This window comes from Sphaeramia orbicularis, chromosome 3 (assembly GCF_902148855.1).
Source record: "Sphaeramia orbicularis chromosome 3, fSphaOr1.1, whole genome shotgun sequence".
Classification (NCBI taxonomy): domain Eukaryota; kingdom Metazoa; phylum Chordata; class Actinopteri; order Kurtiformes; family Apogonidae; genus Sphaeramia; species Sphaeramia orbicularis.
This window is the reverse complement of record NC_043959.1, coordinates 24,020,956-24,081,903: the sequence shown is the minus strand read 5'-3', so window position 1 is coordinate 24,081,903 and position 60,948 is coordinate 24,020,956. Positions and strand designations below refer to the sequence as shown.

Sequence of the window (60,948 nt, the reverse complement as noted above, 5' to 3'; positions counted from 1 at the left end):
ATTTTGAATTTCAGAGTATTTCAATGAGTGCCCTAAAAAGGGTTAATAGTTTGTTTATTTTATGTATTAGAACTGACACCAACTCCTCTCAACAACAGAATTCATCCAGGAATAGACCCGGAAATACTCGACAATCCCACAGTTTAACCCCTACCGGAAACTCAGGTACAGTAAATTACTTACAATGTTATCTTCATTCAGATTCAAACTCAGATACTGAAACTTATGTATAACTACAAAATGCCTGGCAATCTGTTACAACGGAAGTCCAGAGAGTCCCTGACACTGGACAAGTGGGCGTAAGAGGTAAAGAACCGACACAAGGACAGAGGTTTAGAGGAAACAGGCGTTTAACAAAAGGCACCGTCCTTGTTTCAGAGCTGTGTTAAAGTGACGTCTGTTACACATGGCACAGAAGTATCATCTGTCATGTGTTACTGCCTGATGCGGTATTTTATGATCTGTTACAAGGTAAGATAAAGGTAAATTAAGAAGAAATGAAGGAATGCATTAAAAAGTCATTTAATATCTCATTGTAATTGTAAAATGAGTAAAACACCAGCAACATGCAGGATTTATCCATTATTAGAGGTTGACCGATACGGGTTTTTCTAAGGCCGATGCCAATGCAGATTTTTAAAAATTTGGTCAGCCGATGGCTAGGGACGGGAATCGAGAACCGGATCCCAGTAGCTCAATTCCTTGGAATCGTTTGCCTGCCTCCTTAACGATTCTGCTTATCGATTCCGCCTTCGTTGTGCATGCACGATGACGTCACGCGTACGCTGCATTGTTTTGGTCAGAACGTAGCCAACATGGTGTTGAGGCAGAAATGGTCTAAAAAGATGACACCAGGTCCACTGTCAAAGCTTCCATGTCTTCAAAAGGTGGAATCACTCCAATCTGTTAAAACATTTGTCCACAGCGTGTGATTCATTTACAGGAATGTCACGTATTTGATACGCTACTTAGTGACGCTTGTGAATGTAGTGGCAGAGTGAACGGTTCCGGTGTGGGCAACAAATGTCGTACCCCCTCAAATACGGAAATGAGGTGCACAACAAAGGGAGATGAGCCAAGCCGAGTCGAACTGGTTCCACGTAGTAGAAATGTGGCAATAGAGGAATTAGTAAAGCATCTTTAGTTTCACTTTCCCTGCCCCCCCCCCCCCCGAACCGGGCCTGGCGTCATCTGTTATTATTATTTGTACATACTGTATATGTTATATTTTCTGTGCAGATGGAAATATAGAAGATAGTTAATGCAAGCACACCCGTTTGTACTCTTTTATTCCCTCACCCAATGAGAATCGATAAGAGAATCGCATCGATAAGCAATATCCATAATGGAATCGGAATCGTTAAATTCTAAACGATTCCCATCCCTGCCAATGGCTGATATCTACAGCCAATTTTTGAAGGTGATATTTACGGCTGACTTTTTTTATTATTTTTTTTTAAAGCACATTGACCGTAAAATACAATTGGCACACTCAGATAATTACAATTTTTATGCAGCAATATAAATGAAATTATTAATACATCTAAATATAGTACTCTTTTAACATTTATTGAACTTCAAGTGCTGCCCTTACACGTGCCTGATCAAATATCTTATAACGTCTTTATTACAGATCAAATATCAGCTTTAAAAAAAAAAAAAATTAAGGCAGATATTGAAAAAAATCAATATATTGGCCCGATATATCTACCTTTACCTTTATTTGTATTATATTAACACTAACCATGTTTAAGCTTTAACAAGTACAATGTATGCATGTTTTTTTCTCTTTATGATTGGCTGAACATTAAAAATCCTGTTGAGTTTATCAGAAAATCCTCTGGTTATTGATCAGTGCCTATATTTAAATTGGTCCAATACCAGGAATGTGATGTATTTGACACTTGAGCGTGACGCATGAGCGCCACTGCTTTACAGAGGCTGAGTATCCTCTGATATATTCCATTCTGTATACAAACGCTCTTTCACTTCAATCATGCTGGAGTCTTTTTGTCCCCCCTCATACAAATCTGATCAAAATCAATGACAGAATCGATAAAAATCAGACCAAGAGGAGGAATCAATAACAGCATCGTATCATCAGTACCCATCCCATGTGCAGCCTGCCTGAACCACCGGAAGCTCCGTATGTTTGTCTCAGAGACGATAACGTTCACATTTTAAAGAATAATCGTGGGCTTTGGTAGTATTGGCCACAGTTTGTATCTCTTAAAATGCTGAAATGTCATGACAATAAAGTTCAGCTGCTTCATCTAAAGTGCTTTATTACGGAGTTAAAATGAAGGGGTAAAACGCCAGCAGCGCAATATATGTGCCCAAACCTGCTGGATGTATCGAAGCCTGTGGGTTGACTGTGCTCGGTCCTGAATGCATTGAACCAACATCAGGGGTCGGGTACGTTGAACATGTCAAACACAACAGATGTAGAAAGTTACCATAGCAACCATGTTAGCAAGCGAACGGCTGCAAACTTATAACAGACCACGAGCAACATTTGCATTTAATTCATCTATTAATTACTAAACTATTATGTACTACTGTATGTGCCTGTGCTAAAGCAGCTTTTGGACAAATAAACTGACTTGAACTCATTTGGTTTTTTTTGGCCTTCGAGGAAATGGAAAAACCAATCCTATTTCACTTCCCTTTTGGGTTTTGGCTGGGTTATTGTCTGCAAAATGCTCTGCTACCAGTACATTACATGGTGACAGGCATGTATTGTGTCAGAATTATCAGACCTTTTCCATTTCCATGTTGTTGGAAATACACTGGCACTGACTCAAAACAGTCAGACTTAATATTTGTGGTAGAACAATAGCAATTACTTACTCCAGGTTTGACCATATAACTAGTTGCTCTTAGTTCCTACACTGTCATGACACATAAATGGGTAGACGATATCATTTAACGGAATAAAATGCAGCACTGAAAGTTTAAATTTCAACATATTTTCAGTCATTGTAATTCTATGTATCACTTGAATTATTCTTAAAATGCACAATCTGTTAGATTTATGCATTGTTTATTGTTTAATGTTTGTTTTTGTTTAATGAATTTATTTTTGGTTTTACATCAATCATTGTTCTCAGTACATTAATCGTAATAAACACAAAAACCAAAAAAGGAACAGGCTAGAACCAAAAGCTTTTTTTTTTTGCCTATCCTTTTCAACTAATAAACTGCTTACATTAACTTAGATGTGTACAATATTGAGCATTCACATCATAATAATAAAAAATAAAAAAAAAAAAACAACAAAAAAAAACTTATCTACCATCTCAATTCAATATTTCTGAATAATTTTAAACTTAAAGTACTACCTCTATCTGTTAGGATAAATAATATGCATCTAAAAAGCACCAGAATATTATATACAGGGTTCCTACAGGTTAAATTTAAGACTTTTTAAGACTACTCAGAACCAAATTTAATGCCCGTTTCACAATTACACTGGCAAAAATTCGTGACTCCTAGAATTTAGGAAAATATATTTATTTACAAAGCACCGAACTGAATGTTCCGTGATTAATTCTCACCAGGGGGCTGCAAAGTTAGCGATAATTGGTTTCTAATTTTGATATAAATTGTCAGGTTGGAATGGGTGGACCTGCGTAGACTAATGTTTCTGTCTTTCTAGTTTGGAGATTTAACAGACACATTTACACACAATACTGGGAACAAGTTTAAAGCAACATAACTCAAGACCTACCATATCAAATGTAGTACCTTTTAAAGACTTTTTAAAGGTATTAAATGAAGATTTGTAAATTTAGGACTTTTAAAAAAAGAGATATTTTGCTTTTTTAAATGGAATTATGCATTTTAAAACATTTCCCTGTGGTCCACATAAACTGTAAATCCTCGCTTCGGTCTGAATTCTTCATTAATTCAACTCCACCGGTCCATCTTCAATCCTATTTCTGAGTAATGACACCAGAAAGGTGGTTTGGAGCGCTGGCCCTTTAAATGCAAATGAGTCATTTCAGGCCCCGCCCCCTCCAGGTTGTTGACTGTGCTGCTCTGTCCCGTTCAACTAACAACCGAACATTTTAGGTAATCGGCTTGAAGTTTGGACATATTTTCAGTTTTTACTACAACCGCTGCTGCTGACAGTTATGTCGTACTCGGAGAAATGTTTGTCGGAAGCCTTGATCTTATATGTGCAAATGTCATGACGTAACTAGTTATAGACGTAACAAATTAAGCCGGAATTAAAACAGGTTGTAGAAATCTACTTGATTTTTGCCGGAATGAGAATAAAGATAGCTTTGCAGCACCTGGAGGGTTCAAATTCAGACTTTTTCAACTATTAGGGTCCAAATACACAAATAAATGAACCAAAGACTAATAAAAGTGGGTTTAGTAAAATATGACCCCTTTAAGACCCTGCAGGAACCCTGTATATATTGTTACTCCTTGTTAGGTCATTTGAAATATTTCCAACAATGCTAAAATTCTATGATATTTGTCATTTTTTCAGTCGCCTGTTGATGACATCACATTATTACTGATGTTATCTGCAGCAGCTCAGTGAAATTGTGTGATAGTACATCACACGATATAAGGTGAATAAATCTTTAATACATTACCTCATCTGTAGGTTTTCATCGCCACTAGTCCAGAAAACAGCAGCTCCCATGATCCCACACATCAAAAACTATGGATTTCATTTCTGGTTTGCGGCATAAATCAAATCCTGCGTATTAATGGTTTTATTATTTTACTCGTTTGACATTTTTATCCCTATCGGTAATCGAGGCATTTCTTTATTGAGGTATTTCTGAGTTAAAACACAGGCTCAGTGAATAAACGAATGACTTAACGACAGAAACAGTGGCCAAACTACCAAACTAAGAAGCAAAAATGGAATTCTCATGATCCTAGACTTCACTTTTAGGCCTCAAAAGGTATCATGAACACTTACGGTTTGTGTTAGGAGAACACAGAACAAAGTAGTTATTCGTCAACTCGTTTTCTCTCGACGGCAGAGAGCTGAAAGGTTCGGAGGAGTTGAAGAGGATGAACGGAGAGCGAACGGGATGGAAAAGTTTGACAAGCGTGTGACGTTTTCACCACGGTCAGACCCAAGGACACGTAGAGTCCGACCAGGCGTCAGGTCCCACTTAATGGCTTGGGTTTCAGTTGGCTTCAGGTTCATAAATATCGACAGAAAAAAGAGACTATGTAATCAGCGACGTTTGATCTTAAGTCAGCGTAGGACACAACTACTACCCATCTGGCCCCATCTAAACTCAGAAGACAGACTTTTTTATTTCTTTTTAACGCAGGGCTGAGCCAACCCACCCCCCTTCCTCCTCCTCCTCCGGACCCGGAGTCGAGGACAGAGGCTGAAGTGTGACGAGGCGAAGAAGAAGTCTCGCCGAGGACTCACTGGAGGCGGCGGTCTCACTGCGGGAGGGGGACGATGACCTTCACGTAGTTGATGGGGAAGAAGCCGGACTCGCCGTTGATCATGCCCTCGTACCAGTTCTCATCTATCTGGTTGGTGAGGATGATGATGTCACCCTCTTTGAAGCCCAGCTCGCCTTCGTTCTCTGGCTCGAAGTCGTAGAGGGAGCGACAGCAGGGCTGGTCCAGAACCTCCGACTCTGTCACACAATTACCATGTTTATTATTACATTTACAGCTTTTCTCAACTTCTTTTATCAGTTCACTCAAGGGTGTCAAACATGTAAAGATCGGTATCAGCTGACAATCTGGCTTTTTTTTTTTTTAAATCTGGATTCAGAGCTTAGATTTCATGAGATCGGGCTGATACGGGTCCGGTTCGGGGAGGGGGACACATGTTCTGCCCCCTTAAATTAAAGTTTCCAAAGGTAGGAACAGGGAAATTAGCTTCATAACAGCGGGAGGATTAGAGGAATTAGCAAAGCATCTATAAGTTTCACTTTCACTTTATGGTCCGGTAGTGATGCGCAAGTCGGGTTTTTTTCAATTATTCAATTAGAATTATTTGACCCGACCCAACCTGCCCCCAACTGACCCAACCCAACCCGCGAGTAACCCACTGATCCGCACATCACTAACATACAGAACGGAACGCACTCCCATATAACACCTGGACGGACCTGTCCATAGTCGTGCTACAGCAGTGGTAAACATACGACCCACGGGCCAAAACCGTCCTGCCAAAGGTTCTAATTTGTCCCACAGTATGAATTTGGAAAGTGCAAAAATAATACTAAAGTTCTTCAGAGTCAAAGGTGTCATAGCTATTTTAGTTCAGGTTCCACATTCAGCCCAATTGGGATCTCAAGTAAAATAATAGTATAATAATCTCTAAATAATGACTCCAAATTTAAATCAAAATTTCATTGTAAAAAGTCTGTATCGGATCGGTATCAGCAAAACTAATCCTAAAAAAAACTCGATTGGAAGCAAAAAAAATCCAGGTCAGGACATCACTAGTCCAGCCCGTCAGATGAATTTGAGAAATTGCAAAAATTACACTGATGATATTAACAATCATTTTAGTTCAGGTTCAACATACAGATCAATTCAGTCTCAAATGGGTCGAACCAGTAAAATATGATCTTAATAACCTATAAATAATGACAACTCCACATTTTTCTGAACTGAAGCTGCAGACAGTTATGATGACATCACCTCCATGACTTTCAACTGTGTAGTCTTTATATTTATGCACCTTCAGTCTGATACGTCAATAATTGTACAACCTTCTTGGTTTGTAAGGGTACCTTGTAAACTAACAAACATCATATGTGTAAAAATGGCTCTAACAGGATCAAAAAATGACTTGTCTGTCTTCACTGACTTTGATCCAGTGTTCTTCCACAATAAGGTCCCATGGGATAGAACCGGAAGGGGCGGGGCTTCAGGGCTCTATTGTCAGAACTTCCTGGTTCACAAAGACCCGACATCCAACACAAAACAATAAATTCAGAAGCTCTCTCTGCTCCTTGTCACTGTATTGGTCAAAATTTTGAAAACTAATAATAATGTATCCAGTATACGTTTGTTGTTGTCAATTTAGTTATTATTATTACTATTAGTACTACTACTTAAATACTTTTATCATTTATTTATACATCATTATATTTATCACTTGACTATTACTATTATCACGTTATTATAATTGTTATTATTTATTATTTCAGCTATTATGAATGCATGTATCAATGCATATGTATGTATATATCATAATAATATAGCCTAATTATTTAGTTATCTTTCATTACTATTATTTATTATTACTACTACTTCCTTATTTAACATTAGTACTTCTAATGTGCAATTGCCTGTTTTTCAATACTGTTTTTTTGCTATTGTTATAACTTTTTTCTTTTCCTTTTTTGTCTTGTAATTCTTCATATTCGTACATTCAGTGTTGTGCAAATCTAATCTAATCTAATCTAATCTAAAAGAGATAATTATCGATATCCAAATTAGACAGCAAAGAGGTGTAAAAATCCCAATTCTGCTTTTATTGCTATACTTATATTAAGATTTTCACGACATTAAAGCCTTAACAACTGCTCTTTAATAAATTATTTTAACAATTCAAAACAGTCAAAAGTAATAACATTTGTTGGTGGTTTCTATGAAGCCAACAATAATTCTTTTTAAACCATAATCATCACTGAAATGTGGCTGGTAAGTAAACAACCCACTAAAACAAACTGTGATTCAGAAATTGTACATCTAATGGTAAAACGAAAGGTGAAAACTGAAGATAACTTAGCTATGGTTAAAAAAAGGCTTAAAAAATCTAATATAGTATACTTCATACTTTTATCAACAGCAGTTTTTGTTACTTTTGAAAATCTTTCCAAATATCATTCTTCTACATCTATCTCTACTCTAATATCCTGTCAAATAAAGGAGTGCAAATGACATCTGTACTTTATATCTACACCATCACCGGCTCAAGAACAGAATTATAAGAAAAAAAAAGAAAAAAAAAACAGGAAGCAGGGGAACATGGCGGGTCCTTGTGGAACAGAAAGCATCGAGGTAATATTTCCTTTTTCAGATTTGCCATCTGGCTACAAACAGTACTGGGTTAGTGCTACCTGCAATCTATCACCATGACAACTAACCCAGCGTGCACTGACGAAGACTTGAAGGTATTGTTAATGGATTTAAAAAAAAAAAAAAAAGAATTATGAATTGACCTTGAGTTGTGTACTAAGTGTTAACACGGAAACATGCCAGGAAAAGCTGTTGGAGAAAAAGCTGGTATTTGACTCAAATAGAAATGACTTATTCGACAGTTATTTAGCAGCAATCAATGATATTTATTAAAGACTTTTACACTGGAAGGATATTTTGTATGATGTGTGTTAATGTGCAATATGTCTCATTAATTCTAAGTGTTTCGATTTGTACATTTATGGTGCCAGTTGTCTGCTTATAGAGTAATTATTAGGTGTTTAATAATTACTGATTATTATACACTATATGGACAAAAGTATTGGGACACGTTGAATTCAGGTGTTTCTTTTCTAACAGGGGTCTGGGATACAAAACAGTAATGACAAACAAATAATAAACTAGCGCGTTGACGTGGTTGTTTTTATGCTGTTGTGTACTCGTGCATGCTGTACCGCATTTGTCCAGCAGTCACCGCCAAAGCGTTCTGACCATAGCAACGTGATTGTTAGGCTTTTGCATTCCAAAATTACTAATATCTCAAAAAATCTTGGTCTTATCAACTTGTTTTCGCTAGACCAGTGGTTGCCAACTTTTTTTGGCTCATGACTCCATTTTAATATCACAAATTTCAGACATTTTTTGCTAAAATGAATTTGTTTTTGCTCATGTAATAGTTTGCTATACTATGTTGCAAAAAAATGTTAATTTTAGACGACACTTAGGCTATATAATGCACCTTTTTGGTGTCTGCTTCTCAGTTTCTCTTGGAGATATCTTAGCAGGGCCAGGCGGACGAAGAAATCTTTCCATTCTCTGTTCGGTCTGGTTTTCTGACTGCGATTGTGTTGAAGAGTAGTAACGCACGCAGTCACATGATCGGGTCAATCAAGATATGCCCTCTGAGGTATTATATCCTGCATATTATTTGAACTTGATTTTTATTAGGTGTGTGGTGTTTTAATTATAATTAAATACATATTGAATCATTTAAAAAATTATTAGTAATTATTTATTTATTTTTATTTTTATCAATTACTAGAAACTTCAGGTGACCTCAAGGTTGAAAAACACTGTGCTAGTTTGTTCCTTGTCCAAAAATACATAAGTAAGCCAAACTGCGGCAGTCAGCTCTTTCTGGATCTTGTGTGAATCCTGAGACACACATACACACACACACACACACAGAGGCCACTTGGCTTTTATAATATAGATATCATTGCATTTCATTGGTTAGTTTTGTATAAATTGTTATCTTTGCTTCCAAAATGCCTCAGAAATGGTTTTACTTAATTTCTCTCAACTTTGATTTTGTTTTTTAATCTATGACTATGACTTTAAATGTTCTACCTCTAAATTTCTGAATATTTTTCGTGCTCTGACTGTAAATAATAATTTTCTACCACAAATAACCATCTACTTTCTTTACATCTCACTTAGGAAGAAAAATCTCTCATCATACTTTAAAGAAATACGGATGTTTATATCTCAAATCAGCATGAACAGGACATCTTACAGCTGTAGCCACGATGTGTCCCAATATTTTTGTCCATATAGTTTATAAACATCAATGGCAAAGATGACAATTTAAGCAAAACTAACCAACGCAATACAATATGTATCACTATAAAAGTATATTATGACATTTCTTGTCATTGTTTGACCCCTGTTAGAAAAGAAACACCTGAATGCGACATGTCCCAATACTTTTTTTTTTTTGTTTAAAGTGTTTTTATGACACATCCGAGTCAACCAGGAAAGCATAATACAGTCATCTTTTTTTTAATACCCAAACCATGAACATTCTCACCCTGTTGCACCATAAAAATAATAAATAATAATAACAACAACAACAACAACAATAATAATAATAATAATTATAATATATAAATAAAGAATTCACAGACTCATATTGATAAGACTACTCTGGAATAAGTGATCTACCTCTTTTATATGATTCAGAACAGGTTGTGTGTCCCAATACTTTTGTCCATATAGTGTAGCTTAGTGCAGATGAAGTGCGTATTAATGGTTTTCCTGGTGGCTGACGTGCAGGTGTGAGTGCAGAGTGGGTGTGGGTGTGGGAAACTCACGGTGATTATTGCCATTGGTAGTGGGGCTCTCGGGCCATGACAGTGGGACAGAGGTTATGTGATCAGCTGGGTAAGATGGAGACACACATGGAGGTGGTGGTGAGCATGAAACAGAACATAAAACACAAACACACACACACAAACCCAGGACGTCACAGTGAAAAAAACAACCTCAAATACTGCATGGACGCCTTCTACCACTAGAGGGCAATGATACTTTTCTGACAGGCTTCTAGTTCATAGAATGGGTCAAGAATTACACTACAAACAAAAAGTTAAGGATATTTCTTTTTATTTTTTTGTCTTTTTTTTGTCATTTTTGCCATGTGTAAATAAAACTATGTCTGGTCATTAAAAAAATGTGTTTCAATTCAATTCACACACAAAAAGTAAAAATCACTGTGCAAGAATCCCAACTGAAAAATACAGCCTAAAAATGAAAAATATCTTTAACTTTTTGTTTGTAGTGTAGAATTACTGGGTACTTTTCCCATAATGCAACTTGACAGAAGTTTTTCATTAGAATCCAGAGGATGGATTTCATATAATACAGTGTTGTCGTTTAACTCTTTAACTACCCCACCAAGAAAAACCTGATGAAAAAATTTTTTGTTTGTATTTCTTATACGCTTGGGTGAGTAATAGCATTTTTTTTTTTTTTTTTTTTTCAACAGACCCTGTGGTTTTTTAAATACTGACCTCTACCAAATGGTCGAGATGTCAGCTGATGGTTAAAGTACATAATTTCATACAAATACCTCAATAGTAATAATTCTGATGTCAAGTTATGGAACAATCTAAGTGAGGAACTCAAGCAAAGTCCAAATATTAACCAGTTTAAGAAAATGTACAAAGATATTTTGTTTAGCAGTTATAATTGATACTTCTCATTACTGACTGTTGTCATTTACTCATTGATATGGCAGAGGGATTAGAGGAAGAGAAACCTATGTGAATGTATATGTGTATGTATGTGCATGGGTATGTATATATGTGTACATGATGGTATATATGCATGTGATATGTGTGTGTTGTGTATATATATATATATATATATATATATATATATATATATATACATACATACATATATATATATATGTGTGTGTGTGTGTGTATATGCATGTGTGTACATATTGTTGGTTTAGACAGAGAGAGCTAACAAACTACGCTTCTTCTCAGTCCTTTTCGAATATGATTTTTTCTTTTTCTTTTTTGTGTGTATTATTATATTATTTTATGCTTCCTTGAATTTTCATTTCTATATTATGTTGTGCAAAGAAGTCAGTTAGTAGCAATCAGGAAGCTTGTATCATTTCCATATTCGAAATAAATCTTTTTTTTTTTTTTTTAAAGTAGATGAAAATAAATAAAATGCAAATTTATAAAGAATTAAACACCCAAAAATATCCAGGGTATTGGATACATAATTTTTACACTTTGAAACATGACATCTTTAAGTGTTTCACTTCAACACACTTCATCTGTGTGTCTGTGACTAAACACCAAAACCAGTCAGAATATTTTTAGCGATTTTCATCTTTCTGTCATCCTGATTGGAGGGTGGATGATGAAGCATACCACTGACAATCACAGTGACACCTGGAGGACTTTTTTGGTATTACACATTCTGCCCAAGCGGTAGAGCCAGTTCAATTATAGGTTAAGATGAGTTAAGTACTCCACTTATTGAAATATAGTGGCTCAAAATGTGCTATACCATATTGTCAAGCAAGCAGTTAAAGGGTTAAAGAACCAGAGTGTAGGATTTAGTAGCTTCTAGTGGTGAAATTGGAGACTGCTACAAACTAAATATACCTTTCTAATAGAGAAATCTGGACTGTGACAAAAAAGTTAAAATGACGATAAGATTTGGACATTTTTACTTGATTTACTGGCCTATCTCACACAAGAAATACATAAAACACCCACAATGTTCCACACATTGGTTCACAGGTGTCAAACATGCGGCCCGGGGGCCAAAACTGGCCCACCAAAGGTTCCAATCCGGCCCGCAAGATGAATTTGCAAAGTGCAAGTTAGGGCATCAAACTCAAAAATAATATTAAAGCTGCAAGCAGCATTGGGCGGGACCTCGCACCGGGCGATCCGCCTCCCCCGCGATCCGCCACCCGTGACTGTCGACGCCTCAGCTCCACTCACACTTTCCGTCCCCATACCAGTTCCCATCCTTTAGTGTCTGTCCTCCTTACATCTGTACAGAACACCAGTGACCCTCTGCTGAAACCACCATCACCTTTAAAATGAGACTTTTATTTTGGAAACCCTACTGTGTGTATGTGCATTTGTTTTTAATGTGAGAGAAAGAATCAGTTTGAAAAATTAATTGAAATTGTATGAATAAGTGAGTATAAAAGTGATGATTTACCACATTTAAGGCTTTTATTTTGGAAAAACCCTATTGTGTGAGGATGTGTGTCTGTGAGAAAGAGTACTTTTGAATGAAGAAACATTGTACAAACAGTTTAGTGTTTGGTCATAAAAATGAAAAGAAGTTATGTAATAGACATTTTGTATTATTCTTAATTTTGGTTTTATTTTGAAAAAATGTACTCCGTGTACTTTTGAATGTGTGCAAAATTTCCAATATCCACAATACAATGCAGTAAAACCTGTTTTAAAATAAAATAAAAAAAAAAAAAAACTTTTGGACTACCTGGGACTTGAACCAGGGTCCTTCAGCTCCATAGGCAGCTACATGAACCACTGCACTACAGAGAGACATGTGAAAATGTGCACCAGCAAGACTTTTATAGGGATTTTGCCATTTGGAAAAGTGAAACTAAACATAGTCTTCAAAAAATCGCTATAATTCCATAACCGTAGGTCGTATCTGAAAAATTCTTTCACTTTTGGATTCTGCAGACTTGTGGGAATTCAATGAGGTCTAACTTTTATGTCAAAACTCTGAAATGAATAAGCAGTAATTGCAGAAACGTAGAGTAACTTTCAAAGGCAGACTGCCAACTTCCTGTTGGAGTTAGCTCATGAGTGTCAGTGTATGATTTGTCGGGCTCAATCAGACCAAAATTTTGCCATTTGTTTCATGTTTCTGTGACATTCCTACTGGCTGCTAGGGCAGATTTTGTGTGTTTTTTAGTACATAGGTGGCGCTACAGAGTCCATTTTGGCACCCAAGGGGTTAATTTTTGATATTGTATGAAAGTGTTCACCAGCCATGACATACATGGCAAATTTGGTGAGTTTTGGAGCATGTTAAGGGGGTCAAATGGCAGTCTAAAGTGGAAAAAGTAAGAAAATAAAAGAATTGTTATAAATCAACAACCGTACATCCTATCTCAAAAATTTTTGCATGTGAGCATTGTGCTGAGTCCCCTGAACGTGAAGATATGTCACATATCAGGAAAAACTGCAAAGTGAAAAATGAGTTCCAAACATCACAACTTTGCGGGCTTGTAAAAAAAAAACTAAGACAGTTCCGGAAAAAGTGAGAGATCACTTTTTTGAGGAGGTTTCACTCTATCTTTTGATGCTATTTAGAAGTCAATATGACAAACGGTGTCATCGGAGTTAGTTTTAGAAATTTTATTTTGAAAGGCATATTGCGAACTTCCTGTTGGAGTTAGGTCATAAGTGTCAGTGGATGATTTGTAGTGCTTCATCCAACAAGAATTTTGGCACTGGTTTCATGTCTGTACGACATTCCTAGTGGCCACTAGGGCTTTTCCCATTTTTTTCACATAGGTGGCGCTAGAGAGGCCATTTTGGCACCTATGGGGTTAATTTTTACATTTTATCAAATTTTTCGCCAGGCCTGACATGTGTGCCAAATTTGGTGAGTTTTTGAGCATGTTTAGGGGGGCAAATTCCAGTTTAAAGCGTCACGGAAAAATAATAATAATAATAATATAAAAACGAACGAAAAACAATAGGGCCTTGCTTGCAGGCAAGGCCTCTCACTGTGTGAGAGGGCCTTACCTTTCGGCTCGGTCCCTAATAATAACCTATAAATAATGGCAACACCATTTTTCCCTTTGATTTAGTGCAAAAAAACATTAAATTATGCAAATGTTTACATTAACAAACCTTTAACAATAAAATGTGAATAACCTGAATAAATATGAACAACCTGAAATATCTAATGAGAATTAAGTGCAATTTTAACAATATTTTGCCTGTTACTACATGTTTTGTGCCTTTGTAGATCTGCTCTGTAATGCATATGTATGAATGATAAGTCGAAGCACAATATTGATAAAACTGTACTTATATTTCTTAACAAATTGCATTTTTTTCCAGGTTATTCACATCCTTTTTGTTTGGATAGTTTTTAAATGTAAATATTGGCATAACTGAATGTTATTTTATGCACTAAAACAATTTGGAGTTTCATTATTTATTGTCTATCATGCTATTATTTTACTGGTCCTTCAGATTAAATTGGGCTGAATGTGGCCCCTAGAAGAAAATGAGTTTGACACCCCTGCATTAGTTGATTTTCTCTGTATAATACTGGTAGAACACACTGGAAGGTAAATGTTGATACCAAAAACTTTACAAAGGGATACGTACTTTTCCCATTCACTGTGTGGTTGGTCTGGATATCTGTAATAGATAACAAAAAAAAGGTGGAACTCAAAGAAAATAATGGAGATGGGAGTAACAGACAAACCTAACAGATAAACACAGACAGAAGAGGACACTGATGTGGTCAGCGGCGGTGGTTGGAGGGTTTATACCTGTGGATTTGAGAGAGGAGCTGTAGGAAAGGCCGTTGTGTTGACTGTTGTCCAGCGCCTCGATGCTGCTCCTGATGGACTTTGGTTTGAACTCCCTTTTGGGGCGACCGCTGGCTGTGGATATCCTAAAATCACAAGAAACACAGGAAAAAATGATCACGGTATCATAAAATAGAACCACTATCCCTGTATCTCACCGAAATGTTCTATCAAGTATCAATACCAAGTTGAATTTGTGAGGTTGTCAGGTTCTGTCTCTATGTTCGAGTCCTGTGGTCTGGATGCAGATCAATCTCCCAATAGAAGTGGGTGGTACTTTCACTGGAGGAGAACTCAACTAATTAAATAGAAGTCAATACATGACTTCTATCAGTGATCAATAGTAACTAAATTGTATCTTTAACCATTTCTGTTATAAGCCTTTAAAATATGAACCACTGTAAGTAGAGGCACATTTTTAATATTTCAAAAATTTCTAAAAAACTGTAAACAAACTTTGTCGACACTGTCCCAAAGAAGCTACATTAAAAAAAAAAATGAAATGAAGCTGAAAGATTGTTGAAACTAGACGCTGGTGACCTTGAGTTTGGACCCAAATGAAAGTCCATATATGACTTCCTATCAGTGCTCAATAGTAACTATATTGATAACTTCAACCATTTCCATGTTATAAGCCATTAAAAATATGACCCATTATAAGTGAAGGCAATTTTTTTATATCTAAAAAAATGTCAAAAATTCAAAAATCTAAATTTCTCAAAACTATGAACAAACTTTAGAGGCATTGTCCAAAGGAAGCTGCATAAATATGTTTAAATGAATCCAACCTGTAGTTTTGGAGAAGAAGATTGTGGAAATCTAGAAATTGATGACCCTGGCTTTGACCCTTCAAGGTCACTCAAAGGTCATGAACCCAAATGAAAGTCCATATATGACTTCCTATCAGTGCTCACTAGTAACTTTATTGATATCTGTAACCATTTATATGTTATAAACCATCAAAATATGAACCATTATAGGTAAAGACAAATTTTTAATATTTCAAAAATTCATCAAAAATCCAAAAATCTAAATTTCTCAAAACTGTTAACAAACTTTGTCGACACTGTCCCAAGGAAGCTACATTAAAAAAAATGAAATGAAGCTGAAAGATCGTTGAAACTAGACGTTGGTGACCTTGAGTTTGATCCTTCAAGATCACTCAAGGTCAAAGGTCACGGACCCAAATGAAAGTCCATATATGACTTCCTATCAGTGCTCAATAGTAACTATATTGATAACTTCAACCATTTCCATGTTATAAGCCATTAAAAATATGACCCATTATAAGTGAAGGCAATTTTTTTATATCTAAAAAAATGTCAAAAATTCAAAAATCTAAATTTCTCAAAACTATGAACAAACTTTATAGGCATTGTCCAAAGGAAGCTGCATAAATATGTTTAAATGAATCCAACCTGTAGTTTTGGAGAAGAAGATTGTGGAAATCTAGAAATTGATGACCCTAGCTTTGACCCTTCAAGGTCACTCAAAGGTCATGAACCCAAATGAAAGTCCATATATGACTTCCTATCAGTGCTCACTAGTAACTTTATTGATATCTGTAACCATTTATATGTTATAAACCATCAAAATATGAACCATTATAGGTAAAGACAAATTTTTAATATTTCAAAAATTCATCAAAAATCCAAAAATCTAAATTTCTCAAAACTGTTAACAAACTTTGTCGGCACTGTCCCAAGGAAGCTACATTAAAAAAAATGAAATGAAGCTGAAAGATTGTTGAAACTAGACGTTGGTGACCTTGAGTTTGAGCCTTCAAGATCACTCAAGGTCAAAGGTCACGGACCCAAATGAAAGTCCATATATGACTTCCTATCAGTGCTCAATAGTAACTATATTGATAACTTTAACCATTTCCATGTTATAAGCCATTAAAAATATGACCCATTATAAGTGAAGGCAATTTTTTTATATCTACAAAAAAATGTCAAAAATCCAAAAATCTAAATTTTTCAAAACTGTGAACAAACTTTGTAGGCATTGTCCAAAGGAAGCTGTATAAATATGTTTAAATGAATAAAACCTGTAGTTGTGGAGAAGATGCTTGTGGAAATCTAGACAGTGATGACCCTGGCTTTGACCCTTCAAGGCCACTCAAAGGTCAAAGTTCATGAACCCAAATGAAACTCCATATATGACTTCCTATCAGTGCTCAATAGTAACTTTATTGATATCTGTAACCATTTATATGTTATAAACCATCAAATTATGGACCTTTACAAGTACAGACAAATTTTTAATATTTCAAAAATTCATCAAAAACCCAAAAATATAAATTTCTCAAAACTGTGAACAAACTTTGTAAACATTGTCCCAAGGAAGCTACATATACAATTTGAAATGAGTCTGACCTGTAGTTTCGTCAGATAATGTTTGAAGAAATTGTTAACGAGGACAATACCAGTCACAGTGCCTTCACAATAGCTCATGGCCAATCTGCCGGTGAGATAAAAATGACTGATATCATAAAAACTTGAAGACACAATGTCATAAATCTTGTGCAGCAATGGAACAATAAAGAACGCCGCTATTCACGAGGTTCTGTTCTGTCTGAGAGGCTTTTATAATTTATGGGTGAGTTTGTCTGAGCTTTAGAGCATAACGTCAAACAATCAGAAAATAGTGCTTTATTTTTCTATTTTTCCTCTTTTTTTTCCTACTAAGGCTGGTTGCTTTACAAGGAGAAGAGGTGGAAGAAGTTTTAATAGTTCTGATCATAAAGACATGTGAGAAATGACAGTATAACTTGAAGAAAATATTGTTCCGAGTCGTCTCCTATTGTTCATGTTGGGATTTTACAGGTGGAAGTGAGTTTAACAAGTCCTATTACAGTTGCGGGAAAAATTTTTAGACCCCTTGTTTTCTTCAGTTTCTTGTTCATTTTAATGCCTGGTACAACTAAAGGTACATTTGTTTGGACAAATATAATGATGACAACAAAATTAACTCATAGTAGTTTAATTTCAGAGCTGGTATCTATCCATTTTCCATGTTTTCTTGATAATAACCAAAATCACTTTAGTTCTTAAATCAACATCTATGCCATTGTACTGACAAAAACAGTGCTTTTAGACATTTCATATTTTCTTTTCTGTCTTTTTTAGTCACATGATACACATAGGAGTTAGTACTTGATTGCATATCCATTGTTTTTGATGACTGTTGATGATCTAATAATTTTTTCCACGACTGTATATAAGGAGATGCATGCACTTTCACGTATACTTTGGGTATTATGTCGAATTAATTCAATTAACTGAAGTTTTTCTGTCCGAATATCTTAAAAAAAAAAAAAAAAAAAATCGCAAAATCAATATTATTTCTCTGGTGACCATTCAACAAAACAATTTAAATGCAATGCGTTGTCCTCTTAAATTAATAAATTAATTGCGAATGAGTTTCTCCAGTCACATATGACATTTAAAATCATCCATAACACTGAAAAAAAAATGACACTGAATATTTTACCATATCATCCAGCTCTACTTTCTTCATTTCATACAAATTCAAACCAAAATGACATCCATCCACACAGAAAATATGCCAAATGGTCTTATGTGATCGTAGTTTTCATGCTTTCTAATTTTTCAACCCACTGATCACATGAGAGCAGAAATAGACACGATTTTCACGTTCATGAAAATTGCTGTAAAAGACAGAAAAGTCTTCTCTGGTGGAAAACTGGGCCTGAGGTGAATGTGTCACAACAACACATTAACATGTGAAACGCATCCAACGCTGACAGGTTCACAGATCTATTTCATCGCTCTGTGACTCTCATCCTCCTGTTACATAACAGTCAATGTGACACCAACAACATCAGCACTGTATGGAAACGCTGACTGCAGATGGTACAGGGCAGGGGAGTCAAACATGGGGCTAGTGGGCCAAAACCGGGCCGCTAAAGGGTCCTATCCGGGCCCCTGGGATGAATTTGTGAAATGCAAAAATGACATTGAAGATTTTAACAATCAAGGGTGTCAAAGCTGTTTTTTGTTCAGGTTCCACATACAGACCAATGTTCAGTTTAGTTTATTTCGAATACATGCAACAAAACAAAAGTAATCCTACTCAGTCCTTAGAAATAGAGGTGGCCGATATACATCGCCTACGATAATATCGTAAATGTTGATTTGATGATGTGCAATTTTACATTATTAAGTATTCATACTGTCTCAAAAACAAAACAAACAAAACTGGATTCAGGCGATGTTGACCTAAAGATTTCGTTGACATCAGCTAAAAAAGCCATAACAAAATGTTTGCCGCAGAAAGAGGCACCCACAATGCAACTTTTCATTTCAATTGTAGAAAACATTAGACTTATGGAATGCATGACTTTCACCCTGCGGCTCCAGGAGGAGCTGGGAAAAAGGCGCTGGAGAAAATGGACAACCTTTACAAACTGTGACAGTACCAATTAAAAAAAAGGCTGAAGCTGTATGCATGTTTATGTTATAATTGTCATCCCCAGACCTCACTTTTTTGTTCTTGTTCTGTAAAAATTAAAATGTTTATAAATAAAAAGTGTCAAAAAAATAAAAAATAAAAAAAATAAAGAAAACAAACGGGCAGTGCATACAGGGTGGGGAAGCAAAATTTACAATGAACATTTAGTTGTTTTTTCTCAGCAGGCACTACGTCAATTGTTTTGAAACCAAACATATATTGATGCCATAATCATACCGAACACTATTATCCATACCTTTCCAGAAACTTTTGCCCATATGAGTAATCAGGAAAGCAAACGTCAAAGAGTGTGTGATTTGCTGAACGCACTCGTCACACCAAAGGAGATTTCAAAAATAGTTGGAGTGTCCATAAAGACTGTTTATAATGGAAAGAAGAGAATGACTATGAGCAAAACTATTACGAGAAAGTCTGGAAGATACTATTAAAGAAGAATGGGAGAAGTTGTCATCCGAATATTTGAGGAACACTTGCCCAAGTTTCAGGAAGCGTGTGAAGGCAGTTATTGAGAAAGAAGGAGGACACATAGAATAAAAACATTTTCTATTATAGGGCTGTGCAATTAATCGAAATTCGATTATGATTTCGATTATTACACGCAATGATTACAAAAATTATGTCATCGAGAAAAAACGATTATTAATTTTGAGTTGTTTTAATTCATGCATACGCAAGCTACCATGAGCTGCTCTGCCCCGCCCCCCTCTAAGCTACTGCTGCCTGCTAGCCGGCAGGTCCACCCCAAGAGGAAAGTTGTACCTAGCGACCGGGAAAAAAAGGCAGGAGAATCACAGCAGAAGTGCTTGGTAAACAAAAAAGGCAAGTCAAATTCAATTGTATGGAATCACTTTGGGTTTGATGAAGAAGACGAAGAGCAAAAACACATCACGTGCAAAAAGTGTTTCGTAGTTGTGTCCGCACCGACCGGTAACACAACAAACCTTTAAACCATCTAAAGTTTAACCACCGCCACCTTTATCATAATCTTATGAAAAACTAAAACACATAAAAACAACTCCGTTTACAACTTCGCCCGCAATGCAATCTTCAGTCTCCGAATCTCTTTACGCTGCAACTCCCGTATTAACCTAACCTGACCTAACCCGTATAACCCTAACGTACGTCTTCTAGATGGCTGATGTATACAGAAGGCCTGAACTGAAACCTCATGGCACGCCACTGAATTTACTGTTTCATACTACATTGAACATACTTGAATTTATAATTTGCACTTTACGTGAGTTTTTTTTTTTTATTGCTACAGTTCTATGGCAAGTCTAGAGCAGTTTAATTCCAGTGCACTATTTATTTACAAAAGGAAACATACTTGAATTTACAGTACACTTATTTGCATTCAAAGATTTTTTTGTTTCGTACAAAAGTGAACATACTTTGTTTTAGTGGTTAAAAGCTTTATTTTTGTTTAAAGAGTATATTTTACATTGTTTTGCAAGAAAAAAATAAACAACTTTAAGGTTAACAAATAATCGTTTTTAATAATCGTGATTTCAATTATTGCTAAAATAATCGTGATTATTTTTTTTCCTATAATCGAGCAGCCCTATTCTATTATGTACATTTTTTTGTGGCAAATAAATTCTCATGACTTTCAATAAACTAATTGGTCATACACTGTCTTTCAATCCCTGCCTCAAAATATTGTAAATTTTGCTTCCCCACCCTGTAGACAGTAAAGGAGAGGTGCATGAAAGTCCTCATTGGCTAAATGCCTCAGAAGCCAATCAGCAGCAAGGATTCAGTCTGGTGGTGATTCGGCGGCACCAAAACAGAACATCATCTCACATGTAGGAAATCTGCAGGAGTGTCCTGTCTCAGAGTATGATTTCATAGCAGACGTGGGTCCACATCACTAGTCTGGAAATGATGTCGTTTTGACCAGACTGATGATGGTCAAAATAATGTTATATGCAAGCTGGGACGCTATAAAGGGGGGGTAAATGTGATAAATTCATGGGGCCCAGCATTTGTGGGGGGCCCATAGAGCAGTGGAAGGGGTCCAGTGGATACAGGTTAGAAGTTGTGAAAATTTCATGTAAGATCCACTGTTTAATAGAGGAATAGAAGCCCAGAGTCGGACATTGAAAGTATGTAAAGTTTCACTTCTGTTTTACGCCACTGTTAGTTACATTAGTTATGGACCGCACACCCACGTATATAACTACTGCCCCCGCCCCTGCAAGTTTTGCAGAAGATGTATGAAGCACTAAAAAAAACCAAACAAGAGCTGTGGTACTGAAATTCTGTGTCTATCCATAGATGTTCTGGTAAGCAAGTAGTTGTACAGCATTTTTTGAAAGGGGAAAAAAAAAAATTCACATTTTAAAGGATATTGTCAGATTATCATTATCGGGAAATTAAAAAAAAAAAAAAAAAAATCAAGATATATATTTTTTGCCCATATCGCCCACCCCTACTTAGAAATTAAACAGACTGCAAGAAGACATGAAAAAATACATACATATACATGAAAACAAAGTACGACTTCATTTGCACATTTGAAAAGGAGTGGGAGGAAGTATAATTTATTTAATCCCATCCCTTCTCCACACAACAGTCTATCGTTTAGCTTCCTATCAGCATAAAATAAATAATATCTAAAAATATATAACATCATGTGAGTAAAATAATAGCATAATAACCTATAAATAATGACTCCAAATTTTCTTCTCGGTTTAATGTGAAAAAAATACTATTACATTATGTTCATAAATAATGACAACTCCAAATTTTTCTCTTTGTTTTAGTGCAAAGAAACCCATTAAATTATGAAAATATTTACATTAACAAACTATCCTTGAACAATAAAATGTGAATAATCTGAACAAATACAAATCTGAAATGCCCAAGAAAATTAAGTGCAATTTTAACAATATTCTGCCTGTTACAAACGTTTTCTGCATTTGTGGATCTGATCCATAATGCACATGCATAAACAAGAAAAGCACTCGGAGAGCGCAGACCTCCGCCAAGACAGATCTGTGCCCCCCCCCCCCCCCCCCCCCCCCCCCCCCCCCCCCCCCCCCCCGATCACCACTAAAATTTAATCATTTATTCCTTGTGCCAGTATCAACATTTCCTGAAATTTTCATGAAAATCCGTCCATAACTTTTTGAGTTATCCTGCTAACAAACAAACAAACACGCAAACATGCAAACAAACATGCAAACAAACACACAAAGCAAAGCGATCATAATACCTCCTAGTGGAGGTAATGATAAGTTGAGGCATAATATTGTGAAAATTGCACTTAAAATTTCAGTTTTTTCAGGTTATTCACACCTTTTTTGTTTGGATAGTTCATAAATGTAACTATTTTTATAATTTAATGTTATTTTTTTGCACTAAAATAAAGAGAAAAATTTGGAGTGGTCATTATTTATAGGTTATTACCCTATTATTTTACTGTTCCAGCCCAGGTGAGATCATATTGGACTGTATGTGGCCCCTGAACTAAAATGAGTTTGACGTGTTCACATTTCAACTCCAACAATGCTGCATCTGATACTGACGTCAACACGAACACATGAAGACGTTTCCTTTTTCACAGTCGTCACTGACACTGAAGTCAATAGGACCTATAAATAAACCTGCTCACCTCTTCTGCAGTTTACTGCTGAGCTCCTCCAGGATGTGACACGACTGCCGATGGTATTCCAACGCCGCCTCAATCAGCGCCGACAACTGGCTCACCTGCTCCACCTGTTGGCCACATATACCATGCACACAAAGGCAGGCGTCAACAAAACTAAAACTCTCTCTTAATAAAGTAGTCCGACTAAATGAACAAACAGGAAAAAGTTATTTTTACAACTGTGAAAAAAGGTGTGTGTTATCTTTCAACCTCAACTGTTATTGTGAATTTTATCCTCAATTATGTGCATTCACACCTGAAAATTACTAGTATTAACCCTCAAAGCCCTACAGCTATTTTTATGGCCACTTTCAAATTATTTTTTCTCTACATTTAATCTTTCCTAAATGATTAATCACCATTTATTATATCATTCTCTATTTTTTTTTTTTTTCATTTTTCAGTGAAAGTCATGTATTTTACTATATTTAATTTACTGATCATGTAGATGTTCATAAAAGCTCAAAGTAAATGTAAGGTTATTATATCAAAACAGAGAAAACTGAGGAAAAAGTGTATTTTTCAGCAACTGAACAAATGTCAAATATAATCAAACCTCACTGGATTTTACTGGTGAATCAATGTTGTAGATGATGACAGCATTTCCACGTTCACTACGGAGTCTCTGAACGTCCAAATGGGTCATATTTGATGACCATGAAAAGATGAAAAACTGTATTTTATACCAATTATTCGTATGTATTATTAACCCCTTATCGAGCCAGTGACAATTTCAGCATATATTACAAGACAGTGACGGCAACAGTTCCAGTGAGGACAGTGAGTCAACAATCTCAGGTCCAATGTGGTCTACAGGGTCTGTAAGGTCCACCTCTGCATGAACAGTGAGTGTACCTGCTTTGTTCGGTACCATGAAATAATGGTACTCATGTAAGGAATGATGTTCAAAGGGATAATGTGGATGTGGACAGGGGTCTGGATCAGCGCTTATGTTGGTCTAATGTTAGAAAAGTCATGTTCTAAAATACATGCTCCTTTTACCTAACATATATTTTTCTTGAATTTTTTTTATATTTACCCCGTCCCCCCAAAGGGGAGGCAAGGGGTATTGTTTTTGGTTTGTTTGTTTCTTTGCTTGTTGACACCCTAGCAGCAAAACTATTGGTTGAATTCATACCAGATTTGGTTTATAGATTACCAGTAACCCAGAATAGATCTCATTACATTTTGGAAAAAGTAAGTCTAAGGTTACATTTTTTTCAGAATTTTCAAAATCTTTTTTCCCCACATTTACTTATAATGGGCAAAATTTCACATGTCTGTAGCAGCAAAACTATTGGTTGAATTCATACCAAATTGACTTTATCAATTGCCGGTGACCCAGGATAGATCTCATTACATTTTGGGAACAGTAGGTTAAAGTTCAAATCTTTTATGAATTTAATTTTTTTTTTCCATTTACTTATAATGGGTGAAATTTCACATGTCAGTAGCAGCAAAACTATTGGTTGAATTCATACCAAATTTGGTTTATAGATTGCCAGTGACCCAGAATGGATCTCATTACATTTTGGGAACAGCAGGTCAAAGTTCAAATTTTTTATGAATTTTTAAAATCTTCCCATTTACTAATAATGGGCAAAATATATGCAAGGAGTGGCGTTTGTTGTGCCTGGCACCACTTGTTACTTCTGTTTCTTTTTGTTTTTTGCCACTTACAGGTAAGGAACCAAATATGGTACCTTCATTGACCTTTAATTTCTACATGACTATTTTTTTATTTATTTTTTATTTCACAATTATAATAAAATCTTGTTCTGTCCACCAATACGACACTAAGGTTGAAATTTGGAATTTCAGACTATTTCTATGAGTGAACTATGAAGGATTAAAAGGCTTAGTAGTTCAAAAGTTATGAAACATTTTAGATCAGTCGATGCTTTTCACCACCAGTGATGTATGTCTTTGAGGGTTAAAGTACAAAAGAATAAAAGCATCAGTGCCGTTGCCATGGTTACTTGCAATCCAGGATGCATTACATGGATATGGTTAAAATGCTTCAAGTGGAGGATTATGTAGAATGTCCTCTCTCTCTCATTGAATGTCTTCTCTCGACTATTCATTTTAAACTATATTTAAACTTTTTGTATTGTACAGCACTTTGGTAACCTTGTGCTTTTTAAATGTGTTATATAAATAAAATAGATTAGATTGGATAGGTACAAAATGTCCCAAAGCATCAGCCATATCGTGACAGTGTTTCTGTCCGCTCTTACGTCATTCTCCAGGAAGTTGAACATGCTCCTTTCTGCCAGATCTTTGCTCTCCTCAAACTTCTCCACAGCCTGACGGATCTCCTCATCTGGGATCTTCCCCTGACGCTTCTTCTTGTAGTCAAAGTCTAACCGGCGACCCTCCAGCTTCTTCAGGTGATGCTGCAAACGAAACAGAGACACGCTCATGATTCACTTCATCCAGGTTCTATTAAAGCAAAAACTAACTAGTTTACCACATGCAAATTACAATTAAAATATCAGAGTTTTACGGTTGAGAGGTAGAGATGACGTTACAGTGGAACCTGGTGTTGTGGTGGGAGACATCTCTGGTCTCTTTGATGTTCTTCCACAACTGTACTCTGGAAGTTAAATTTATGTCTCTGTGCTCCCATTTATGTCATGGAGCTTCATCGAATGACGGTCACACAGAGTCGAAGCTGGAGGTCGGGCAGAATTTCAGCTGCACTAAGTGTTTATTATAGTACAAAATAAACACTGAGTTGAAATCTGCAGACACAACTGGTGTTTTTGCCTTGGGAGACCTTTTTTATATGACCAAAAATAGGTTGGGTTTTAGCTAGAGACCACACCCTTTTTAATCATATTTTGAACATTATTCTAGTCTAGGGATGTAACAATATCACGGTTATTGTGACCAAAATTATCACGGTTATCATTATTATCATGGTATTGTTGAAATTGTGCTCAAAATGTTCAAAAAGTACTTATACAAACCCTGAAATAATTTTAAAAAGTTGTATTTAAAAAAAACAAACAAACAAAATAACAGCGCAATGTACTTTGTTGGCAGAAACATTCATATATTACCATGTAAACATCAAACATACAAATGTGCATTAAAGATGACACCTTATGGCCATTGTTTGACCATTTTCCATATCAAGTTTGAGTTGTTTTGGTTTCTTTTCCAGAGAGGAGAGGAGAGGAGAGGAGAGGAGAGGAGAGGAGAGGAGAGGAGAGGAGAGAGATAGAAAGATAGAAAGATAGAACTAACAGAGGTCTCTCTCTCTGTTTTCAAAGTGCGGTAATAAAACACGGTTATCATGATAATTAGAATTTAAATCGTAATACTAACCACTGGGAATTTTACCGTGGTTTATCATTATACCGGTAATCATTTAATCCGTATTCTAGTCACGTCAGAAGTCCCCTGCCTTGACTTCGTCCCAGATAGGGTGAGTTTGTACTGGTGTCTGTCTAGATAGGACAACATATATACATATGCAACTATTTCCCAGTATTAATTTATCATATTTAAATATGTAACTTTTTCCCAGAATATGTAAATTATATCCCAGAATGTCCAAAATTTCCACTCGTGTTCTTTTTTGTTCACCATATTTTGGAAACTTTCCATGGGTGCACTTGTCTTTTTGTAGTAGTTCTCCCAAAAAAGAAAAAAAAAAGTCAGTTACTTTGGTTCAATCTTCACATTACACTAAGAATAACTTCTGGCATGCAAATGAATACAGATTGAATACTTTTGATTAAAATACTTGTTTCTGACACCAAACTTGCAGTACAAGTGAACCACAGTGTGAGAAATTCGCTTTACATCCTGCAGCTCTTGTATTTTTGTCCGTAAATGTGAGTGTAAATCTGATTTTTCAAGGGTTTCAAACACCCAATCGAACCCTGACTTTTTCTGTTTTAAAATGCCTTAAAAAGGATTTTTGGGTGGTTTTAGGGGCTGGAAAGTATTAATTATATTTCAGTTCATTTCAATGGGGAAAACTGATTCGTAAAATGAGTAAATCGCAAAACGAGCACAGTCATGGAACCACTGTAGTCATCCTACTGTTTTTTTTTTTTGCTCCAAACTGTCATTTTTATATTAGCTTTTAAAAAAACACTCTCAGTTAACATACACTCTTAACTCCAGGAATAAAACTCCACTCATATGGGTGTGGACCGCCTGTCGTGTCCGTCTCTCAGGCTGTAGAGTTGTCACAGTTCCTGGGTGTTGAAACACCATCAGAATTACTCTGAGCAGAAGGTAATTCCAGGGTGGAGGCTGTTCTAACGTACCATGATCTCTTTGAGGTCCTTGTCCTGTAGATTCTGCAGGGGATCAATAAAGTTCTGTTTGACGTTAATGTCCAGGGAGTCCTTCACGTCTGCCATCTGCCTCATGGCCTCGCCCATGTCCACCAGAGAACAGCCTGTGAGACAGACAGACAGACACAGAGAGACTCAGTTTACCGGCAGGCTGTGCTGTGATATCTGTCTAAAGCAGGGGTGTCAAACATAAGGCCCCTGGCCCAAAACCAGCCCGCAAAATGGTCTGGAACATAACTCTAGTCAGTTTGTAAGTCTTCATTCAATATAATTTATCTGAACCTCTGAACTCCATAAAGCTCCAGTTCCTAATCTCTGGAGGTCTTCATTTGAGTTAACATGTTGTATTTCATGTTTTTTTTTTTTTTCTGATGTATGTTAACTGTAATAATGGACACAACTGGTCAATCACAGGGGGTGTCAAACTTCAGTTCAGGGTCCACATACAGTCCATTATGAACTCAAGTGGGCCGGACCAGTACAATAATAGCATAATAACCTATAAATAATGTCAACTCCAATTGCTTTGGTGTAGAAAAAAATAATAAAAAAAAAAAAAGAAAAAGAAAATGTTAATATCTACAACCTATCCTTTCACAAAATGTGAACAACATGAACAACCGGAAATTTTTCTTAAGAAAAGTTTATGCAATTTTAACAATCTTATGCCTCAGTTTATCATTTACACATTACAGTGGAGTTCGAATTAGTCTGTACGTGGAACCTGAACTAAACTGATTTGGACACCCATGATTGTTAATATCTTCAGTGTAATTTTAGCATTTCACAAATTTATCCCATGGGCCAGATTGGACCCTTTAGTGCAGTGTTTTTCAACCTTGGGGTCTGGAGCCCACATGGAGTTGCCTGGAATTTCTAGTAATTGATCAAAAACCAAAAAAAAAAAAAAAAAAAAAACCCAAACCAAAAACATACTAATGAAAAATATATGGTGAGTTGAGAGAGACAATCACAATCCATAAAAGACATGACAAACTGTGAAGCTGAAACTGAAGCACTGTGGTACTGTTTATCTGTCAAATGTTCATTGTGGTCGGTTTCAGATGCTGCAGCTCTTTCATAATTCACAGTTTGAGTTCTTGTTTGTTCAGTATTAATTGTCAGCCTTGTAAATCCAAGCTGGACTGACTGTACATATCCTGACCGAGGAAAATAAATTCTCCCTTTGTGCAGTAATCTGCACCTGGCTTTTCTGCCTCCATCCATAATAATATACATTATATAGACTAAATGTCATCTAAAATTAACATTTATTTGCAACATAGTATAGCAAACTATTACATGATCAAAAACAAATTAATTTTAGCAAAAAAAAAAAAAAAGTCTCCGTTTTGAATGTCTGGGGTCAACAGAAATTTGTGATGTTAAAATGGGGTCACGAGCCAAAAAAGGTTGGAAACCACCGCTTTAGTGGGCCGGTTTTGGCCCACGGACCCTATGTTTGACATCTCTTGTCCATCACATCAGTCTATTATTCACCAAATTCTAATCTGACATGATTTCCTTACATTTTCAAATATTTTCTATCTCGTATTTCATAGAAACCTGATGCATCCCTCCTGAAACATTGCATCCTATTTAACGCTTGTGCACAGCAGTAATAATGTAACAGGATTCAGCATGAATGAACTTTGTGCAACATGTAATGATAAAACTGTTGTAGAAATGCATCAGAGGACTCGGTGTGAAAATGAAGCTGTCAACAGATATGTACATATGTGTTGTAATCATGAGCTTTGAGGGAACAAAGGCACACATGTACTGTCAGATACTTGCTGTTAAATTGCATGTAAACTCCAACAGTGCAAGTGACATATCGTATGTATGAACGTCATCACTTTAAAAGCTCCATGAAGCCATGTGTGAAAAAGGCTTATGCTGAAGTTTTAGCTTTACTGCTGCATACATTTGTCTAGTTTTGGATGCATATGAACATCTACTATCTCTTTGCCTCGAGTAATTCTGAAAATCACAAAGGGAGACAGCCTAAAACTTTAATCTTCCATAACAGAGTCAGTTTGGATGATACTACCACTGCAGTTAATGGTGTTTTAGAGACAGATGATGCTAAAAACACACCTTGTCATCTGCATCAGTCTGAGCCTTGTTTAGTCACAAAATAATACTCTAAATGCACATCAGAGGTGATCCTCATCTCTTTCATCCCCATGAAACTATCATTAGGCTGCATGAGTAAATGGAAGGATTATACTGTAAGAACCCATTTAAAGTGACCTGAAGGATTATCGCTTTGGAAATAATTAATGAAGACATCAGGTAAACACATAGGAAGCTGTAGGTGGAATGTTAAAGGAGGACACTGGTAAACACATGGGTGGTTAAGTAAACTATAAGACAATGTACTTATATAACATAGAGCACATGCTTTGGAATACTATAGGAAAAGCCTATGTTTCCTCCAATAGCATGAGGTCTAATGGGATGAATTTGCGAAATGAAGATATAAACAGTCAAGTGTCAAAATCAGTTTAGTTCAGGTTCCACATCCAGACAATTCAATCTAAAGTGGGTCAGACCAGTAAAATACAATCATAATAACCTATAAATAATGACAACTCCAAATATTTCTCTCTTGTTTTAGTGTAATTTGTAAAAATGTGAACAACCTGAAATTTGACCAATATTCTGCCTTTTACTAAATGTTTGGTGTATTTGTAGATCCGCTATGATCTGTAAGTTCTAATGCAGTGTCAAACGTACTGCCCATGGGCCAAAACCGGCCCGCCACAGGGTCCGTCCCAGCCTGCGGGATAAATGTGAGGAATACATAATTACACCGAAGATATTAACAATCAAGGGTGAAAATAATTTAATTTCAAGTTCCATATTCAAACCAATTTCATCTGACCTGGATCAGACCAGTAAAATAATATCATAATAACCTGTAAATAATGACAACTCCAAATGTTTCTCTTTGTTTTAGTGTAAAAAAGCCAAATTACATGAAAATATTTTCATTTACAAACTATCCTTTCCCAAAAAATGTGAATAACCTGAACAAATACGAACAACAAGAAATGTCTGAAGAGAAGTAACTGCCATTCTATTCTGCCTGTTATTAAATGTTTTGCGTATTTGTAGATCCACTGTGATCTGTAAGTTGTAATGCACATGTGTAAATGATAAACAGAGGCATAATATTGTTAAAATTGCACTTGTTTTTCTTAAGAAGAGTAAGGCTGTTCATGTAATTCCCATTTTTTAAAGGGTCATTTGTAGATGTAAACATTTTCATAACGTAATTTTACTTTTTTCACTCTAAAACATAGACAAAAATTTGGAATTTACATCATTTATAGGTTATTATTTACTGGTCTGACCGCTTAAGATCATATTGGTCCGTATGTGGCCCCGACCAAAAACGAATTCAGGGTTTCTGCTCGTATCAGCAAATCTAATTTAATGCTTTTAATGCCACTTTAATCAAATTTAATGCCCATGTCCATCTGCAGATACAGTTTTATATATAGTTTTATGACGGTTTACCATCGACACGCGTCAGCCAGGCTCCTCCTCCAATCACTTCTGCTGAAACTGGCATTTTCCCATTTTTCCAGCATTTGCTAATATTCCCTCTGCTCTTTCGCCACGGCATGAGCACGCTCACAGCACGTTGCATTCCAAGCATCCGGTGTTGTGACTTCGCGTATCGGCCATAAACAATAGCCAATTAAAGGGTTCCTTCTGTCAATCATCACACTATACTTCCAATCAAAATGATGAAATGTTTATATAATCAAAATGAATTGTGAATAAAACTTTACTGTAAAGGAAAAAAATAATATGGGTATACAAGTATATCGAGGCATGTGTGTGATGTATGTATATGTGGACTAGATGTTGCTCTAAGGCTGGACTCTCCCCCCTGTTGTTTGTTTTGTATTGTTTTGTTAGTATAAGTATGTGTGTCATGGTTTTCTCAAAAACAAAATAAAAAGTAAATTAAAAAAAAAAAAAAAAAGAATCGTGAATAACAATTTTTTTTCCCATCAAGTGTATTTCATGTTTTAATCCCTCTGGACATCAAATTTAATGTTTTTTATTGCCATTTAAGGCCTTAATTTTCGCAAAGACTATTTAACACTTTCAGTGCCATGGGCCGATTAAATCGGCTTTACAAAAACAACCTGTAAAGTGCCACGGGCCGATCAGATCGGCTTTGGAGAACACGCCACATTTGTGTACAAACAAACCATCCACCCCCATTTCTTTCTCACATTTCGATGACGTTCTTTCTGTGTCCCCCTTTTGAGACCAAGCAGACGGGAATTTGAGGTCACGCGACCGAATAATATTTTTATATCTTTTTAATGTTTCTTATTCTCCGGTGTTTCATCAGAGGGAGCCCTCCATGCCGGGGGGCGGCTGTGGACTCCGGGGGCTGTGGCGCCTTCTCTCACTGGGGTCCGCTCCTTTCTGGTGGGTGGGGGTCCCAGTTGGCCCTCTCCCACTAGTTGGGATGCGGGGCTGTGTTGCTGGTGCCTGGTCGCCGGGGTCGGCGGCTGCCTCCTGGTGCAGATGGCTCCCTGAGACAGCGCCTCCTAAATTGATGTTTTACTTTTACTTGTACATTTTTGTTCTGGTCTACCCGTGCTCAGTCAGTCTTCTTAAGTATGTGTGAGCTTGTGGGTTTGCATGTATGTGTGGGTGTGTGTGCGGGTGAGTGGGTGGGTGTGGGTGGGGGGCGGTACTGATTTTTAAACTGATATGTAAAGCACTTTGTGCTACAGTTTTTAATGTATGAAAAGTGCTATATAAATAAAGATTATTATTATTATTATTATAAATTATGCAAATTACGATCAATAATGAATCGGCTGCGTCCGGTGCGTTTTGAATCTAATCAGCAATCGGTCGGATGTTACCGAGCGGTTTTCTGCAGGATTCTTCAAATATAAAAACGACACGAAATACTGAAAAACGGCCAAATTCTGTGGCACTTTTAAGGCTTATTAGCCCCTTAACTGTCTGGCACTTAAAGAGTTAATGACTTTTAATGCCTTGTAATGACCCGCAGAAACCCTGGAGTTTGACATCCCTGTCCTAAAGTATTGGTGTATATCCGTACCAAACACAGAGTCATCTCCAAGTTCGTTGCCATAGCGCAGCATACAGTCTCCCAGCATGCCTTCAGCCTGGGGGTAACCGTGGTCTTCACCTGCCCTCGGATCTTGGACACTGTGTTGAGCATGTTCAGTTTAGCTCTGGATGCTGCAGAGGGAAACAATTTTAAAAAGTCACACAATAAAAGAGGAAGCCATCTTTATTTACTTTTATATTAGGATGAACCCCTTGTATGAAATGATGACATATGTGACTCGTATCTGGTTACCTGGGTTGGGCTGGAGGTATTCTGTTGTTTTGGACAGGAGGTCAAGAACTGACTTGTTGGTGACCTCGATTTTCTGACAGAAGCAAAAAAGAAGATATTTATTAAAAAAAAAAAAAAAAAAAAAAAAAAACAAGGTCCACTTCAGTTATTTACAAACCTGCAATTCTAAGGGTGAGCATGTACATGTGCTATAATTTGTGGACAGAACAGTTGCATTAGAACTGCAAAATACAACATGAATAAGTACCACATGCACTGTATTAAGAGCTTGTAACAATAAAAAGGAGGAGAAGAAAAAGAAAAAAGGAGGCAAAAATAAAAGAATAAGAAAAAGAAGCACTACAAGAAAATATCACATGTCAGAACAGAGTTGTTTCTGTTTCAACCATAATTTAATACATTCATTAAAAACTTCAAATTGTTTTGTGGTTTCACGTGTTTAACATGTCAGTGCGATTATTGAACATACTTAATATGCAACTGTTATCATTGTATGTATGTAGTTTGAATTTTACTTTCAACTTTAATCCATGTCTGATTCTTTATTGTGGAAACGAACTTGATACCAGTAAGTTATCAACTGCCACTAACTTCAGTTCATTTTCTTACTGTTTGAACATTTATTCACTTTATTCGTGCAGTAATTGCACATATGTAAAATAAGAACAGCAATTTACAGCCGCGAAAAATTTTTTTAGACCATCAAAAGTCATCAAAAACAATGGTTATACAATCAAGTACTAACTCCTTTGTGTATCATGTGACTAAAACAGACAGAAAAGAAAATATGGAATGCCTAAAAGCACTGTTTTTGTCAGTACAATGCCATAGATACTGATGTCAGAACTAAAGTGATTTTGGTTATTATCAAGAAAACATGGAAAAATGCATAGATATCAGCTCTGAAATTAAACTACTATGAGCTAATTTTGTTGTTATCATTATATTTGTCCAAACAAATGTACCTTTAGTTGTACCAGGCATTAAAATGAACAAGAAATTGAAGAAAACAAGGGGTCTAAAAATTTTTCCCGCGACTGTAATAGGACTTGTTAAACTCACTTCCACCTGTAAAATCCCAACATGAACAATTGGAGACGACTCAGAACAATGTTTTCTTCAAGTTATACTGTCATTTCTCACATGGCTTTATGATACTGGTCTACAAGGAAAATGCTTCCAGAATAAAAGTAATGAAATTTTACCACATGAGAGTCACTGATTAAGAAAAATCAAGTAAAAAATGCTGGTTGGCTGAATTTTCCAAGATACAGCCTTGGGTCAAAATGTGAAACTCAAGAATTAACGAGAGAATGGGTTTGACTCAAAAGGAATATTTGTCTCAGAGCTTCAAGATCTACTTCAAAACACTGTCTGCACATTAGAATACATTCACTTTACAGGTTCTATTTAGTGGAAGATTTATAAAACTATTTAATAAATGTACATAAACTAATATATATGTGTAATAACACTTAGTCCTATATCTTGAAAACATCAGCAAACCGGCACTTTTGTCATTTATTTTCCAATTAATCTTATTAAAATACGTAACATTTAGCACATTTAATCTCTGAAGCAAATCATTTCTAAAAAATTGTACACCAGTGTGATCAGAACTATTAAAACTTCTTCCACCTCTTCTCCTTGTAAAGCAGCCAGCCTTAGTAGGAAAAAAAAGAGTACCAGGCATTAAAATGAACAAGAAATTGAAGAAAACAAAGGTGGTCTAATAATTTTTCCATGACTGTATGGATTATAGTGTTGATAGTTAAGGCTAATTTCCAAAACTTGGTCTTGGGTCTGAAGATGAAGTTAAATAAAGCTGAGAGAAGATGGCTTCAAGAAGAAACATATTTAATACTCTTTAAAATATTGTTTTTCCCTTTCTGGGCATGAAATCACAATCGTACTTTTATTTAAGTTCACACTTTGTCGGGTAAGTGTTGTATTGAATCAGATCTGCTTGAGGTGGTAGATAAAGCATCTGTTGTAAGGATGGAGGACGGGCTGTGAATGAGCTCAAATGTGCAAAAAAGCCAATGATTCCTGGTTATTTTACATAAAGTGTAAAGTACAGTACATAAATAATGACCATTCCTATCTGTGTACTGAAGGACTAGCCCTGGATCCAACACTATTAAATGTGACACTATATTCATCATATTCCCAGGTTTTCCCGCAGGTCATGTGTGAACTCACCCTCTCCATCTCCATAAAGTCCTCATCGAGCTTCGTCCCCTCGGCCCCGCTGATCTTTTCACTGAGGAGCTGCAGAGACAAAGCACAGGAACTGGTATTAGAATGCAATACTGTAAAAAACACTCCAGGATACAGGGAGAGGAGGAGAGCACCGAAGGAAATAAGGAAAACTGGCATGGAAAGGGATTCACTCGGGCATTTTTGGAAATTTGTCACGACACGCTTTGCAGGAAGCGGCATTCCACGCAACCCATTTTCGCTCAGTCAACATGTTTGTTGTTGCCGCTACCACAGCTGCGTGGAGCTCCGCATCCCACAGTGCACATCGCAACAAATTTCCGAAAATACCCAAGTGACCTATCGGCTCTGTTTGTAAGCACATGGATTATTTATGGTGGAGTACACTTCGAAATTGTTCACGAGGGAAGAGATTCAGGTATGTAATCACGGAAAGACTTACGGATTCATGATACTTAGTTTATGACTTGGATTTTACAGATTTGATGAAAAATTGGTGACAAAAGTCATACACAGCTTTAAAGCTCCCTCTGCTGGAATATTATTCATTAACCTTTTTTTTTTTTTTTTTTTTTTTTTTGCTTGTTACTGGTTTAATCTGTCAAATATTAGCTGGAATATCTTCGTAAGGCCAGGGTATGCTCTTTAAAAAACACACTTGATAACATGCATGCTTCTGAAACAAAAATAAGACTAATGTCCCCCCCAAAAAAAAGGCTTTTCACTACGTTGAAAATCCTTTTATTGCAGTAAGGTGAAGTATGTTTCCTTTATATTATGGTGCATATTATAATAACTATATATAGTATCAAACATGGAACAGACACATAAATGAAGGTTCTCCATGATATTTGTATGTTGTTCAATGCAAATGCCTTATTAAATGAGTTAATAATAATGTGACCATCCTTAGAAGAAAAGTAAGCAGTTAGACAGCAGAAATGTTGGAGGGAATGTGGAGAATTTGATGTAAATCACACACGTTTTTTGGAAATATGATAAAATAACTGTTTTGGGAGACGGTGTGTGGGGTACGACAACAAATAATGGGGTGTGAGATTCCAATGTGCTGTGATGGACTATTTGTGTAGCTTGTCTGACAAAAATGTAGCGGGAAACGACATATACTTGGTTAAAGTACTTTTAGTGGCTTGCAAAAAAGCTATTACAAAAAACTGGGGGAAGACAGAACCACCAACAAAGGACCAATGGATCACAGTTATTGAAGGAATATATCCAATGGTAAAAATAACTCAAAAACTGCGACTACAAGAAGCACAAATGGACAAAAAATTGAATAAATGGACTGATTACAGAACCCGGAATGGTAGGACTGAATAATGTGAATGTAGTGTCAAGTAAGGTTTTGTTTGTTTGTTGTTTTTGGTGACTATGTGTCTATAAAATTTCCATAAAATTTAAGTGAAAAAAATAATAATTTGACCACAGGTTTTGTTGTTGTATACACCTTTGTTGATCATTTTTTAAATGTTTTATGAGGAAAAAACTGTTACTTCATTTGCTATTACAGTATGTGTAGATATAATCTCACTCATTTCAAGGCCATAATAATCATCTCATTATTAAACATGTCATATTAATGCACACAGTGGGTCTGGTACTTCTAATGAAAGGTGGTGTCCTCTTCTTGTACATATTGACTGTACAGATGCAGTTTATTGAGAAGGCTCAGTGGGACTACTGTGGATTTCAGTTTTTGCTGCAGTAAATATGTCTGGCCTTGTATGGCTTTACAAAAACTGTGTCAAACGGAGGATTGAGACTCTGACACCATTCCATCGCAGATTTACAAAGGATTAAAATTCTGTGAACACAAATAGACAAACTGGCACAAAAATATTTAGGGCAGTTGGCCAGTTAGGGTTGGAAGGAGAACTTAGCAGGGTTTATGTTCTACAGCTGAAATACACTACTTGGACAAAAGTATGTGGACATGTTGAATTCAGGTGTTTCTTTTCTAACAGGGGTCTAGGATACAAAACAATAATGATAAATGTCACAATATAGTTTTATATTGGGATAAATATCATTGCATTGGTTCATTTAAATTGTTCCAAATGCCTCCGAGATGTTTTTTACTTAAATTCTTAAACCACAATTTTTTTTTTTGTTTTGTTTCTTTTTATCCATGACAATTATTACCTCCGCTAAGGAGGTTATGTTTTTTGCCAGGGTTTGTTTGTGTTGTCTGTTGTCTGTCCGTTAGTGTGCAACATAACTCAAAAAGTTATGGACAGATTTTGATGGAATTTTCAGGGTTGTTGGAAATGGGATAAGGAAGAAATGATTAAATTTTGGTGGTGATCGGGGGTGGGGGGGCCCACGGGGGGGGCGCAGACCAGAAAATTTCATCAAAATCTGTCCATAACTTTTTGAGTTATGTTGCACACTAACAGGCCAGACAACAAACAAACAGACAGGACAGACAGACAAACAAACCCTGGCAAAAACATAACCTCCTTGGCGTGGGGGGGCCCACGGGGGGGGGGGGCCACTGATCAGCCTTGGCGGAGGTCTGCGCTCTCCGAGTGCTTCTAGTTTAAATGTTCTACCTCTAAATTTCTAAAATATTTTTCATGCTCTGACTGTAAATAATTTTCTATCACACCTAGGGCTGCACGATTAATCGATTTTAAATCGAATGGATTTTTTAATTAGGACAATTTTTAAAAAAGGGAATCGTAAAATCGATTTCATCTCTCTCGTGCCTCCGGGCCGCGCGCCTCCGCGTGCCCGCGGGCTACCGTAAGCTCTTCCTGTTACAGCGGTCTGTCACAGAAGTCTGTGTAATGACCGGACGTTAAATCTGTTAATGAACCCGCAGTATTTATAGCAATATAAGCCGTGGCTTCACGCACGGATCCCGCAATTGAAATATAACTGCATGCGGATCACTCATCTTCCGTTGTCCTGGATCCGTACTGTACTATCTTCTTCCAAACCGAGTCCGGGTCTCCGGGGTCATCAGCCTCAGCAGAGGAGCCCACACAGCCCTGTTGCCCACACACATCCACCAGCTCCACAGATAGAATCCCTCCAGTGTGTCCTGGGTCGGTCTGTTCCACGCACAGATCCTCCAGTTTAAATAGAACCACTTGGGGATCACTCATATTAACCTGGTCCACGCACACACGACTGATGCCTGTCACTGACTGACACTGGTATCACTGCTGTGGGCCAGATACCCAGAAAAGAGAAAAAAAAAAACTTTTTTTTTTAAATAATTAATTTAGTCCTCTTACTTGCTAAATTTTCATTCACAAATGTAAATTCTGTAACACAAACCAAATATTATTTATGTTTTGTAAGATGTTGAAATTTATTTAAGCTGTTGGATAAATGTGGAAACAAAAAGGCTGTAACAACTATCAGTATTTGCTCTGATTTGGACATTTTCTTATAGTATATTCCCCCTGACAAACTTATGTTATTTTCTTGTTGTATACATTGTTTGTATACTCTACTTCATTTCAAAGATTTAATGAAGAGAAAAAACAAAACAAAACTGTAGGTTCATCACGTGATCTCATCACAGCTTTGAGGTCAGAGCAGTGGCTTGCATTGTGGGCTGCTCATGAAAACGACATGCTGACTGCTGTTGCCTTTTCTAGTTATACCCAAAAATCAAAATCAAAATCGAAAATCGAGTTTTTAGAGGAAAAAAAAAAATCGGGATTTTTTTTTTTGCCAAATCGTGCAGCCCTAATCACACCTAATCATCTACTTTCATCACATCTCACTTAGAAGAAAAATATCCCCTTAAACTTAAAGGAAATATTGATGTTTATAAACTATATGGACAAAATATTGGGACACATCATGGCTACAGCTTGTAAAATGTCCTATTCATGCTGATTTGAGATAAAAACACAAGTAAAAAAACCATCTCTGAGGTATTCTGGAAGTAAAAACAACAATTTAACAGTCAGTTTATAAACCTCAATATATCCTTAAAGTCTAATGAGTAGGGGTGTGTATCGGCAAGAATCTGGTGATACGATACAAATCACAATACTAGGATCACAATACGATATATCCGATTTGTCACGATACTGTTAAAAAGGCAATTTTTTTTGTTTCTTCTTTTTTAAAAGATTATTTCCAGGAAGGATTGAATTACACCAGAAATATGTACAAATACTAAACATATTTTTTATTTCAGAACAGGATTAATACTATATCACAACATTTTTCTAATTTGCCTAGTTTCCAAAAGACCTACCATCTGCCTCTCAGACAGTAAAAAGTGCTTTTAGGATGTTTCAAATAGCCATATTTAATAAAACAGTGTTAACTAATAATAAATACGATAGAAACAATGAAGAAAACCAAAAACCCACCATATCTGCATTTGAATAAATACCTAAAAATATCGATACAAGTACTTTTTAATATTGATACAGTACTGTGAAAGAAATATCACGATATATTGCCGAACAGATATTTTCTAACACCCCTACTAATGAGAGATTTTTATTCCTAAGTGAGATGTGAAGAAAGAAGATGGTTAGTTGTTGGAAAAAAACTATCATTTACAGTCAGAGCATGAAAAATATTTTAGAAATTAGAAGAAAAACATTTAAAATCATAGTCATGGATTAAAAAAAAAAATCAATATTGAGAGAAATTAAGTACAAAAACATCTCTGAGGCATTTTGCAAGCAAAGATAACAATTTAGGCAACACGGTGGTGCAGTGGTTAGCACTTGTGCCTCACGGCAAGAAGGTCCTGGGTTTGATTCCAACACCAGTTGACGGGGGGTGGGACCTTTCTGTGCGGAGTTTGCATGTTATCCCCGTGTCTGCGTGGGTTTCTCTCCGGGTTCTCTGGCTCCTCCCACCATCCAAAGACATGCACTGATAGGTTAATTGGTTAATCTAAATTGCCCATAGGTGTGAATATGAGAGTGATTGTTTGTCTCTATATGTTCAGCCCGAAATGAACTGGCGAAATGTCTAGGGTGAACCCCGCCTTCGCCTGTAAGTAGCTGGGATAGGCTCCAAGCGACCCCCGTGACCCTAGTGAGGATAAAGCAGGTTCAGAAATGAATGAATGAATGAATGAAAAGACAACAATTTAAAACCAAACTAACCATATTTGTCATTATTATTTTGTATCCCAGTCCCCTGTTTGAAAAGAAACACCTGAATTCAACATGTCCCAATACTTTTGTCTACATAGTGCAACTGTGATCATCGTTTTCAGTCAGTTGGTTCATCATTTTTCTTCCTGCCAAGGTACTGAATCTAAACAAGGATCAGGTCCACCCACTTAACCTCCGGTCCAGAAACACATACCGTCTGCTTTGTTTTAGTAGAAGTTTAGCAACAGTAGAGAAGCTGAAGGTTAAATATAGAGCTGACGGTGGTGATGGGAGCTCTGGCGTTGACACCAGCTAACATAATGACGCCCAATTAGCAGCTCTGCCAACAGCAAAACATTTAACAGAGAGCTACAAAGTGGGAAAACCTGGAGCTGAACCCAGAATAGAAGAGATCTGACTCACTGAGACTGGCGCTGATGCCACACAGTCAACAGTGACTTTAGACATCAAACACAAAAAAAAGAAAAAAAAAAAAAAGGATCCATCGAAGTCTTAATTTTAGTGATTGAAACAGCACCGAAGGCAGGGGGGGTCAAAGTCATTCAGTTTAGGGGCCACATGAAGCCCAATAAGATACACAAGTGGGCTGACGAGGAAAATAATAACACAATAACCTTTAAATAATGTCAACTCCAAAGTTTTCGGTAAGTTTTAGTATGAAAAAGTAAAATTACAACATGAAAATGTGTATTTACAAACTATCCTTCAAAAAAATGTGAAACCATGAGCAAACCTGGAATTTATTAAGAAAAATAAGTTTGTTTTTTTTTTTTATTTATTTATTCCTGAATATGGAAAATGGTACAAGCTTCTGACTGGCTACTAATCAGATCCCTCCAGAATTCGCGATGTTGCGATTGCAACTATTAACGCAAAATTCAACCAATCACTGCGAATTTTCCGCAAATTTGACCAATCACCTTATGCCCCCTTTCTCCCACCCCTGTCTACGTGATATGTACGTCATCACGTTTACTTACTTGTTGACGTTTGAGAAAGATGAAGACATGTGCGACGCCATAACGCCCATATTTACCAACAAATATCAAGCCAAAGTTCGTGCAAGTCAGTTTCCAGATGTGTTACACAAAAGCGAAGTATACTGTTCTGCACTGCCTGCAATAATTGTGGTGGAACACGAACGAAAGTGGCCGCCCACAGACACTTTTCAACCGTAAACATGCAAGAGAAACGACTGAAACTGGAAGAGGAAAGATCAGACAAGTCCCAATGACAGAGGCTGTTGGATCCAGAACAACAGCAGGAGCTGAAAGGGTCAAGGTTAGTGCAGATCTACTCTATAAGGCAATAGAAGAGAAGATAAAAGAACCTGTGGAGGCAGGCTTTCCTTTCTGTGTAGTGTGTGTGTGTCTCTATATGTGCATGTGTGTCTCTATGTGTATGTCAGTCTCTCTGTGTGCATTAACCATCTAAACCATGTAATGCATCTAACCCTAATCCCTAAATATACTATTATATCAGTAAAGAAGCAAAAATCATGTGTTGTATAAATGTGAGATGGGGGTGGGATTTAATAAGTTTTCTTCTTCCCACTCCTTTTTGAGCAGTACATATTGAATTTATTTTGTTATTACTAGCGTACATGGCAATTGTTTATTTTGTCTTGACCATCTATATTAATGTATTTGCTCTGATATTAATTTCTTGTACACAAAAAAATAAATGAATGAAATGAAAAAAAAAAAAAGCCTGTTTTGTTAAAATCATTGCTTCCTGCTGCTTTTTAAGACTAAAAACTCAAAAAAGGACTGTTCTAGCTATTTGGCAAATGGCCATGTTCCTGTGACTTTAATAAAAGAAGCCTCAATCATCGCACTTTGCTGCAATTTTTTGGAAAACCTGCTGCAAAATCAGGTATTTTAGGCTGCAACAATCGCAAAAAAATTTCCGTGAAATCCTGGAAGGACTGACTAATTGACTTCTTTGCACAACATAATAAGAAATAGAAAATTCAAGGACGCAAAAAATAATATACACATAAGATTTTTTTTAAGACTATCATGCCTCAGTTTATCATTTCCACATGTGGGCCAATTGGTAAATGTGCTGACACTTTTGGTTTGTTAATGGGAAGAACAAAGGAAATGAGGCCATCATTTTTGGCATCAAAGAATAAAATATATATAAAATATGAATAAATTACAACATATAGGTGTGAATGTGAGTGATTGGATTTTTGTTTCTAAATGTCCAGGTCATTATTGAAAATGAGAATCAGCTCTCAATGACTTACCTGTTAAATAAAGGTAAAATTAAAAAAAAAATAATAATAATGTCGAATATTGACTTGGGATGCAACGATACCACTTTTTTTCACATACCACATTCCAAGTTCTGATATGAGTACTTAATAATACCATTACAGTTCTTAGTTCCTTTTGTAATGTGCTTTATTGTCCGTTCTCATTAGTCTGACTGTAACGAAGTGCTGCAACTGATATTTAAATCAATCCACAGAGGGCGCCGCTCTTAATTAACCATACTGACAAATATCACGAAGAAGAATTAAGTCTTTTGAGACGAAGAAGAACGTAAATAACAAACATGGCGACGACAGAGGAGGTAATACTAATGTGAATACTAATGTTGATATTGATGAGGGTAGTTGTCATAAATATGTCAACTTTCAGTCACCGTTGCTGTTTGTCACCGTCATTTATTTTGAAAATCGCCACACTGCTGACATTACTTCTCCACCGCGTACCTGCTGCACTTAATTTGTGATGCCAACGCTGCCATAAAAACGGTATCGGTGAGTTTGTCTCGGAGCACTTTTACATACAGTCGAAGTTCATGCACTCAGTATCACACCAATACCTGATACTGGTATCAACATCGGTGCTTTTCCTAAATATTACAATTCTGTTTTTTGTTTTGTTTTTGTTTTTGTTTTTTGATGCAACCAAGTACCTACATTTTCTGTAAGATCACTTCTCACTGACAATATTATAATGTTAAGACTGTGATATAAGGCTAGTCCAGAGGTCGCGTTAACCGGAAATATTCCGCCATGACAAATTTTTTTTTTAAATGACGGAAAATTCTGAAGGCGTCCGTCATTTTGACAGATTAAAATACTGAGGGTAATTGTTTTTAGCTAACTTTAGCCAAAATTAGGTGCTACTTTGCTAGCGCAAACTGTGAAGACAGCCGAGTCTCCTTAGTTCTTTAAAAAGCCCAGTAAATGTGATGGACACTGATTAAACACGGTGAAAAAAGAGGGACTGATGTGGTGAAGGATGACAGACAACCAAGTATACGCCAGTTCTTATGGCATTTGGTGTGCTATATGTACGCATTTTTCTACCTTTCATGTGTTATGGCACTTCAGTTTGTGCCAGATTTGTGGTTCACATAACTGAACCCTAACCTGAGTGCATGGGACTGGACACTTGCCTAAACAAACACAAGTTTAGAATGTCTACAGATAACACACCAATAAAAGTGGTGTATATAATTATGCGAGTCGTGATATCACGTTGGGTTTAATCAGCCAGCAGCAACTACAGCTGCTGCATCACTGAGATGTTTTTGAACATTAAATACTACTAAATATATCTCATTATCGTTAAAAAATAAAAATTTGATATGACGGATAATATGTTCTGACGGAATTTTTACGACCCTGTCCGTCAAAATGACGGTCAGTAAAATGTCAAGCGCAACCTCTGGGCTAGTCCTGTGCAAAACTGCTGGGTCCACCATTCTGTTTGTTGGTTTATGAAAGTTCTAATGCTCACACTATGCATTTGTCTTTGTATTTAGATCCATCTGATATATGTGAAGTACGAACTGCAGGAACAAAACTACAAACTAAAGTGTTCAGGGTAAAACAGCTTCTATAAACCACAGTGGTCGTATTTAGTGGACCTCCCTTAGCACTTAACACGTCTTTAACCCTTTTGTTCAGAAAATATTAAATTTATGGCTTTAATTTCCTGATGTTTACACCAGGTTATTCAACCCACGTCAGATGTTTCTAATTGTTTGTGCTGCTTCTCGTAAAGGTTAAAGTCACTATTTAGTGTGACCTCTGACCCCATGACAACATATTTAGTTCAGTTTTTTGTGTGTTCCCTTCAGGGTTTGCTCATATTTCCTGCCTTTTCTTGTATGTGAAGAAAAGAGAATGAGAAATAACTAAGTATGAGTTTACATTTTAACCAGATAAATATGTAAAGACATGACTGTTTTTTTTTTTTTATCTGTATTAAAGGTGTCACCATGGTGGATTTGGACCTGACTCCAGTACAATAGAGTCCAGTATTATGGAGTTTTGCAGTTGGATTATCTATAAATCTAAATAATAATCTTAGTCATTTATGGGTAACATTTTAAGGGGGGTATTTTTTTATAGGTTTTTTTTCTTTTATCAGCATTTTTGTATTTTTATCAGTATTTCATAGTATTTACTAAATGCTGCTGACAATCAGGACCTGATTCCAGTGTTTCCTTTCTGTGTATTTCATATGCTGAAATGACAAACACATTTGAATCTGAATCTTAAATAAATAAATATGAATCTTAAAAATCCTCCTCTGCAGTTGCAACAGTAGATAACATTAGGTCAGAAATGTACTCAGTTAAGGTCCATAGATATATGGCACTTCCATTAACATCGGTTTGCAAAGTGAAGCCTGACGTACTTTTACACTAGTATGTTAAAGCAACGGCTGCTCTTATACTTAGAGCAGTGTTTCACTGCCTTTTTTGACCAAATGCCCCCTCATGTCATTGTGAGCCTTTTGCCCCCTTTTGGGTACTAATACTTATACATTGTGATGACAAACAGTAGTCATTTTTTCATTGACCCTCAAATTGCGCAAATATAACTTGCATATAAAAATTTACTTAATGGAAAAACGACTTTCACCAAAATTCTCTTTTTTCAATTAAAAGTTTTTGCACTGGCAAAAGGTGTTTTTTTGCGCGTAGTGCAATTAGGATATTGTGCAAAACTGCAATGGAAACACTTTTTTTTCTGCAAGCAGAGCCACGTGATTAAAAAAATGGATGTTGACGGATGTTACAACAAGCAAAGAACATGAGTTTAAAAATAAACATGGTGCGGTATGTGTGGACACACCAGGAAACTGAATCATTTTTTTTTAAATTTTGTAAGTGGTAGATGGGATAATACATAATAATAATGAATATATCTGCAAATTAATACAATATTTACATTCATCGCTGTGTTTATGGAATGACTTCTCATGCCATCTTGCTTAACAAATAAACAAATCATCGCATTTGTAATTTCATTAGGGATGTAACGATTACCGGTATAGTGATAAATCTCGGTAAAATTGCATATGGTTAGTATTACTGTTTAAATTCTAATTATCGTGATAACAGTGTTTGATTACCGCACTTTTCCAGAGAAAACGCCTATGTAAAGATCTGCTTTTGTCAAATATTTGAGTATAGTTTTAATTTATTACAATTTTAACTGTATAGACCTAATATCTGGAACCAATATTCACTTTTAAAGTCTTTGAAAAGGTTCGTTAAGCATCTTTGTGTTATTTATGCAATAACTTGTATACATTTTCAAATCGGATTTTATATTTTTTTTGTGTGTTTTTTGTCCTTTTATGTTTTTATAGTAGGTTAAAGTGAAAAACTAACAGGTAGACAATATAGATGAAGTTGTGCTGAAAAAAAAAAGATCCCAAACATGGGTATAGTAAACATTTGTTTATATAAAGGCAAAATCAAAAGGACTGAAAAACTGACAAAATTGGCTCAGACCACTAAGGGTTAATACTTACATGTTTCTGCCAAGAGAAAGTGCATTGTGCCAATTATTTTATTCTATTTATTTATTTATTCATTTTTTCAAATTTTCATTTCCATTTCTTTTCACATGTTTATTTCAAACCTGCTACCCCAGTTAAACACTTAACAAATGACAAATACAACTTGGTTAAATTATTTCAGTGTGTGTATCAGTACTTGTTGAACATTTTGAGCACAATTTCACCAATACCGCGATAATAATGATAACCATAATAATTTTTGGTCACAATAACTGTGATATGAAATTTTCATATCGTTACATCCCTAGATTTCATGGAAAAACCGACATTACACACTTGTTTTTTTCGACATTTAGTAAATATCGGCAAAGTTTTGTGCAGATGTCCTATGGAAAAGAGACTAGTGACTAACACCTCCCTATTTCTGTCTCAGCGCACCCCTCTTAGCTTTCTTGTTCTAAACACCCCCTGACGTTGTCCCATCTCCACCTGAGGGGCGGTACCACCCCCGTTGAGAAACACTGAGTTAGAGGAAGGATCTGACGGTGTATTTTACAGTAAATCTTGTGTTTGATATGGTTGAACTGCATCTGTTTCTGGCAGCAGACATTTATATGGTCTCATTTATATTCACTTCAATAAGAACTGCCTCGCAGGGACTATGAAGTGTCATTTTTAGTAACCTGCTGTTAGAAACACTTAGTGGTTTAATACCTATGTTTTTTTTGTTTTGTTTTGTTTAGTTTTTGCCTCTGAATGATTCATGCTGTTATTCATCACCACTTATTATATTTTCCTTTGTGTTTTACTTTTGTTTAGTGAAAAGCAGGTATTTTCCAATATTTAATCTATTATTTAAGTAGACGCTCATAGAAAATGTGCAATTTATTATATCAAGAACAGACAAAACTGAAGAAAAAGTGACTCTTTCCGCAAAACATATCATTAACTGACCATAAACCCGGTGTGTCCATCCATTGTCATTTACCAAACTTCATGATGAAGATGACGGTGTTTCCACGGTAACTACGGAGCCTCTGAATGTCCAAATGAGTCATATCTGATGACCATGAGAAGATGAAGAACTGTATTTTACACCAATTACTTACATGTATTGATAGGATTAGTTGTCGTAAAGTTATTACAAACTTGAGAGTTGATACTTTTGGTCACTGGTGCCTATTGAGGGTTAAAATGAATAGACAGTGATAATATTCTCTTCTATTCTATTCTTTTTATTCTACTCTACTGTACTCCATTCTACTTTATTCTATTCTACTCTATTATTCTACTTTAATTTATTCTATTCTACTCTATTCAACTCAATTCTACTCTATTCTAATCTATTCTTTTCTAATCTACTCTACTTCTACTTTATTCTATTCTACTCTATTCAATTCTATTCAGTTCCACTCTATTTAATTCTACTCTAGTCTATTCTAAACTACTCTAATTCTACTCTATTCACTTGTATTCAATTCTACTCTACTCTATTGTACTCTATTCAGTTGTATTCAATTTTACTGTATTCTACTCTATTCAGTTGTATTTAGTTCTACTCTACTCTGTTCAATTCTACTCAATTCTACTCTATTCTATTCAATTCTACTCTACTCAGTTCTACTCTACTCAATTCTACTCTATTCAATTCTACTCTGTTCTATTCAATTCTACCCTATTCTACTCTACTTTATTCAATTCTACTCAACTGTACTCTATTCAGCTGTATTCAATTCTATTGTATTCTACTCTATTTAGTTGTATTCAGTTCTACTCTACTCTATTGTACTCTATTCAGTTCTATTCTATTGTACTCTATTCAATTCTACTCAATTGTACTCTATTCAGCTGTATTCAATTCTATTGTATTCTACTCTATTTAGTTGTATTCAGTTCTACTCTAGTCTATTCTATTGTACTCTATTCAATTCTACTCAGTTCTACTCTCCTCTATTCTATTCTACTCTATTCTACTCTACTCTATTCAGTTCTACTCAATTGTACTCTATTCAGCTGTATTCAATTCTACTGTATTCTACTCTACTCAGTTGTATTCAGTTCCTCTATTCTATTCTATTTTACTCTATTCAATTCTACTCTATTCTACTCTACTCTATTCAATTCTACTCTACTTTATTCAATTCAATTCTATTCTATGTTCTCAGCTGCTGAACAGGTTGCTTGACGTCCTGCCAAACTGTGACTGAATCTCATTTTAATAAAAATTCATGACTCATCTGCCCCTGAACACATTCCAGCTGCTCACACCATCATACCTGGAAACGAACGAGTCATTTACAACTATTATTAGTCATCATTTCAAGCGGAATCTGGACACTACATGACGTACAGGAGTCATGGGTCACGTCCTTCCTTACAGTCTAGACGTGATCTATGTCAGGTTATCCATTTATAGAGCTCTGCTATTGAAACTTCCACAATAACTCACATCGCTCTGGTATCGACACGCACACGGCATAATCCAGTCATTAATGAATCTCAGAAATTACTCATCTATTCTGTTTGTTTGTTTATGTGAATGTTTCTTGTTTTGTTTTTGTTTTTTTTGTTTTTTTTTTCAGTAAAACAGGATCTAAACTCAATGAGATCTGACTATTTTAAATAAATGTCACTGTTTTAGCTTCTGATAGAGAAGACACTTGGACTTTTGGAGACATTTGGAGTTTGATTTTGAAGGTATAAAGTTATTGTGGGATATTATTATCTTTGCTAAGTTGCCGTTGTTGATCCACGATTCAGACTGAACTGTGACAGTTCTGACCTTGTTTGTCGGATTCCAAACAGATCTTTAGTTCAGCGACTGACAACACAAACTATACAGAAAACGGAGGAGGTTGGTGGTTTTACTGTGGCTATTTTCATCTAAAAACAGAGCTAAGCTATTAGAGCTAAGCTAACAGTGCTATAATATTTATTTATAACAAATGAATAAATGATAATAATAAATTTATAATATCTTTACAGACTGGAACTACGTCTGCAAATGGACGTCCATCAGTCCTGGTGCATCTACAGCCTGTCCGTCCATGGGAGGGGATCTCTCCTTCACTGTGGTTCTCCCTGAGGTTTCTCTTTTCCAATTTTTTTTTTTGGTTGTTTTTCTTTGCCGAGAAGGAGGGTCTAAGGATGGGGGATGCCCGGGACCTTAATCCATTCCCTTCCTCTACTGTTTATTTGACTGTGTTTGTTTCCATATCCAACTAATTCTGTAAAGCCCTGTGTCTTTTTTTTATGCTTTTATGTTATATACCTGTTGTGAAGCACGTTGAGTCCGCCTTGTGCATGAAATGTGCTCTATAAATAAAGTTGAATTGAATATAATGTAAACTATTAGCTGACGCAGAACGTGAAGATTATAAGATTCAGTGTTATTTTGAGAGACTGTTAAAATAAGCGACTTGATAATACCATAACACAGATGTGTGTAAACAGTGAGCTTCATACTTTATCTAGTGAGTGATTCAGTCTGTGGATACAGTGTTGATTCATTTGTGGTTTTCCCTGTTCACACAGATACACACAATCAAATCTCTAGTTTTGCAACCAAAAGCACCTGAACCCTTTCATGCATAGGCCACTCCAGTGGACAGTTCTTCTTCAGCTGTTCTCTTGCATATTCATGGGTTTTGATGTTTTAGTTCCATATCAGCCAACACAGTGGACACTTATGCATCATCCCATACACTGACATTGAGACCATTACTGTAACTTTGCTGTTCTTGATAAACCTGATCTGCGCTAACATGTTTAAGTGTAAATCAATTGTTATTTGTTAGACAAGAAGTTTTTTTTTTTGCATATTTTCCATGAAGTGAGTAATTACTAGCATTAGAATATGTTAAAATGTGAGAAGACATCAGATTAGCAGCATTAAAAATGTTTTTATTTCATCGTTTTCAAATCACTTTCCGATATTGGGTTTTAAACATATGTTTCTTTACTTCAAAAATTAAATGCATGGATATTTTTGTAACTCTATAGGAAAAAAAAACTTGCTCGCTTTGTTTTTTTCATGCCTAAGGAGGAATAAAAACACTGAAGAAAAAAATCTTGACTAAGGTTCTTACAGTTCATGCATGAAAAGGTTAATAATATGAACGAGATGCCCAAATGTAGAGAAAATGTAAATGCAATATAATAAATGTAAATAACTGTTCAGCAAAATATCTCTATTTGTGTGGACAGGAAAAAAGAAACATGGTTTACTTAGATATGGACTTAATTTTTAAAATGTTTCTAATTTTATGAATGCTGGCACTTTACTTCTTACTCAGGGGCAACAGTTGAAAAATAGCTTTTTTGCTAATACTGACACATTTACAGAAATGTTCATTAATGTGTACTGTCCCTGCTAATAAAACAAATAAATAAATATAAATACTGTTTTTATAAATATTGTTCACAGATATGCATACTGTCACATACTGTTTACATTGTAAATACTGTGTCAATTCATGTCTATTTTTTCCACTTAGCTCTATTCATATCTCTTACTTTTGTTAAATTTCAGATTGTATTTTCAAATCTCATTTTCAGTTTTTGTAATTTTATATTCATTATATTCTTGTTTTCTGAAGTACTGGTGTTCGATTAATATTGTTGCACTGAGTGGAGTAATTTCATTGTACACACATGACAAGGGCGATTCTACACTCTATTCTATTCTATTCTATTTTCTTATTTCTGCTGTTGTTTGTAAGAGCAGACAGAGCAGCAGAAGTGAAGGTACAGGTGACGTAAGTTCTTCTGTTTATTCCTTTCTGCTGTGTAAGCTGTTGGAGTCAAAGGGGAATATGCAGCATTTTCACTCCTTATTGCTTTTTTTTTGGGGGGGGGGGGGGGGGGGCAAACTTTCTCAAGTAACTGAATGCTGAGGGGGTTGACTGAAATGCGGGGGATGGAGTATTCTGTGCATGAGCGTTGACTGACAGGTTTTGTTCTGCCATATCACATTTGTAACGATGCAGCAGATCAGAATGATGACAGGCTGTAAAGTTGTAGAGACTGAGTTAATGAGTAGTTACAGAACCCTGCGATGAGATTACAGAGCGGATGTTAGGACAACCTGGACTGTGTGGCAGGCGCCACTCAGCAGCCAATCAGAGGAGGCTGTTAAAAGCCAGAAACTGTCGTCTGGTTGTTGGTTGACGCCACTGATGTCTCAATCATTTTTAATGATTTTTTTTTTCCTTCAAATCACTAAAATGTCAGACAATAAAAAAACAAGTAGGCTTTAATTTCTCGAATAAGAGGTGACATTCTTCCCTTTTTTTTCTTTCAATAAAATTCAACCAGATCTAAAACCTGAAGTTTAAATGTGACAAAGATAAACATCAAATCATCTCACTGGAGAAATGGCAAACTGTACTTTTCACCTGTTTAACCTCATATGTTAAAACCCTAATAAATACACTTTGATTATTAACCCTTTAGGCACCAGTTTTAAAAAATAAATTTTGATATGAAGATTTCAAAAAGCTGTATCTTGGAAGTGGTTAGAGATAAAGTCATACTGTAAATGAGAAAAATATTGGGTATGAGCCAAAGTTTATGATGGGGATAAAGTGACATATTGTGATGTCACATGGTGGCGGCCATATTGGATTGTGTAACTATCAGTAAAATTGAACTTTGAACATATTTACATGAACGTTTTCTTTGTGTTTTTGTTTTTTGTCATCTTATCCTTAAACTAAATGAACTTAAACATTAATAGAAAGTAAAATGCAGTAAGTTTTAGTATTTTTTTTTAGCCAAGCAGAGAAGCCAAATCTGTCCTTATCTACCCAAACTAAAACTAATAAACTTTACTTACTTACTAACCCAGCTCAGGATCACACCTTTAACCTGGATTTTTTCCTTCACTTTGAATAGAAACATGCCCTGAAATGGTGATAGGATTGATGAGGCACGTGTCCGCCATTTATTGGTGGGCGGTGGTAACTAGATTTGGAAACTCTATCTGGAGCTATGGTCTATTTCATTCAATTATGTTGCTTGTCGCAATATTGTGACTTTGGCGCTTAAAGGGTTAATAACATCCCTCCTGATCAACATCATTGCCAGATACATTAAGTGTGGGAGCTGCTGAATAGGAAGCTCTCATCACCTCCAGCATGGGGCTCTCTGTTGCATCAGTTCATGACGACAGCAGCTCTGGAGTCTGCTGCTGCCAGGCCTTATGTAAGCACCGAGACTGGATCAGCAAACAATGTACAGTATGACTGAGGCTCCGAGAGAGCAGAGGGAATGAGGGGATGAGGGGGAGGTTTGGGGAGTTGAGGGGTTGTCTGGAAAACAGCAGAGACGCTGTGTTATTGTTATTGTTGGACATTGCGGCGTGTAAAGCGTGGTTGCACAAGCACAAAGAAGAGCACAAACAGCCCAAACTTATTACTGAGCGTTTCACAAGAGCATAACACAAGTGTAAAGAATTTGAGAGAGCGGTGCTGCTGGGTTTCATCATCACACTCATGGGTATAGACTGGTGTGCAGACAACTCAGTCCAAAATCAACACAGTCAAATCATCTGAAGCACTGGGCACAATTAAACCCCATCAATGCAACCATCCAGCAATAAAAACTGTCATGTAAACAGCTTTATCTGATGCCATTGGCCTCAGGGCTGAAATTTCACATCAGGCATCAGCTCACAGAACGTCCCTGGAGTCTGACAACTCATATGAGATTTACTTTAAACATCCTGAAGAGACAATGTCAAGAATTTCTGAAATACAAGCACTTCTTCTGCAGCTTTCTCTTCTCAGTCTGAATCAGAGGACTAAATAAACACAGATGATTTGCTACCATTTCATGCTATTATGGAAAAGTGAAGGCAATTTTCCAAGTTGTTGAGACATTGAGCAGAGCAGAGCACTAGAAGCATCCATCTATAGCCCCTTTTCCACAGCACTGCTGTTATGGGAATATTTCGCCTTTTTTGCGGAATGATGTTTGTGTAAACAAAATGGTGGATGATTTGATCCCACCTTTATCATGGCTCTGGTACTACCTCCAGAGGTGTGTTCGCTGACACAATAAATGAGTAAATTTCATCAAGTCCAGGTTAACAAAGAAATTTTATATTCTTGTTTTGTGGAGCTTCTTGCATTGACTAAATAAACTGATTCTGTGAAAGCCCAAAAAGGTGGACATGATAGCTTTTATACATCTTATTACCAGAGCACAGATGGACCACCAGATCACTTATTAGATACAGGGTACACATGAAACAGATAAGACCAGAATGACTTTTGGGAAAAAAAAAAAAACACAGTGGGTCTGACTCCAAAAAGCTCTCACTACTAAATCAGTGGCCATCCATGTTCTAACTACCATTAGATTCCTCAAATTTGGCTTCATGTTGGAGCCGAGGCCCTTGAGTAACAGCATTTTGCAGATCCAAACACCATAGTGACACGTTCACAGGAAGCAGATGGACAGTACTGTAAGTATGACTGATTCAATGAGACAGTTGATACAGTTGTACTCATAAGTTTACATATCCTGACAGAATGCACATGGAATGTTCTTGGATGTTCCAACATGACAATGACCCAAAACACAAGGCCAAGTTGACCTGTCATTGGCTACAGCAGAAAAAAGTGAAGGTGAAGGAGTGTCCATCTCAGGCTCCTGACCTCAATATCATTGAGTCACTTTGGGGAGGTCTTACACATGCAGTTCATGTAAGAAAACCCAAAATCTTGAAGGAACTGACAGTGTTTTGCCAAAAAGAATGGGCAGCTTTACCATCTGAGAAAATTAAGTGCCTCATCCACAACTTAAGGATGTCACGAGAACCGATATGATACCAGTCGATGCTATGATGAAAAAAAAACTGTCGATACTCATTTTTTTTAAGAATCAACACCATCAGTAGGCCACCACTCCTCTGGAATTGATGGGGGCAGTATGCGCCGACAGTACACATGCAACAGGTACAGCAACTCATGAAAGAATGGGAACAGCTGCAGCTAAAGCTCCGCCTCTTCTAATGGACAAAAAAGGACCAAAAGTCATGTGTGGAAGGAAGGAAAGGCACAGACCAATTACATGTATGTAATGTACATCACACGTGATACCACTCAGCCAATCATGTCTGTGCATTCAAAGCAGTAAACAGTGACTGAGTTAGAGGCAACAGCAATATTCATTTATATGCAAATATTTCAAGTTTCTTGTTTAAGTTTATGGGTTCTTATGATTTTTTTTTTTTCATTTTTTTAACGTGGTATCAATTTGGTATCCAGAACTGTGTACTTTTAGTGCTATCTGTATTGATTCTTGAATTGTTGGTATCGTGACATCCCTACCACAACTACCACAAAAGATTTCAAGCTGTCATTGATGTTAAAGGGTCCAATACAGAGGATTTAGAACAAGGGTATGTAAACTTTTGATTAGGGTCATTTGGAAAGTTGTCAGTTTGATTTAAAAAGAGCAAACACATTTGTTTGATAACACTGGGTTACAAAAAAACGTTTTTTGCAAGTTGTCTAGGTTTTTTCAACTGAATTAGGACCATTTTGCACCGCTAAATCCAAAAATGACATCTGTTTTTCTCAATCAGGTCAGGTTTTTTTGCTAATTTGATTTTGAAAAATTTGATCTTCTCACAACATTGATTACATTTTTGTGACTTTATCAGTTGATTTTTTATATAGTTCTCATCCAAAATAGGTTTTAAGAGAAAAAAAATCATTTTCTAACAGGATTCCTGTTAGGTACAATGGTGTATTCACCGCAGATGTAGCAGAATACGTCAGGCTTATTTTTGCAAGATCTTCTAGTCAAAGCCATTTCATTCACCTGTAATATTAAAAAAAACATTAATCATAAATTGGCAAAAGTCAAATCTTCAGAACTCATTTATTGCAAGAAATATGAAAGAATTTTGTATCATATGATGTGAAAATGCCCATAATTGTAAGCAAAAATGTTAAAAAGCCAATATGTAGCATAGTTCAGAAAGTTGACCTGATTGAGCAAAATTAATGTGATTTTTGGATTCAGCACACCAAAATTATCCTAAATCAGCTCAAAAAACTTAAACAATAAATTTGTTGTTGACCAGTGTAATAAATGGCTTCACCAAACCACTAACCACAAGTGAAAGAAAAGATTTTGTATTATCATTCATATGGCCATAGAATCACAAATTCTATAGGGTATGTAAGCTTATGAACACAACTCTATGCTAATGCTAACAGTACTATGTACACAGTGTAAACACCTTCAATGTTATGCCCTAAAATAAAAACTAAAAGGTACGATAACTATCCTCCTGATCATTTATTCCATTCCTACTGATCAAACAACTTACAAACCAAATTTCCCCATCACAATTTTATATTAATAACAGAACTATTACTGAGCCAGTTTGGCAACCCTGAGGTAGTGTTGAGTGAGAGTGTGTCCAAAAATCTACTCCAAGTCCTGCCAGCAGTGGGAGAGTTTCAGGCACCAAGTGGGTCAGAGCCTGGGTATAATTAGCAGACTCAAAACAGCCTGATGTGGCTGCCAGAGTCTTTCTAGGACAGTGGAGTGTGGTTGGAGGGCTCTGTTGAGGAAAATGAACAGAAAAGCACTGCACTATATCACGTCTAGTGCTCTGAATGGATTTCATATGGTTATATTTTACAACTTAATGAGATGAGAACAGAGGGAGGTGGGAAACTCAGCTTAGAGAGGCTGAAAATGAGACGCTGAGGCTCATGAATGATCGTGTTATGAGGTAAATATAACAGAATAACATGGCGATAAAATAGTCATCCATGCACACCTGTTTGAAATCACTGGATGATGAGTTAAAGTGTTTAACGGCTCTTTCCTGCTCCTGTTAAAAGCCCATTTTCACTGTAGTAAATGTCGCGTACACAGTTGTTGCATACTAAATCATTCCATTTTGAATGTATTATGTTTATTCCGTTGATTTACTTGGTATCTTTATTTCACTGTTTTTAATTGCACAGCTGTTTTTATGTCTTTTTTTTATATTCTTGTATTTTAGTCTATCATTTTGCTTTTTTATTCTTCTGTATGAGACTTTTTTTTTTTAAAAACTGTATAGCTGTTTTATGTCTTTAATCTATTCTTTTATTTTGTTTTTTCTCCTCTAAGTCGCTTTGGAAAAAAGTGTCTGCCAAATGCATAAATATAAATGTAAATCATGAGTAGCTCAGTAATGTTTGCAGTGGGTGGGTACATGCCTGGAGTAATTGGGAATTTTGGAGAGAATAGAAAATCCGATGAAATGTGTAAACATCATGACAGCATCAGGACTGAGACTGATGTCATTGTGCAGAGTTTAGAGAACACAGAGCAGGAGAAAATGTTTACATGCACACTAGAATCCACTGTTATTCAAAAGGCAACATTCTGCATATTCTGATTTTACACCAGATTTAGAATGGAGAATTTTCTGATTGAGACATGTGGGATGTGCCGATGTTACTCATTCTTTGGACATGTATCCAGCACGTGACTCATGGGGTTTTTGCAGTATTTGCGACACAACCTCTGTGTTTCTTACGGTCAGAGCAGAGCTAAGTAGGCATCGGTTTTATATGATGAATTAAAGATGACAGCAAAAAGACAAGCCCACATTTATGGATATCAACAGGTTTCTGAACATGAGCAAACATCACCAACGCAGAACGGAATGAATTACTTACTTCACTTTCACAAAAGAATAACCCTACTTATACATCAAGCAGCTCATAACAGCCATCCCTAATTTGGGGGGGCTTTAAATACTGTATATATTACTGCTTTTGTTTGTAAAATATGAGAACATCGAAAGTATTTGCTCAGTCTAAAATGGTTTACAACAAGCTCCAGATTGGTAAGTTACTGCCAATGTTTATTATGAACCCTCAAATCAATACATGTAAATAATTCAGATAAAATGCAGTTTCTCAGCTTTTCACGGTCATCGGATATGACCCATTTGGACATTCAGAGGCTCCGTCATCTTCTACAACATTGATTCACCAGTAAAACCCATGGAGTCTGAAAAATGACAGTTAATGGAGACACTATTTTTTTTTTTTTTTTGTAATTATCTTTTTTTTTTTCAGGCAGTTTATCTTAGCATTTTGCATCATGTATATAACTTATATATACGTAAGAAAAACAATTTTAAAAAAAACCTCATACTCATATTCATACAGGGGAGAAATGACAGAAATAGTAAAAATATACAGCAACCTAAATTAGAATTAATGGGAAAAAAGCATATTTCCCATTCCAGTCATTCCTTCCAGAGACCCTTTTCCCTGAATAACATTAACACCAAACGTTTAGTGAGTAGAATGAACCAAGGGTTTACATGGGTCTATATGCACATTACTCTTATCAAGTAAAATCAGCTCTTAAAAGTGTCATAAAATCAACCCAGTTTTTTCAATAATTGGTGAATTGGTCTGAATCAAGTCTGACAGAAAAAGTCAACTTCTCCATTCTATAGATATCACCTATAACCTCTATCCAGTCCTCCATTTTTGGTGCATCCTTTTTAGCCACTTCATAGTGATGGCTTTTTACCTGCCACCGGCAATATTCTGAATAGATTTATCCTGTGAATTTGTTATCCCCTGGTTCTCTTTTCCCAAGTATCTGGATTCAAAAGAGACTCTAATTTCTATATACATTTAATGACATATTTTGCTGAAAAAGTGACAATTTCTTCAGATTTCGATGTTTTCATATTAGTGCAGCAACAATGAATTGATTAATTTAATCCTAATCGATTCTTAAAAGAGTTGGCAATGAATTCGGCAGTTGATTCATTGAGTCTTGCGCACGTAGTACTGAGGCATGCCCTTAAGCTGTGTAATGTAACAGAGGAAAACAGAGCAGAGCATGGCGGAGGGTTCGGATGCCGGGCCAGATTATTAAAGCTATGTTTACATTATGTTCGCGGTGGCCACAGCAGCCCCGTTTGCCCGAAACGTAGTGTGTCATTTATGTAACAAAACTTGAACATCCAGAAAAAAAAAAGGTCAAAATCTAGGGCTGGGTAAAAAAATCGATTTAATCGATCTTAGATCGATTTCGTTTTAATTTTGCGTAATCGATTAATAGTGGATGAGATGGATTTTTCAGAGCACGAACGGGAGTATGTGAAAGCGCAACCGGCTCCGTCTTGTGAACCCCTGAGCAAGACGGGGCGTTTTGGTCTCGCTCGTGACAGTTCTGGCGCGGAAAAGACGTGGAGGAAGGGTGGAGAAAGGGTGAGGTCCTCTCGGCCTCAAACTCGAACCCACGGTGTGAAGGAACTGGCCGCCTGGAGGTTCTCCAAGGCGAGTCGTGGAAGCTGGTTGTTTTTGGAATAATAACATGGATCCATACTCCATACTATCACCTATGGCTGGGTATGGAGTTAGAGGAACAGTAAAGGACAATGTCCGACTGCTGCGCTACCCCCCAACCAACAATCATGCAGCGCAAACACCCCCCCGGTGAGTAGAAGCCACCAGCCATAAAACAGAATAAAGATGATGGAGAAGTCTGTTCTGAGCCACTGTAGAAACATGGCAATGTTTCTGTCCTGTTCATTATTTAAGAGCAGATTCAGTTACTTCCTGCTAAAATGTCATATTTATTTCCTTTGTAATATCAATATTGATACCAGTATTGATGTGTAGCATGACTGCAGTAGTCAAATAATCAGGTTACAACTCAAAATTGTACTTTGGTGTTACTAATTTAATCTGAATCAATCAATTAATACTGAATCGAATCAACATTGCATCGAATCAAATCGAATCAAATCGTGATTAATCGATTCAGGACCTTATGAATCGAAATCGAATTGATTATGGAAATTGGCCATGATACCCAGCCCTATCAAAATCCACAGTGCAATACATTTCAGGCAAATAGGGCTGCCATGGCCACCGCAAACATAATGTAACTTATCTTAAGATAGCCTACATGTTGTGATTACTTTAGCCCACTAGCTAGTTAGACACTATCGTTGTAATTATGTTTTCATCCATCTCCGCTTGTCATGCCACCAGACTAACATTACCCATCATTGACTGGAACTAATACATACAACACTAATTTGATAGCCTATAATCACAGCTGGTTGAAGACTATATCTTGCTAGTCTCTCGGTAGCAGGCTAGTGCTTACTAACTAGGCTATACCTAAAGCCATTGCAGAAATGTAATTATGAGTGACTTGTCTGCAGCCTTTATTGCTTTGGGTTAAATACCGATCTTTGAGAAATGAGTCTTTTGTGTTTATCCGATGAATCGATTAGGCTAGTTTTAAAATAATCTACAGATTAAGCGATTGTTAAAATTATTGTGAGTTGCAGCCCTGTTTCATATGACAGCCTTTGAATTTACTCTGAGCTTTTATGAACATCTACGTGATCAGTAATGCATATAAGAAAATACCAAATTTTCACTGAAAAAATACAAAAATGCATGCAATAGTATTATAATACATCACTGAGGAAAGGTTAAATGCAGAGATAAATCCATTTTGAAGTTGACAAAAAGAGAAAATGTGAAGTACTTCTTCAAGTGAATGCCATTTAAATGTCTTTCGGTAGCCATACTTGACCTAAGTGACTCATCGGTTCCAAATGATAGGATTCAGACTACATTGTGTCACATTAAAGGCCAGGAGGAGGAAACAGCGGTGCACACTGGAACAATGGCATGTTTTGGGGCCAGATGCATTAGCTGCAGCAGCAGGTGACAGCTGGGCCAGTAAATGACCAGTGTCGAGTCCTGCTCTGAATCCACGCTGATGCCGTCTAATCTACACATTAGAGATGCAATTACCCAGATCATTAACGGAAACTAACGAAATGACGAAAACTAGAATTGAAAAAACATTTTTGCTAACTGAAAAAAATAAAACTATGATCACAAGAAAAAACTATAAGTAACTGAAACTGTATTGTGTGCTTACAAAACTAACTAAAACGTATAAAAATTATGGATAAAATTCCCTTCATTTTTGTCAATGTCGGATTGATATGAAATCGATTTATTTCGCTTGAGCAATTTTAGCTAGCGGCACCAAACGGCGCTTCACGGTCCGTCACTTGTCATTTAGAGTCGTCTTCTCGTCCCCACTCTACCTGGCAACATGGAGACTAAAGTTGGGAGAAAGCAGCAGAGTCTTGTCTGGGATTTATTTGAATACAATGGCGAGGAAGATAAAAGATACGAAAAAACTAAAACTAATACTAAAACTAAAAGGCGAGGTCAAGGTCGTCACAAATGGACAGCCCACTACTTTTTGATTCATAACTTTTGAACCAGACAACTTTAAGACAAATATTACACATAGCTGTACAGATCTAAATGCCATCTTAAACATACTCAAATGGCAAAATTTAGTTTCAAATATTTTTAAACGAAACATATCAAAAACTACTGCGTCACGGATGGACAAAAAATTAACGTCTATTTTAGAGCTGAAATGATTGATCGACTCAAAGTGATCCAAAAAATCCTTCAACTACAGTTCTCCTGAATCAAAGCATTGTCTCCTTCATTCTCTGCTGTTAAACATTGGTTCCATTGTTGTTTCACATAGATGCTTATTGTGATGCACAAAGAAGCGTTAATTTGGGAAAACTGCAATAGAAAATTTCCCTTCAATCAATTCGAGTCAATTAATCGAATCGTGAATTTTTGCATTCGCTTGAAGCACCTAATCAATTAATCGGTTTCAGCTCTAGTCTATTTTTCGCAAGAATTACAAAGTCCTCAAAAGGGAAGTTCCTCTGACATTTTCATCCTAAAATGTATTCAGTGTATAACTTAAACCAGGGGTGTCAAACATGCGGCCCAGGGGCCAAATCCGGCCCGACAAAGGGTCCAATCTGGCCCGCGGGATGAATTTGTGAAATGCAAAAATTACACTGAAGATATTAACAACAATGGTATTAAAATAATTTTAATTCAGGTTCCACATACAGAC

At 36.3% G+C, this 60,948-nt stretch overlaps 1 pseudogene; it reads right to left on the bottom strand.

Moving 5' to 3' along the window:
- Positions 1-4,402: 4,402 nt before the first annotated feature.
- LOC115413335 (endophilin-A3-like) lies at positions 4,403-35,129 on the bottom strand (annotated as a pseudogene).
- Positions 35,130-60,948: the final 25,819 nt, after the last annotated feature.